We start from the raw sequence: 72,089 nt of genomic DNA, 5'->3' as shown, positions 1-72,089 counted from the left end.
GGATTCTGTGTAACTGATTCATTTATTCAACTAGTCAGAGGCTTGATTTAAGATACTGAAATCCATTACTTCTCACCAAGCTTTTCTATGCAATAATTAAAATATGCAATTCTTTTTTTATTAGCTTTACCATTTACAAAACATTATCATGAATCGGTTTGAACTTGTGTGACATCAAGGCTTTTAATCTCAGACATCACAAATCACAGTGCTCATATTTCCAATGGTGGACATACATACATACATACATACATACATACATACATACATACATACATACATACATACATACACAAGGCCTTAATATCTACATCCCCAAGCATAATGTAAACTATTCACCCTCCTCCTAGGCCCATCATTCTAAACACATTCACATTCAACAACAAGCAGGCCAAGCTACAGTGGCTTTTCATATTGCATATTTAAGACATATTGCATATTTAACACTGCTCTCTGTAGCCCCACCTCTGGTACATTGTTTAGCTAGCCTAAAGTGCTGTCACCAAGCCCCAGAAATAAAGACTACACTACTGCTACCACAGGAAGTATGGCCTGCGACAGGAAGTATGGCCTGCGACAGGAAGTATGGCCTGCGACAGGAAGTATGGCCTGCGACACATTGTCATGGATGGGAGACTCGGACACAGTGGAAATAAACACCTGTCGAGTGAGTTTTTTTTACATTTAACTTCATTGCCAAATGTTATTTTCCTCTACTTGGTTTTTATTCCAAACCAAATAAGTATTTTGTTAACCTATGATCATTGCCTTCCTGGTTCGGTTTTGAATATGATGACATAAGGGGACAGATGCCAGAACACCTTTGCTAGCAATATTATGCACTGGTTCAGGATATTGTTTAGGTTTAGTTGTCGTAACTTAAATTGATTCAGTTCTTTCCATTGACTTTCCCGTGTGTGGATAAAGTGCTTCCATTTATTTTTGTGGTAATATGATGCTATTCAATTAACAATATTATATATTTTGATATGAAACTTTTTCTGCTTCTTCATCCCTGTTTTTTTTTTTCTTCTTGAAAAGTGTAATCCATTACTTTTTGAACAGGTCATAGATTTTCGAATGTGTTAATGATAGTTTGAGGTGGTTTGATGTATTTAAGGCTTGATGGACTTGCACAAGAGATTAGAACAATATTTAAAATTTTGGTCAACTATTTCTTAAAAATGTATATTATCTTCATGGTAATTCATATTACCTTCGAGTTGAGGCAGTATTTGTCAAAAACATATTGGTGTGTGTTTTCACAGACACGGTCGATGGGTAAATTGATTTTGAAGGGCTATGTTTTTCTATTAGTATTATTTTTATCCCAGCAAATTAACTTTAAACATGTATAATGTTATGCTTTACCCAAAACTATGCATTTATAAAAGTTCTTGCTAAAAGGGAGTTAAAACGTATTGGCCATGTAAAATATCAGCACAGTAATCAATATGTTTTGAAAGTGACAAAACATTTGATAGTTATTTGTAGGCCACAATATTTCAGCACAGATTTTGACCATGAATCTTTCCTCAGTTATGACTTCCTCAGACAAAAATATCCATTAAATAAACTGCTATCCAGTGTTGAAAATGCACAAACTAGCAACTAATCATATCATGTACCTCCAATCAACCACCATGATATCCATTCAATAGTTATGGATTGAACTCTATGCCCTGACCATGTGAAGGATCACTGCACTTGGGAAAATGCTATATGGATTTATTATAACCAATTGCTTATTAAGGTGCATTATTACTAGCGACCTGTCCAGGGCGTGTACTTATACATCAAGCTGCCTCATGCTACAGAAACAGGAGATAGGCTCCAGGGTTGGGGTCAATTCCAATTTAAATGGAATTTTAATTCAATTGAGGATTGTCCTGGAATTTGAAATTGAATACATGGGACATGAATAGGAAGAAGGAATTGAATTGGAATTGAATTTCTGGAATTGACCCTGACCCTGATAGGCTCCTGCCCTACGGGACAAGGGGCAGGGGCTCGGACAAGGCTTACTTTGTTTATTATGTTATTCAAGATGGAAATGACACTTACTGCTCTGAATAGACGACTTCAACAAGGTCTAACGTATTCTAGAACACTGACACATTCTAGAACAAGAATTGTATGTTTAACTTAATTGCTCAGCAGATCAATGTTCAAAGTATGGAAGTGGTTAGAATGTCCACTGATGGGGAAAAACTCCATTGGACAGACAGGATTTCCTACCCTTCATATCAACCTGACCTATCATAATGTCAAATATTATTGACAATGAAGGAAGTTCATATAATATTTGGCATATAGGACAGTGCAATATGAACATTTTAAAAGTATGAAATTCAACTAGCATGTTATGATTTGTTAGTAATTGCTGATAACAACAGCTGTTTGATTCTGTTTATTGTATTTTTAATATATCAGATGCCCTGGTTGTGGTGATGCACTCACCACCCAGTGATAGAGATAAACAGAAATAACCAGTCATGAACTGAACTGTACACAAAAATTGAAACTTTTTTATTTTGGTATTTTTATTATTTTTTAGCACAAGTTGGAATGGCCTTAATTTTGTTTTACTTGCTTAAATATTGTGCATTGGCACAAAGTGCACATCTTAATTTGCTAATTACAGTTATCATAATAATCCAAGAGTGCACTTCAGAAGAAGGAAAAAAGTTCAGCAAATCCTTTTTATTTTTCATTTAAATGTGAAAACACTGAATATTTTGCATGAATATAATTACAATGGCAGATATTTTTGGCTTGTACAAAAATGTGAGCAATTTGAAGAAAAAAAGGAATGTACAATTTCTGCTGTAAATGTATATAACTAAATATTTATTGAAATATGTCATTATAAGTAATTCTAATTACAATTAAAGGTTTTCTGAACAAAAATATGTCCCTTTTTTTATTGTCAAGAGTTGGAGTTAAACTATTACTTCCTGTTACCCTGCTCAAAGATCTGTTACCCAGGTCAAGGATCTGTTACCCAGGTCAAAGATCTGTTACTCAGCTCAAAGATCTGTTACCCAGGTCAAGGATCTGTTACCCAGGTCAAGGATCTATTACCCAGGTCAAAGATCTGTTACCCAGCTCAAAGATCTGTTACCCAGGTCAAAGATCTGTTACCCAGCTCAAAGATCTGTTACCCAGGTCAAGGATCTGTTACCCAGGTCAAAGATCTGTTATCCAGGTCAAGGATCTGTTACTCAGCTCAAAGATCTGTTACCCAGGTCAAGGATCTGTTACCCAGGTCAAAGAACTGTTATCCAGGTCAAGGATCTGTTACCCAGGTCAAAGAACTGTTATCCAGGTCAAGGATCTGTTACCCAGGTCAAAGATCTGTTATCCAGGTCAAGGATCTGTTACCCAGGTCAAAGAACTGTTATCCAGGTCAAGGATCTGTTACTCAGGTCAAAGATCTGTTATCCAGGTCAAGGATCTGTTATCCAGGTCAAGGATCTGTTACCCAGGTCAAAGATCTGTTATCCAGGTCAAGGATCTGTTACCCAGGTCAAAGAACTGTTATCCAGGTCAAGGATCTGTTACTCAGGTCAAAGATCTGTTATCCAGGTCAAGGATCTGTTACCCAGGTCAAAGATTTGTTTCCAAATCAAATCTTATTGGACTAATACACACAAATCTAAGTAAAGGAATGGAATAAGAATATATACATGCTGCAACAACCCCTGATATATCATAATTAAAAAAATGCTATATGAACACAGACAGTATGCTACGTGAACACAGACAGTATGCTACGTGAACACAGACAGTATGCTACGTGAACACAGTCAGTATGCTAGGTGAACACAGACAGTATGCTACGTGAACACAGACAGTATGCTACGTGAACACAGACAGTATGCTACGTGAACACAGACAGTATGCTACGTGAATACAGACAGTATGCTATGTGAACACAGACAGTGTGCTACATGAACACAGACAGTAAGCTACGTGAACACAGACAGTATGCTACGTGAACACAGACAGTATGCAAAATGCATTGATCACACACTAATCTGTTCATTTTTTTCTTTCTTCAGTTTAGAGAGTAGATATTTCTGTGGAATTAAATCATTTACATCCTAATTGAAAATAATTTAGACACAAAGCTCATTAGTGCAAAGCCTCTCTATAAGTTTCAAGTAAACAGCATCTATCTATATTATACACTGTGCATGCTGCATGAGTTGTTCTCCATTTCCCTACGATAGTCCAATAAATGCAAAGGGTCTGATGGTGATGTGTCTAGCAATCCAATCAAAAGCACTTTGGCTGGGCCTCCGGTCTAAGGGCGCAGCGGTCTGGCGCGGCGGTCTAAGGCACTGCATCGCAGTGCTTGAGGTGTCACTCCAGACCTGGGTTCACTCCCAGGATGTGTCTCAGCTGGCCATGACGGGTAGACCCATGAGGTGGCGCACATTTGGTCCAAATGGTTAGGTGGAATTTGGATGTGCATGCTGCATGAATTGTTCTCAGTTTGGATGGCTGGGATGTTCCTGTCCCATTGCATTCTAGTGACTCCTTGTGGCAGGATGGGTGCCTGCAAGCTGACTCTGGTTGCCAGTTGTATGGTGTTTCCTCTGACACATTGGTGTAGTCTGTCTTGGCAGGTTTGTGTTTTGGTGGACCTTTGCTTCTCCCGAGTCCGTACTGGAGTTGCAGCGATGGGACAAGACTGTATCAATTGGATATCGTGAAAAAGTAAAAGTAAAAAATAAATACATTTTAAAGCACTTTGGCTGCATTTAGACAAGTTGCCCAATTCTGATATTTTTTTGTTGACTAATTGGTCTTTTGATCAATCAGATTAGCTCTGAAAAGATCAGGTGTTAAAAGATCTGATGTGATTGGTCAAAAGACCAATTAGTGGAAAAAATATCAGAATTAGGCTGCCTGTCTTAAAGCAGCCTATAAACAGGTTCCCATAAAACCATTTCATGCAGATGAATTAACTGATGCATTAAAAAAAAGTAATAACCGGGCTGATGGAAACCGGATCTGCCAGTAAAATTGTATTATTATTTATTTGTATAATTTTTTATACCTTTATTTAATCAGGAAAAGCCCATTGAGACCCAGTCTCTTTTTTTTCAAGGGAGACCTGGCCAAGAAGGCAGCAACAATCAATACGTTACAGAATTAAAAACAAACAACAATACAATAATTTACACTCCTCTGTAGGAAACTATCAAAAATAAATAAATAAAAACAAACCGACCAAAACAAAACTGGACAGGCACTGACCTAAAAACAAAAGTACTGTAATTTGATAGTTTCCTAACAGCAAGTGTTTTACTGAGTCCTCCCATCAATATTTTAAATTCATTCAGTGGCACTAACATATCTAGATGAAGTATGGATTGGAGATTATTCCATGCGTCTGGTGCACAAGAAGAGAAGGCAGTCTTTCCAAATTGTTAAGCTGATGAATGAGGACCCAAAAGCGACGTAATAGTAACAGAGTCTTTATTCCAGTATTAAACAAATAATGATTCTCCTGGATATAATCAATGGAAATCCAAAACAGGAAACTGAAATCCTCTCGTCAATAGAGAGGAACGCCTGGAGACGCGACCACAGACTGCAGGTCGCTTCGGGAAGGCACTGGCCGTAGCTGACATTGACACCTGCTCACACGCAGCATCTGAAGAAGGCAAAGAACACGACAGGGCGAAACAAGGACACAGGAACAGCAAACATCAAACAAGAATCCGACAACGACAGGAGCGGAAAACAGAGGGAGAAATAGGGACTCTAATCAGAGGGCAAAATAGGGGACAGGTGTGAAAGAGCAAATGAGGTCGTAGGGAGAATGAGAAACAGCTGGGAGCAGGAACGGAACGATAGAGAGAGAGAGAGCGGGAGAGGGAGAGAGGGAGGAGGAGAGAGAGAGAGAAAGAGAAAGAACCTAATAAGACCAGCAGAGGGAAGCACAGGGACAAGACATGATAATCAATGACAAAACATGACAGTACCCCCCCACTCACCAAGCGCCTCCTGGCGCACTCGAGGAGGAACCCTGGCGGCGACGAAGGAAATCATCAATCAACGAACGGTCCAGCACGTCCCGAGAAGGAACCCAACTCCTCTCCTCAGGACCGTAACCCTCCCAATCCACTAAGTACTGGTGACCACGTCCCTGAGAACGCATGTCCATGATCCTCCGTTCCTTGTAAATAGGAGCGCCCTCGACAAGGACGGGAGGGGGGGAGGGAAGACGAACGGGGGCGCGAAGAAAAGGCTTGACACAAGAGACATGGAAGACAGGGTGGACGCGACGAAGATGTCGCGGAAGAAGCAGTCGCACAGCGACAGGATTAACGACCTGAGAGACACGAAACGGACCAATGAACCGCGGAGTCAACTTGCGAGAAGCTGTCGTAAGGGAAAGGTTACGAGTGGAAAGCCACACTCTCTGACCGCGACAATACCTAAGACTCTTAATCCTACGTTTATTGGCGGCTCTCACAGTCCTCCCCGCAGACGAAGACAGACCGGTACTAAAGTCTAAGGCGATCTGAGACCATGGTCGAGAAGGAATGGGAAGCGGTCTAAGACGACCGGCAGGAGGAGAGTTACCTGACTTAGTCTGCGCGCAGTCCGAACAAGCAGCCACGAAACGGCGCGTGTCCCGCTCCTGAGTAGGCCACCAAAACCGCTGGCGAATAGAAGCAAGCGTACCCCGAACACCGGGGTGACCAGCTAACTTGGCAGAATGAGCCCACTGAAGAACAGCCAGACGAATAGAGACAGGAACGAACAGAAGGTTACTAGGACAAGCGCGCGGCGACGCAGTGTGAGTGAGTGCTTGCTTTACCTGTCTCTCAATTTCACAGACAGTCAACCCGACAACACGCCCTTCAGGGAGAATCCCCTCGGGTTCCGATGACGACAATCGATGAGAAAAGTAAGCGCAAGGATGGACCTTATCGTCAGACTGGAAGCGCTGGGACAGAATGGCTCCCACGCCCACCTCTGAAGCGTCAACCTCGACAATGAATTGTTTAGTGACGTCAGGAGTAACAAGGATAGGGGCGGATGTAAAACGCTTCTTGAGGAGATCAAAAGCTCCCTGGGCGGTACCAGACCACTTAAAACAAGACTTGACAGAAGTCAGAGCTGTGAGAGGGGCAGCCACTTGACCGAAATTACGAATGAAACGCCGATAGAAATTAGCGAAACCGAGAAAACGCTGTAACTCGACACGTGACTTAGGAACAGGCCAATCGCTGACATCCTGGACCTTAGCGGAATCCATCTGAATGCCTTCAGCAGACAGATAATCATCGAGAGCCTTACGTTCGGGAGCCGACAGAGAGAATAATCTACCCCGAGGAGAAGTGGTCCCCGGATGGAGATCAATACAACAATCATACGACCGGTGAGGAGGAAGAGAGTTGGCTCTGGACCGACTGAAGACCGTGCGTAGATCATGATGTTCCTCCGGCACTCCTGTCACATCACCAGGCTCCTCCTGAGTAGAGGGGACAGAAGAAACAGGAGGAATAGCAGACATTAAACACTTCACATGACAAGAAACGTTCCAGGATAGGATAGAATTACTAGACCAATTAATAGAAGGATTATGACATACTAGCCAGGGATGACCCAAAACAACAGGTGTAACAGGTGAACAAAAAATCAAAAAAGAAATGGTCTCACTGTGGTTACCAGATACTGTGAGGGTTAAAGGTAGTGTCTCATATCTGATACTGGGGAGAGAACTACCATCTAAGGCGAACATGGGTGTGATCCTCCCTAACTCTCTGAGAGGAATGTCATGTTTCCGAGCCCATGCTTCGTCCATAAAACAACCCTCAGCCCCAGAGTCTATCAAGGCACTGCAGGAAGCAGCCGACCCGGTCCAGCGTAGATGGACCGACAAGGTAGTACAGGATCTTGATGGAGAGACCTGAGTAGTAGCGCTCACCAGTAGCCCTCCACTTACTGATGATCTCTGACCTTTAACTGGACATGACATGACAAAATGTCCAGCAGAACCGCAATAGAAGCAAAGGCGGTTGGTGATTCTCCGTTCCCTCTCCTTAGTCGAGATGTGAACACCTCCCAGCTGCATGGGCTCAGTCTCTGAGCCGATGGAAGGAGATGGTCGAGATGCGGAGAAGGGAAGCCCCGCTAACGCGAGCTCTCTTCCCCGAGCTCGGTGACGAAGATCTACCCGTCGTTCTATGCGGATGGCGAGTGCAATCAACGAGTCCACGCTGGAAGGAACCTCCCGGGAGAGAATCTCATCCTTAACCTCAGCGTGGAGTCCCTCCAGAAAACGAGCGAGCAACGCCGGCTCGTTCCAGTCACTGGATGCAGCAAGAGTACGAAACTCTATAGAGTAATCCGTTATGGATCGATCACCTTGACATAGGGAAGCCAGACCCCTGGAAGCCTCCTTCCCAAAAACTGAACGATCAAAGACCCGTATCATCTCCTCCTTAAAGTTCTGATAAACGTTAGAACACTCAGCCCTTGCCTCCCAGATAGCTGTGCCCCACTCCCGAGCCCGACCAGTAAGGAGTGATATGACGTAAGCGATCCGAGCTCTCTCACTAGAGTACGTGTTGGGCTGGAGAGAGAACACAATATCACACTGGGTGAGAAAAGAGCGACACTCAGTGGGCTGCCCAGAGTAACATGGTGGGTTATTAACCCTAGGTTCCGGAGACTCGGAAGACCAGGAAGTAGCTGGTGGCACAAGACGAAGACTCTGAAACTGTCCAGAGAGATCAGAGACCTGAGCGGCCAGGGTCTCAACGGCATGACGAGCAGCAAACAATTCCTGCTCGTGTCTGCCGAGCATTGCTCCCTGGAACCCGACGGCAGTGTTGAGAGAATCCATAGTCGCTGGGTCCATCTTGGTCGGATTCTTCTGTTAAGCTGATGAATGAGGACCCAAAAGCGACGTAATAGTAACAGAGTCTTTATTCCAGTATTAAACAAATAATGATTCTCCTGGATATAATCAATGGAAATCCAAAACAGGAAACTGAAATCCTCTCGTCAATAGAGAGGAACGCCTGGAGACGCGACCACAGACTGCAGGTCGCTTCGGGAAGGCACTGGCCGTAGCTGACATTGACACCTGCTCACACGCAGCATCTGAAGAAGGCAAAGAACACGACAGGGCGAAACAAGGACACAGGAACAGCAAACATCAAACAAGAATCCGACAACGACAGGAGCGGAAAACAGAGGGAGAAATAGGGACTCTAATCAGAGGGCAAAATAGGGGACAGGTGTGAAAGAGCAAATGAGGTCGTAGGGAGAATGAGAAACAGCTGGGAGCAGGAACGGAACGATAGAGAGAGAGAGAGCGGGAGAGGGAGAGAGGGAGGAGGAGAGAGAGAGAGAAAGAGAAAGAACCTAATAAGACCAGCAGAGGGAAGCACAGGGACAAGACATGATAATCAATGACAAAACATGACACAAATACTGTAAATGTCCTGGGGACTTTAAGTAGCAACCACCTAGCAGACCGGGTGATGTAACTGCTAGTGGTGAAGGAGACCAGACTACAGAGGTAAAGAGGGAGTTTACCTGCTGGTGGTGAAGGAGACCAGACTACAGAGGTAAAGAGGGAGTTTACCTGCTGGTGGTGAAGGAGACCAGACTACAGAGGTAAAGAGGGAGTTTACCTGCTGGTGGTGAAGGAGACCAGACTACAGAGGTAAAGAGGGAGTTTACCTGCTGGTGGTGAAGGAGACCAGACTACAGAGGTAAAGAGGGAGTTTACCTGCTGGTGGTGAAGGAGACCAGACTACAGAGGTAAAGAGGGAGTTTACCTGCTGGTGGTGAAGGAGACCAGACTACAGAGGTAAAGAGGGAGTTTACCTGCTGGTGGTGAAGGAGACCAGACTACAGAGGTAAAGAGGGAGTTTACCTGCTGGTGGTGAAGGAGACCAGACTACAGAGGTAAAGAGGGAGTTTACCTGCTGGTGGTGAAGGAGACCAGACTACAGAGGTAAAGAGGGAGTTTACCTGCTGGTGGTGAAGGAGACCAGACTACAGAGGTAAAGAGGGAGTTTACCTGCTGGTGGTGAAGGAGACCAGACTACAGAGGTAAAGAGGGAGTTTACCTGCTGGTGGTGAAGGAGACCAGACTACAGAGGTAAAGAGGGAGTTTACCTGCTGGTGGTGAAGGAGACCAGACTACAGAGGTAAAGAGGGAGTTTACCCAGAAGGGCTTTGTAGATGAACACATACAAATGTATCTTTCTGCGCATATAAAGTGAGGTCCATCCTACCACATTGGTTCAATGTGTAATGATGGGTGAGTGACTTGGCATTTGTAATAAAGCGCAAGGATGCATGATAAACAGAGTCCAGTCTCTAAGACGGAAGAGGCTGCATGATAAACAGAGTCCAGTCTCTAAGACGGAGGAGGATGCATGATAAACAGAGTCCAGTCTCTAAGACGGAGGAGGATGCATGGTAAACAGAGTCCAGTCTCTAAGACGGAGGAGGATGCATGATAAACAGAGTCCAGTCTCTAAGACGGAAGAGGATGCATGATAAACAGAGTCCAGTCTCTAAGACGGAGGAGGATGCATGATAAACAGAGTCCGGTCTCTAACACGGAGGAGGCTGCATGATAAACAGAGTCCAGTCTCTAAGACAGAGGAGGCTGCATGATAAACAGAGTCCAGTCTCTAAGACAGAGGAGGCTGCATGATAAACAGAGTCCAGTCTCTAACACGGAAAAGGCTGCATGATAAACAGAGTCCAGTCTCTAAGACGGAAGAGGCTGCATGTATATACAACAAGTCACCATAATCAATTACAGAGAGAATAGTGGCCTGAACAAGCTTCTTTCTAGCCATAAGCAGGAAGCAAGCCTTATTACGAAAATAAAAACCCAATTTCAATTTAAGCTTCCTCACAAGATTATTCACATGAACTTTAAAGGACAACTTGTCATCCAACCATATACCTAGTTATTTGTAGGACGACACTTTTTCAATGGATAAGCCACCAGAAGTGACAATGCTAACCTTCTCTGGCTGATTGCGAGCTCTGGTAAAGGTCATGAATTTCATTTTTTGTACATTCAAGACCAGTTTGAGACCATAAAGGGAGGCCTGCAGTGACTGAAAAGCAGTCTGGAGCTCTTCAACAGCCTGAACCAGAGAAGGAGCACATGACTAAATAACTGTATCATCTGCATATAGATGTAACTTTGCTGGTTGCATCCCATTTCCCAAATCATTAATAACAATTGAGAACAACACAGGAGCTAAAATAGAACCCTGGGGCACACCTCTATTAATCTCAAGAATGCTAGACTTGTGATTGTCAGTATATACACATTGTGTTCTGTCAGAAAGATAGTTCCTAAACCAATTTACTGCCCCTTCACTGAGACCAATGTTTCCGAGTCTGGCTAGCAACAATTCATGGTCAACTGAATCAAAGGCCTTTGATAAATCCACAAACAGAGCAGCACAATGTTGCTTTTTATCAAGTGCATAATGATGTCGTTTGCCACTGCCATAGCTGCAGGTGTGGTGCCCAGATCTAAAGCCAGACTGAACCCTGCTCAGTATGTTCTGTTCAATTAACACGTTTTTTAACTGAGTTCACAAGGGATTCGCAGACTTTGGCCAGGACAGGGAGTTTAGAGATAGGACCATAGTTATTAGCATCTGAGGGACTCCACCCTTTAGCAGTGGGAGGACGTAAACTGATTTACAAATGCTGGGTATGGAATTGGTCAAGAGACTCAAGTTGAAAATGTGTGCCACAGGTTCAGTAATAATACCAGCTGCTATCTTTAAGAGGTAGGGGGTCCAGGTTGTCTGGACCTGCAGACTTTTTACTGTCTATAGCCTTTAGTGCTTTATAGACCTCAGCATAAGAAACAGGCTCAAAGTTAAAATCCTTCATGAGGGCCTATATCATAGTTGACTGTAACAGAGCTAACATTAGAGGCCTGGGCCCCACCGTTAGCAACAACTGAACCAGCAGGTATGAAGTGCTTGTTAAAAATCCCTACAATATGGGCTTTATCCTTCACTTCATTAGAATCCATCATTAAATGGTCAGGAATGCCAGAGGATACATTAGAACCTGACACTGATTTGATTAGCTTCTAGAACTTGGTAGGGTTGTTGAGGTTCTCTGTGACTGTATTTAAATAGTAATCTGATTTGGACTTCCTGATCAATCCTGTGCATTTGTTTCTTAGCGCTCTGAAGGAGGCCCAGTCAACAGGAGCATTTGTGTGTCTAGCTTAATTGCTGACAGACAATTTGTTCGTTGGACATGGTGGGATCTTTTTGTGTCTGTAAAATTAATTATGCGAGACATAGCGGTGGAAACGCCTTTATGCGCAAGTATTGATTTAATAACCATCATATTGAAGTAAACTTGTAGTCACGCGATGATATGTGTTTGGTCCGTGCAGTTTATTAGGCTACAGATTAAATCAATTATGATGAACTTCACAGGTTGGTGAAAGTGCACATGATGAGCTTGATGCTCCTTTCCAATAAATATCTTATTCTGGTGACATGATGATGCTTGGCTGCCGTTTGACAAATAAAACAAATATCGCTCTTATCCAGAATAATATCAAAATGCAGCACTGTATCTGCCAGCTGTTGGCTAGAGCGCACGTGCGAATACCAGAGTGGGCACGTTTGCTGTTTAACACAACAGTTTGTGACAAAACCATCAGTAGAGTTGAAAATGCGATGGAAACCCATTTAACTTTGTATTTTTTCCTTCAGTACAATGTAATTTAACCACAAAAGTTATTTTTATGTGCACGACGTCATCACCCACAGCCTTTTTTATCCGCAATGAGTTCGTTTGATGGAAACACGTCTCTGGTGCGGGTATTGTTTTATGCAGATTTTTTAATATTTGCATGTAAATCTGTCGTAAATTGTATGGAAACCTAGTTTATGACACTTCATTAAAACAACTAAAGGATTTGTCCCAAATGACACCCTATGCCCTACATAGCGCAGTATTTTTGACCAGTTATGTTCGAAAGTAGCGCACTACATCTCCCTCATCTCTTGAGTTATGATGTAAAAATCTCCTAGCACACAGTGACTGACTGAACTTCCTCCTCTTAAACACACAGTAGGCAGGTTTCCATTGACCCAGGATTAATCGACAAAAGCAATGTGGCAAAAATAATCATTGCGATATGTGTAATACAACGCCAGATATAGGATACATTTTCTAAAGATCAAGACACATTTAGTCTCTGTTTCGACAGTGGTTGATTTTTCTTTTGTTGAACTTTCTTTATTGCGACACGTGACGGAAACTATGATCGCTAAATCAATTTGATGGTACACGTGGCACGTGATGTCATCAGATAACTATAAAGCGCTACTTCACATTTGATTCTAAATGCCTGAACTTCCTCCTCTGTTATGTGATATTTTTAGCTGTTGGATGACGATGACCCAATAAAGGACTGGGTTCCATCATGACGAGTGCGCCCTAAATGGTACCCTATTTCCTATAAAGTGCACTACTTACACCACAGGGCTATGGTCAAAAGTAGTGCACTATATAGGGAATAAGACGTATTTTGTGACATAGTCATAGCTCTGGCTCCTCTGCCCTTGTTCTGGGGGTGGTGTGCGTAACAACTCACTGCACCTCCCCCTCTCGCAGACCACCCGGTCCCTTGGATGGCCCTGCAGTAAGTAGCAGGATACTACAGTGGGACTTACTGAAATGACATTACAGCTGACACTGAAAACCACCCCGGGGCCTGAAGCCAGTGAAACATGAAGGCTTTGACAGAAATGTGTTTCTCAGTGTATGAAATAAGAGCATTTGGCCTCCCACTCTGGTTAAGGCAAAATATAGCACTTTTTGGCATGTGATTATGGTGATAATGAGGTTGTTTTACACAGACATTAGTTTCTCAGTGTTTAATATCAGAGAATTTGCTTTTTTTTTTGTGACCCTGCAAATGCTTCCTATTTCACACTGAGAAACAAGCTCGGTTTTTGTTGTGTTGATGGTGATGACTAAACCTTGGTGGTTTCACCACATGATAACGAAGACCTTGACATTTCTTCACACGCCAGGATGTGAATGTTAATAGATTCAAACAGTCTTAATGAGAGACCTGATCGCCTCCAACATGTTTGTATCTGTGTGCTTAAGTGCCTGTGTGTGTGTGTGTGTGTGTGTGTGTGTGTGTGTGTGTGTGTGTGTGTGTGTGTGTGTGTGTGTGTGTGTGTGTGTGTGTGTGTGTGTGTGTGTGTGTGTGTGTGTGTGTGTGTGTGTGTGTGTGTGTGTGTGTGTGTGTGTGTGTGTGTGTGTGTGTGTGTGTGTGTGTGTTCATTCCAGGGCTCCTCAGGCTATAGGCCTCTCTCTCTGGGTGAGACTGTGGTTGTATCCCTAATGGCACTCTGTTCTAAAAGTAGTGCACTATGTAGGAAATAGGGTTTCACTATGTAGGGGACAGGGTTTCACTATGTAGGGAATAGGGTTTCACTATGTAGGGAATAGGGTTTCACTATGTAGGGGATAGGGTTTCACTATGTAGGGGATAGGGTTTCACTATATAGGGGATAGGGTTTCACTATGTAGGGGATAGGGTTTCACTATGTAGGGAATAGGGTTTCACTATGTAGGGAATAGGGTTTCACTATGTAGGGAATAGGGTTTCACTATGTAGGGAATAGGGTTTCACTATATAGGGGATAGGGTTTCACTATGTAGGGGATAGGGTTTCACTATGTAGGGAATAGGGTTTCACTATGTAGGGGATAGGGTTTCACTATGTAGGGGATAGGGTTTCACTATGTAGGGAATAGGGTTTCACTATGTAGGGGATAGGGTTTCACTATGTAGGGGATAGGGTTTCACTATGTAGGGGATAGGGTTTCACTATATAGGGGATAGGGTTTCACTATGTAGGGGATAGGGTTTCACTATGTAGGGAATAGGGTTTCACTATGTAGGGAATAGGGTTTCACTATGTAGGGGATAGGGTTTCACTATGTAGGGGATAGGGTTTCACTATGTAGGGGATAGGGTTTCACTATGTAGGGAATAGGGTTTCAGTATGTAGGGGATAGGGTTTCACTATGTAGGGGATAGGGTTTCACTATGTAGGGGATAGGGTTTCACTATGTAGGGAATAGGGTTTCACTATGTAGGGGATAGGGTTTCACTATGTAGGGGATAGGGTTTCACTATGTAGGGGATAGGGTTTCACTATGTAGAGGATAGGGTTTCACTATGTAGGGGATAGGGTTTCACTATGTAGGGAATAGGGTTTCACTATGTAGGGTTTCACTATGTAGGGTTTCACTATATAGGGAATAGGGTTTCACTATGTAGGGAATAGGGTTTCACTATGTAGGGAATTGGGTTTCACTATGTAGGGAATAGGGTTTCACTATGTAGGGAATAGGGTTTCACTATGTAGGGAATAGGGTTTCACTATGTAGGGAATTGGGTTTCACTATGTAGGGAATAGGGTTTCACTATGTAGGGAATAGGGTTTCACTATGTAGGGAATAGGGTTTCACTATGTAGGGAATTGGGTTTCACTATGTAGGGAATAGGGTTTCACTATGTAGGGAATAGGGTTTCACTATGTAGGGAATAGGGTTTCACTATGTAGGGAATAGGGTTTCACTATGTAGAGGAAAGGGTTTCACTATGTAGGGAATAGGGTTTCACTATGTAGAGGAAAGGGTTTCACTATGTAGGGAATAGGGTTTCACTATGTAGGGAATAGGGTTTCACTATGTAGGGAATAGGGTTTCACTATATAGGGAATAGGGTTTCACTATGTAGGGAATAGGGTTTCACTATGTAGGGAATAGGGTTTCACTATGTAGGGAATTGGGTTTCACTATGTAGAGGAAAGGGTTTCACTATGTAGGGAATAGGGTTTCACTATGTAGGGAATAGGGTTTCACTATGTAGGGAATAGGGTTTCACTATGTAGGGGATAGGGTTTCACTATGTAGGGAATAGGGTTTCACTATATAGGGAATAGGGTTTCACTATGTAGGGAATAGGGTTTCACTATGTAGGGAATAGGGTTTCACTATGTAGAGGAAAGGGTTTCACTATGTAGGGAATAGGGTTTCACTATGTAGGGAATAGGGTTTCACTATGTAGGGAATAGGGTTTCACTATATAGGGAATAGGGTTTCACTATGTAGGGAATAGGGTTTCACTATGTAGGGAATTGGGTTTCACTATGTAGGGAATAGGGTTTCCCTATGTAGGGAATAGGGTTTCACTATGTAGGGAATAGGGTTTCACTATGTAGGGGATAGGGTTTCACTATGTAGGGGATAGGGTTTCACTATGTAGGGGATAGGGTTTCACTATGTAGGGAATAGGGTTTCACTATGTAGGGAATATGGTTTCACTATGTAGGGAATAGGGTTTCACTATGTAGGGGATAGGGTTTCACTATGTAGGGGATAGGGTTTCACTATGTAGGGGATAGGGTTTCACTATGTAGAGGAAAGGGTTTCACTATGTAGGGAATAGGGTTTCACTATGTAGGGTTTCGCTATGTAGGGAATAGGGTTTCACTATGTAGGGTTTCACTATGTGGGGTTTCACTATGTAGGGAATAGGGTTTCATTATGTAGGGAATAGGGTTTCATTATGTAGGGGACAGGGTTTCACTATGTAGGGTTTCACTGTGTAGGGAATTGGGTGGGCTCTGGTAAAAAGTAGTGCACTATGTAGGGAATAGGGTGCCATTTGGAGGGGTTTGTCCAGCTGGAGGGTCGTATGCTCAGAGGGTCGTTGCCAGCTGTACCAGCACCTTCTCAGCCCATGTGGGTCACAGGGTGGGGATACCAAATATGATACGACCGATACACCCAGAGAGGCTATGTTGCATCCTCCTCCACATCATGAATACTAATGAACACAGTCTCTGGCCAACTGCTGGAAGACCTTGTCCTTGTTCATGAGGAAATCTACAGCACCATTTGCTGGGGTGTGTTCATTAGACCACACTATAGCAACCCTAATTCTAAATTCAGGTTAGTAACTTTTATTTTATTTAATTTATTTAACCTTTATTTAACTAGTCAAGTCAGTTAAGAACAAATTCTTATTTACAATGACGGCCTACCAAAAGGCGAAAGACCTCCTGCGGGGACGGGGGCCTGGGATTAAAAATACAAAAATAAAAAATAAATAACATATAGATATAGAACAAAACATACATCACGACAAGGGAGACCACACAACATTACATAAAGAGAGACCACACAACATTACATAGAGAGAGACCACACAACATTACATAAAGAGAGACCACACAACATTACATAAAGAGAGACCACACAACATTACATAAAGAGAGACCACACAACATTACATAAAGAGAGACCTAAGACAACGACATAGCAAGGCAGCAGCACATGACAACACAGCATGGTAGCAACACAACATGACAACAACATGGTAGCAACACAACATGGTAGCAGCACAAAACATGGTACAAACATTATTGGGCACAGACAACAGCACAAAGGGCAAGAAGGTAGAGACAACCATACATCACGCAAAGCAGCCACAACTGTCAGTAAGAGTGTTCATGATTGAGTCTTTGACTAGGGGCTGTTGTAGTGACCATATTACAGCCAGAGTCATGACCGCAGTAAAATTCCACAGTCGTGATCATGACCGCAGTAAAATTCCACAGTCGTGATCATGACCGCAGTAAAATTCCACAGTCGTGAGTCATGACAGCAGTAAAATTCCACAGTCGTGATCATGACCCCAGTAAAATTCCACATGACCATTGAGTCATGGTAATCTCCTTTTATGCATGCTGAACATACGTTGGTAGTACTCAACTTGGCCATCAGGTCCTAATGGTCTGGTACTCAGGGCTCTATTGTCCCTCCATCCGGTTCTACTGGCCTGGTACTCAGGGCTCTACTGTCCCTCGATCAGGACCTAATGGTCTGGTACTCAGGGCTCTATTGTCCCTCCATCAGGTCCTAATGGTCTGGTACTCAGGGCTCTATTGTCCCTCCATCAGGTCCTAATGGTCTGGTACTCAGGGCTCTATTGTCCCTCTGACCACTCTGACATTAATGCAAATGATATCATTTTGTTTTGTTGTTGTTTGTTTCTTCAAATGCAGTCGCAAAAACCATCAAGGGGTATGATGAAACTGGCTTTCATGAGGACCGCCACATGAAAGGAAGACCCAGAGTTACCTCTGCTGCAGAGGATAAGTTCATTAGAATTACCAGCCTCAGAAATTGCAGCCCAAATAAATGCTTCACAAAGTTCAAGTAACAGACACATCTTAACATCAACTGTTCAGAGGAGACTGAGTGAATCAGGCCTTCGTAGTCAAATTTCTGCCCAAAAAACCCTGCTAAAGGACACCAATAATAAGAAGAGACTTGCTTGGGCCAAGAAACACGGGAGATGGACATAAGACCGCCGTGTCTTAGTGAGACACAGAGTAGGTGAACGGATGATCTCTGCGTGTGTGGGTCCCATCGTGAAGCATGGAGGAGGAGGTGTGATGGTGTTTCTGCAGCGATACACCATCCCATCTGGGGTACACTTAGTGGGACAATCATTTGTTTTTACATTGGGACAATCACCCAACAAACCTCCAGGTTGTGTAAGGGCTCTTTGACCAAGTAGGAGAGTGATGGAGTGCTGCATCAGATGACCTGGCCTCCACAATCACCCGACCTCAACCCAATTGAGATGGTTTGGGATGAGTTGGACTGCAGAGTGAAGGAAAAGCAGCCAACAAATACTCAGCATATGTGGGAACTCCTTCAAGACTGTTGGAAAAGCATTCCAGGTGAAGCTGGTTGAGAGAATGCCAAGAGTGTGCAAAGCTGTCATCAAGGCAAAGGGTGGCTACTTTGAAGAATTAAAAAAATAAAATATATTTTGATTCGTTTAACACTTTTTGGGTCACTACATTATTCCATATGTGTTATTTCATAGTTTTGATGTCTTCACTATTATTCTACAATGTAGAAAATAGTACTAATAAAGAAAAACCCTTGAATGAGTAGGTTTGTCCAAACTTTTGACTGGTACTGTATATTTTTTTAGTAATTCAGTTGGGGTCTCAACTTACTGTTAAGAGTTAGAATAATAGAGTACACAAAGTGCAATTTCGAAATTTGGTTGTGCGTTTGCAGTCACTAAATTAGCCCATGTCAAGGTAAATGTTGTTAGATTGGTAAATTAGTCAACGGCCAGCTATCTAAACTTCTAGTAAACATTGTCGAATGACCAATCGGTGGAGCCCATATATCACAAGTTTTCATATTAAAAAATGCAAACATCTCCCTCCATCCTATGCCAAATGTGTAGAATTGCAGGAAATTAGCTTTAAAACGGAAACATCGGGCCAGAACCCGATGGTCACTTTGACAGAGTTCCTCTGTGGAGATGGTTGTCATTCTGAAAGGTTCTCTCATCTCTGCAGTACTCCAACAGGGGGGGGGGGGGGGGGGTACGCAGACCCACTGCGGGCCCTCATGATGACTTCTGATTTGTTGTGGCCCCCATCCCCATCACAGTTGCCCATCCCTGGTCTAGCCTATACTCCAAAATTAAACAAATGATAGTAATCACTTTTTGAGTGTGGACTGTATTACTATGCATACTGGGTGGACTGGTTACCTAATGCTTTGCCACAAACTTACTATCCATGAGTCTGGGAGAGAACGTATAGGCCTAGGCGATGCTGTTGGTTCATTGATTGTGCAGGGCGGCTTACAGAGTTAGCCTACAATTATAGTGAATGTCTTTTTGATGTTCCAAAGGTGTGCATCAACAGATCGTATGCGGCTTGAATGCATGGGGGAGATGCTTATTAACATGTTTATGTTCATTAATGTAAATTACTGTGAGACTTAGCATGACAATAAAGGCTGACAAAATATCATGACCACCACAGCCCTAGTAATAACACCCTGTTTCAACCATAATCTCAGGTAGTACCAACCCGTTTCAACCCTAACCCTAACTTCAGGTAGTACCTACTAGTGAATACACCCAAGGTGTTCATTAGGCACCAAAGTGAAGAAAACGGACTGTAACAGGGAGGCTGGACATGTCCAATAACAAACTGTTATTTGTGTTTTCCATTGGAAACTGGTTTGCATTGTGTGCCCTAATGAAGACCCTTGATTTTTAAATTGAAGAACCACCAAGACTGTTCCTAGAGCTGGCCGCCCGGCCTAATTGAGAAGGGCCTTGGCCAGAACCCGATGGTCACTTTGACAGAGTTCCTCTGTGGAGATGGTTGTCATTCTGAAAGGTTCTCTCATCTCTGCAGTACTCCAACAGGCCTTTATGCTAGAGTGGCCAGACGGAAGCCACTCAGAAAGAGGCACGACAGCTCGCTTGGAGTTTGCCAAAAGGCACCTAAAGGACTCTCAGACCATGAGAAACAAGATTCTCTGGTCTGATGAAACCAAGATTGAACTCTTTGGCCTGAATGCCAAGCGTCACGTCTGGAGGAAACCTGGCACAATCCCTACGGTGATGCATGGTGGCGGCAGCATCATGCTGTGGGGAGGTTTTTCAGCGGAAGGGACTGGGAGACTAGTCAGGATCGAGGGAAAGATGAACAGAGAAAAGTACAGAGAGATCCTTGAATTACCGATATGTAGATACTTGAATCAAAACCTGTCTTATCCTCAATGTCAGCGTGAGTGTCTTGCAAAACATTCCCAAATCCTACTGATATGGAGGCCACTGTGTTCTTGGGGACCTCCAATGCTGAAAAAATGTTTTGTACCCTTCCTCAGATCTGTGCCTCGACACAATCTTGTCTCAGAGGTCGACGGACAATTCCTTCGACCTCATGGCTTGGTTTTTGCTCTGACATGCACTGTCAGATGTGCCTTTCCAAATCATGTCCAATCAATTGAATTTACCACAGGCGGACTCCAAGTTGTAGAAACATCTCAAAGATGATCAATGGAACAGGATGCACCTGAACTCAATTTCGAGTCTCATAGCAAAGGGTCTGAATACTTAGGTAAATAAGGTATTTCTGTTTTTCATTTTTAATACATTTGCAAACATTTCTAAAAAACTGTGTGTAGATTGATAGTGGAAAAAAATAGTTTAATCAATTTTAGAGTAAGGCTGTAACGTAATAAAATGTGGAAAAGGGAAGGGGTCTGAATACTTTGCGAATGCACTGTAAGGCCTCGACTAGAGGAGTGCCACTGCTTCCGGTCTTCTGCCTTTTGGGGGATGGTATCTCCTTTTCCACGGCTCTTTGCCAGGTTTTCTTTGGGCGGCCACACTTCATTTTCAAATAATTTTCCAAAAATATGAAATATACTGAAAATATCAAATTTAAACATGAGCTGAAATAACACATCCCAGAAATGTCCCATACGCACAAAAAGCTTATTTCTTAAAAACGGTTGTGGAAAATGTGTTTACATCGCTGTTTGTGAGCGTTTCTCCTTTGCCAAGATAATCCATCCACCTGACAGGTGTGGCATATCAAGAAGCTGATTAAACAGCATGATCATTACACAGGTTCACCTTGTGCTGGGGACACAAAAAGGCCACTAAAATGTGAAGTTTTATCATAAAACACAATGCCACAGAGCGTGCAATTGGCATGCTGACTGCAGGAATGTCCACCAGAACCATTGCCAGATAATATAATTTTAATTTCTCTACCATAAGCCACCTCCGTTTTAGAGAATTTGGCAGTACATCCAACTGGCCTCACAACCGCAGACTACGTGTAACCACACCAGCCCAGGACCTCCACATGCGGCTTCTTCACCTGCGGGATCATCTGAGACCAGCCACCCGGACAGCTGATGAAGTTGTGGGTTTGCACATAACAAATAATTCCTTCAAACGGTCAGAAACCATCTTAGGGAAGCTCATCCACACCAGGCTCTTGACCTGTTCGATGGCCACTGGCAGTGGAGAATTGTGCTCTTCACAGATGAATCCTGGTTTCAACTGTACCGGGCAGATCGTGTATGGCATCACGTGGGAGGGCGGTTTACTGATGTCAGTTCTCCATGGTGGGGTTATGGTATGGGCAGGCATAAACTACCAACACAATTGCATTTTAAAAAACGCAGATACCCATTGTCGTGCCATTTATCTGCCACCATCACCTCATGTTTCAGGAAAACACACAACCCTCATGTCACAAGGACCTGTACACAATTTCTGGAAGCTGAAAATGTCCCAGTTCTTTCATGGCCTGCACACTCAGATATGTCACCCGTCTAGCATGTTTTGGATGCCCTGTATCGACGTGTACAACCGCATGTTCCAGTTCCTGACATTATCCATCAACTTTGAACAGCCATTGGAGTGGAACATTCCACAACCAGCCTGAGTAACTATGCAAAGGAGATGTTGCGCTGCATGAGGCAAAACGTGGTCACACCAGACACCGAATGGTTTTCTGATTCACACACCTACTTTTTAAAAGGAACCTGTGACCAGATGCACACGTCTTCTCAGTCATGTCAAATCCATAGATAAGGGCCTAATTTATTTATTTCAATTGATTGATTTCCTTACATGTAACTAACAATTTTGAAATCGTGGCATTTATATTTTTGCAGTGTATATAGGGGCAGTTTCCCCACACACAGATTAAGGCTATACCTGCACTTAAGTTAAAAACAAACTCAAATGGACAATCTCCACCAAAAACCTCCTTGATCCGTGTCCAGAAAAAGCAACTCAATGTATAAAATACAGAAGTCATGTTTAAAACAGTAAATAATGTTTATTCAGTTCTCTCATCAGCTGATTGGTATTGTCATGATGAAGTGCGTCAGTGAAAGGCAGACAGGATTTGTTACATGCTCGATAATAACCATTCACAACCATGATTCAATTTTGCAATTTAAAATAAAACCATACTTGACCTGAAAAGACAGTGGTAGCAATACACAGGACTGCCCAAGCAGAACATACACGTTCCTTTAAGAAACAGGGAGAGAACGCCAAAACCAAACTGGGTTGTTCCAATTCAAGTAGGTAGTTTAGACTCTTTACTTTCTTTACACAAATTCAAGTTCAGGACGTAAAAGACGAGGAGAAAAGTCCAGATCATGTCAACGTCGGGAGAAAGGAGAGATGGATCACATTCCAGAATCCCAGGGTAGAAAACAAATTGCAAACGGGAGGGAGGGATGGAGAAGCCATCTTTGTACAATACTCGAGGCGACTGACATCAGCAGCTGTAGCTGGCATGGTACATTAGACCAAATTCAGAGTGACATTCACTGACGAGGTCCCATGTAACGACCTCCCTCGCTGGGTCCAGTACCTCGTCCAGAGCCAAAGCTAGGTTTCTGTGCCATGCCACCCCTGGTGGGGGGGCCTCTGGGCCCTCCTATCCTCTCTCGGGGCCCTCCGGGGCCACCTGGACCTCTGGGGCGGATGTCTCGCCGGTCCCCTTCCCGGGCGGAGCGCGTCTTTTTTTCCTCCACGTTCAGTCGGATGTCTCCTCTGAACTTAATGGGCTACAGAGGAAAGAGGACTGTCAGTACACACTCATTCATATGATCACAAACTGTAAAGATCCAAGTGAATCCTAGGCTTGACAAAGTGGAGTTGGGTTCATCAAATCAGCACGGGACTTTGTAATGAAAACATGTTGAAAATAATTTCTACCCGGCTGCTTAGGATTTTCTGTACAGGCTCTGAATCGTCGAACACCACGAATCCAAAGTTGGGAAGCTTCCCGCCGCTATTGATCCGCAGCTCAACCACAGTACCATACTCTGAGGGAGGAACCAGATCATATTAACATTACCAACCATTACAATCAATTACCTCAGCTGCTGTAAAGCATGCATCATATTCTGTGGCAGGGACACAGATCATAAAATATAAAATAACAATGATTCTAAAACACAGATCATAAAACATAAAATAACAATGATTCTAATCAATTATTTCAAACCCATTTTACAGGTCATGGGGGGGGGGGACTGACTATGATTAATGAAGACTAGCCATCTAAATCTGGCACTACTACACCCTAGCAGTCATACAAATCTATTCATTAAAAACACTTTCTTTGCAGACCATTTTGAAATAAAATGTGACATACGTTGGAAAAACTCCTTGAGCTCTGCCTTGTCCACATCATGGGGGACGTTTCCTACAAAGAGCTGGTGAGCGTCTGGATACCTCACCACACGGCGAACCTCCGACGACTCTCCCTGCTCTCCTTCCCGCACTGCAAACCAAGAGCAGACAGAGGCATGAGAGATCACTTTAGTAACGGACATGCAACTGTATCCACGTCTGCTGTTTCCTCAAACAAACCAGACCAACAAAGATCGGATTACATTCAATGTAGACAGCACACTGTAGCAAAACATTTAAAACAGATAAAAAAAAAAAAAAATCTGTTCTTATTGGATGATGTCAGGTAGTTCCGCCCAGTTTCACTTCATTTCAAATTGTTTTCTACATCCTAAACATAACCCAGCTGTCTGGTGGACGGTACCTCCTGGTCGGGGTCCTCTGTTGACTGGGGGGGGGCCTGGCCTTGCTTCCCGTGGTCTCTGGTCTCCTCTCGGTTGTGTTCTCTGTGCTGTGGCTTCTGTTTTCACCTCCACCCTGGGCTAAAGCACCAAGACAAAACAATGAGAAACCAGGCTAGAAGACCAAGATGAGACAGACTCCAAGCTACATAACCAGTTGATTGAATGTGTTCATTGCCCTTTAAGAGGAACGTTCATAAAAAAAAAAGTCAAAATGTATTTCTTATACCTAATCGTTTTTCTTCAACTGGTAGGATACATGCTAGAGACGTATTAGGAGATTTCAGCCCTCTTAGTAATCAATATAGTGCATGTGGTTGTTTCTTCTACGGGTATTTAATAGATCATTTTACATTGAGAAAAGTAACAAAGTTAACATACCGGTGCCGAGGGGCCTTTGACGACGTGGGGGGGGATGCCTGAGACAGGGACAGCTCCACTAGGGGGAAGGTTCTTACTGGTGACAGACGCCCAGGAGAAAGGCTGGAGGAGAGGCGAAACAGACGGTATTAAATCAAGCTGAATGAGGTCTGGTAGCTGTACAGGGAAACCACTAGATGCAAGGTAAAACTAATGAAGGACATCAAGAGGCAAAAAATAAATAATGAATTTCTCAACAAATCACTAATTTTGTAAATAAACAACTATCAAAGCCGATTGTCATGCAACCAAAACAGAATATGTGTAGACAGGTCACACATGGGATTGCCTCGTGACCTCAGCGTTGACAGTGGATAACCAGCTATAAACACAGCATCCAGAAACGATTAGACAGCCAGGTCACACATGGAAACCTGACCACCACGTTGACATGACCGTAGCCAAAATGAGGGTTGAGCCCTACCCGGTTATCTTCAGCAGCAGGTGCGGGGGCAGGGTCAGCAGTGGCAGGGGGCAGGGGTGAGGAGACAGGACACTTCTCTCCCTGCTCCTCTGTAGTGCGTTGCTGCTGCTGGGTCTCTGGCTCCAGGACCGGTTTTCCATCCACCACGTCTGGATCTGGCTCCGCCTCAGGTTCAGGTTCAGGCTCTGGGGTTACAGCCACCTCCTCCTCCACTAGCCCCTCTGGCTCGGTGCTGAAATAGCCCAGACACAGATCTAATAATAACCTCAAGCATATTCTGGTCAGACTCCTCATAAAGAAACTAACGTTCTAATTTGAGATTAGGAAAAAGGAGAATATGCATTGCAGCATGCTACCATCCATGTTACTGTAACAAATATTCTGGTGAAAGGCATGAGCTGGTGCAAAACAGTTAGAGGTGCCGACTAACACTAAACTGTAGGCTAGAAAAATCATGTCGCATTTATTTGGTAAACCACCAACATTTCGGCATTAGTGCCTTCAGCGTTATGATGCATATTACCACATTATGCCAAAAATTGTGGTTCTCTATCTACACACCTGCTCAAACATCTCATTCCAAAATCATGTGCATTAATATGGAGTTGGTCCCTCTTTATACACTACATGACCAAAAGTATGTGGACACCTGCTCATCGAACATCTCATTCCAAAATCATGTGCATTAATATGGAGTTGGTCCCCCTTTGCTGCTATCTATTAACAGCCGTCACTCTTCAGGGAAGGCTTTCCACTAGATGTTAGAACATTCCTGCGGGGACTTGCTTCCATTTAGCCACAAGACCATTAGTGAGGTCAGGTACAGAGGTTGGGTGATTAGGCCTGGCTCGCAGCAAGCGTTCCAATTCATCCAAGATGTTCGATGGAGTTGAGGTCAGGGCTCTGTGCAGGCCAGTCAAGTTCTTCCACACCGATCTTGACTAAACAGAGGAAAGGGCCTTCCCAAAACTGTTGCCACAAGTCGGAAGCATAGAATTGTTTCGAATGTCGTACGCTGTAGGGGTAAGATTTCCCTTCACTGGAACTAAGGGGCCTCTCCAAAACCATGAAAAACATCCCCAGACCATTATTCCTCCACCAAACTTTAGTTGGCACTATGCAGTCAGGCAGGTAGCATTCTCCTGGAATCCGCCAAACCCAGATTCGTCCATTGGACTGCCGACGCTTGGCATTTCCCATCGTGATCTTAGGTTTGTGTGCGGCCGCTCGGCCAGGGAAACCCACTTCATTAAGCTCCCGACAAACAGTTATTGTGTTGACGTGGCTTCCAGAGGCCGTTTGGAACTCGGTAGTGAGTGTAGCAACCCGAGGACAGAATTTTTACAGCGGTCCCATTGTGAGAGCTTGTGTGGACTACCAATTTATAACTGAGTGGTTGTTGCTCCTAGACGTTTCCACTTCACAATAACAGCACTTACAGCTGACCGGGGCAGCTCTAGCAGGGCATAAATTTTACAAACTGACTTGTTGGGTATGTGGCATCCTATGACGGTCCCACGTTGAAACTCACTGAGCTCCTCAGTAAGGCCATTCTACTGCCAATGTTTGTCTATGGAGATTGCATGGCTGTGTGCTCAATTTTATACACCGGTCAACAACTGGTGTGACTGAAATGGCCGAATCCACTAATTTGAAGGTGTCCACATACTTGAGCGCTAGCTCTCAGTATTCACTCACACAGAACTAATATAATTGCAACAAGTATTATTATTATTATAGTTTTTTATTTTATTTTATTTTTTACTATTTTCTACATTGTAAACATCAGAACTATGAAATAGTACATATGGAATCATTGAGTAACCAAAAGGATTAAATAAAAAAATATATATATATTTGAGATTCTTCAAAGTAGGCACCCTTTGCCTTGATAACAGCTTTGCACACTCTTGGCATTGTCTCAACCAGCTTCATGAGGTAGTCACCTGGAGTGCATTTCAATTAACAGGTGTGCCTTCAGTCAATTTGTGGAATTGCTTACCTTAATGCATTTGAGACCATTGTTTTGTGACAAGGTAGGGGTGGTATACAGTAGATTACCATATTTGGTAAAAAACAAGTCCATATTATGGCAAGAACAGCTCAAATAAGCAAAGAGAAACGACAGTCCATTACTTTAAGACACAAAGGTCACTCAATCCGCAACATTTCAAGAATTTTGAAAGTTGGACTGCAGAGTGAAGGAAAAGCAGCCAACAAGTACTCAGCATTTGTGGCAACTCATTCAAGACAAAGCATTCCAAGTGCAACTGGTTGAGAGAATGCGAAAAGCTGTCATCAAGCCAAAGGGTAGCTACTTGGAAGAATCTCAAAATATATTTTGTTTTGTTTAACACTTTTTTGGTTGCTACATGATTCCATAGGTGTTTTTTCATAGTTTTTTCATAGTTCTACAATATAGAAAATAGTACAAATAAAGAAAAACCCTGGAATGAGTAGGCGTCCAAACTTTTGACTGGTACTGTACGCAAGTGATTTCAGTAGTTTTTTTCTTCCCCAACACATTTGCAAAAATTTGAAAACGGCCGTTTCATTTATTTAAATGTTCATGCAAATGGTCCATAGGACAGGTAATTAGCAACAATACACATATTATAGTGGGAATTGTGTTTTATTACCGTGTTGGAGAGCTGTTCTTCTAAGCATTTTTTAAAAAATATTCATTTATAGCAGGGATGAAGACGTAACGGGCAATGTTCTGCTTTCAACTCCCGTCAGTGTTGGTATGAGAACATTGTTCTACGTGATTACAATTTAACAGGGTAACTTCTATTTTGTTAGGATTAATTACAATAATCCAAACGTGACTGAGCACCGGTGGAGATCCTAATGCGTTACACACCCATATCCGACACTCTCACTAACATACCGTCACTATTATGAAGGGCATGTTTGCCACAACTCACGCGACAGTAATACAGACTTAACATTGAGGACAAATTTTTTTTTGAGTAGGATTGCTGATCTAGTCAAGACTAAGATGATATATTAACTTGTTATGTATAGGGAGACGCATTTTCACGTTTGGATGAAAAGCGTGCCCAGAGTAAACTGCCTGCTACTCAGTCCCAGTTGCTAATATATGCATATTATTAGTAGATTTGGATAGAACTGACATTTCTAAAACTGTTTGAATGACGTCTTGAGTATAACAGAACTCATATGGCAGGCAAAAACCTGAGGAAAAATACAACCAGGAAGTGGGAAATCTGAGGTTGGTCGTTTTTCAACTCATTCCCTATTGAAGATAGTGGGATATGGGTCATGTTGCAATTCCTAAGGCTTCCACTAGATGTCAGTCTTTAGAACCTTGTCTGATGCTTCTACTGTGAAGTGGGGCCGAATGAGGGGATTGAGTAAGGTCTACCATGAGCTGAACATGCGCTGACCATGCACGTTCATGTGAGAGCGAGCTCTATTCCATCGCACTTCTGAAGACAAAGGAATTCTCCGATTGGAACATTATTGAAGAATTATGTTAAAAACATCCTAAATATTGATTCAATACTTCGTTTGTTATGTTTTTCGGACTGTAATAACTTTAACTTTGTCCGTTCTTTCCACTGGACTTGCCCGCGCGGCGTGAGTTTGGAAAGTGTACTGAACGCTAGAACAACAAGGAGGAATTTGGACATAAATGGACATTATCGAACAAAAGAAACATGTGGAACTGGGATTCCTGGGAGGGCATTCTGATGAAGATCAAAGGTAAGTGAACGTTTATAATGTTATTTCTGACTTCTGTTGACTGCACAATATGGCGGATATATTTTTGTCTTGATTGGGCTCTGAGCGCCGACCTCATATTATTGCATGGTTTGCTTTTTCCGTAAAGCTTTTTTGAAATCTGACACAGCGGTTGCATTAAGGAGAAGTGAATCTAAAATTCCATGCATAACACTTGTATTCATCAACATTTATAATGAGTATTCCTGTAAATTGATGTGGCTCTCTGCAAAATCACCGGATGTTTTGGAACTACTGAACGTAACGCGCCAATGTAAACTCAGATTTTTGGATATAAATATGAACTTCACCGAACAAAACATACATGTATTGTGTAACATGAAGTCCTATGAGTGTCATCTGATGAAGATCAAAGGTTAGTGATTAATTTTATCTATATTTCTGCCTTTCGTGAATCCTCTCGTTGGCTGGGAAAATGGCTGTGTTATTCTGTGAATAGGCACTCGCCTAACAATCGTTTGGTTTGCTTTCGTCGTAAAGCCTATTTGAAATCGGACACTGTGGCTGGATTTACAACAAGTGTATCTTTAAAATGGTGTAAAATACATGTATGTTTGAGGAATTATAATTATGGGACTTCTGTTGTTTTGAATTTGGCGCCCTGCAGTGTCACTGGCTGTTGAAGAGGTGGGACGCTACCATCCCACGTACCCTAGAGAGGTAAAAATGGTGTCTAATACCTGTACGTTTGAGAAAATTGAATGATGAGATTTCTGTTGATTGAATTTGGCGCCCTGCAATTTCATTGGCTGTTGGCGAGGGGTTCCTCCTAGACAGGTAAGAGAAGATGGATAAGTTCCCTTACCATGGTGTCTGTTCGTAGAAGGCCGCAGCCTCTTCCTGGGTCACCTCTGGTGATGGTACCCTCTCCTCCATCTCCTCCACATCCTCATCAGACTCTGAAACGGCAACAACATTGAGTCCCACTTAGAGCAGTTTTGGGGTTGAATCAAATACCAATTCCATTTTAGGCATATTATTCATAATACTAGTGTTGACCCATATGCGAGGTAATGTATGAATAAAAAGCACTGCGACGGAGTTCAATAAGAGCAACACTTCTAACCATTATGTATTAGTCATGAGAAGTAAATGACATATGAAACACCCAGCCAACCGTAAAGCAGCTTCCTAATCTTTAACAGGCTCACCTTCAGGGGGTTCTGAGTCAGAATCCCCAAACACTTCGTCTTGGTAACGGAATACATCGTTGTGAACGTAGAACTTGTTTGCTACAGTGCCCTGAAACACCAACGTCATTGAGTTTCAACACAAAATTAACCCTATAGCTTAACTGGACACTAACGCAATAATGAAAACGTTTCAAGGACAAATGTCCATTTATACAGTTTAAGGACCTACCTCAGGGGCCAGCACAAATGTCTGCATGAATTTTCGCATGGGCTGCATGTCGTTGGACAGCTCTCCCATCACTTGCACCACCACGCCCTCGTTCAAGGTCGCATGGGCGTCCACATGTCTGATCTTGGTGTGGCAGTCACGGAAGTTCAGCGCCAACACTTTCTTATGGATCTCCTTTTCACATAAATAAAGACCTTGATGAGAATCTCAAACGTAAGTGTTAGCCTTGTATCAGAATGCCTAACTGACAATACATTAGCCATCTTTAATAACAATGATAGAGCAAAGCCATAAAATCATAAGTGGATGTGTCACATTGGATGTTTTACAAATTAAACCTATATTACTGCTTCACTAAGGTTTCATTAAGTATTGCAAACATAATTTAGGGAAATAGTTTTGCAGTACACACCGACTGTCCGTAGACCGCTTCAACTGGTTTGCCATTGTTGTCTAGACCTCCATGTACATAGGAAGAGTTCTTCCCATAAAACCTAAAACAAGTTGAAAAATCAGTTATTTCTTGTCTAATTAGAGGAATAGATAGCCCACTAATATATGAAAGCAGATCATGGAATAGATACTGGTTCGGGAAGAATTCTCTAGTACTGTATTGGCTTTACCTGTGCAGGTAGTCAGGTGCCTGGTTGAGTAGTGTGTAGTATTGTATTGGCTTTACCTGTGCAGGTAGTCGGGTGCCTGGTTGAGTAGTGTGTAGTATTGTATTGGCTTTACCTGTGCAGGTAGTCGGGTGCCTGGTTGAGTAGTGTGTAGTATTGTATTGGCTTTACCTGTGCAGGTAGTCAGGTGCCTGGTTGAGTAGTGTGTAGTATTGTATTGGCTTTACCTGTGCAGGTAGTCGGGTGCCTGGTTGAGTAGTGTGTAGTATTGTATTGGCTTTACCTGTGCAGGTAGTCGGGTGCCTGGTTGAGTAGTGTGTAGTATTGTATTGGCTTTACCTGTGCAGGTAGTCGGGTGCCTGGTTGAGTAGTGTGTAGTATTGTATTGGCTTTACCTGTGCAGGTAGTCAGGTGCCTGGTTGAGTAGTGTGTAGTATTGTATTGGCTTTACCTGTGCAGGTAGTCGGGTGCCTGGTTGAGTAGTGTGTAGTATTGTATTGGCTTTACCTGTGCAGGTAGTCAGGTGCCTGGTTGAGTAGTGTGTAGTATTGTATTGGCTTTACCTGTGCAGGTAGTCAGGTGCCTGGTTGAGTAGTGTGTAGTATTGTATTGGCTTTACCTGTGCAGGTAGTCAGGTGCCTGGTTGAGTAGTGTGTAGTATTGTATTGGCTTTACCTGTGCAGGTAGTCGAGTGCCTGGTTGAGTAGTGTGTAGTATTGTATTGGCTTCACCTGTGCAGGTAGTCAGGTGCCTGGTTGAGTAGTGTGTAGTATTGTATTGGCTTTACCTGTGCAGGTAGTCGAGTGCCTGGTTGAGTAGTGTGTAGTATTGTATTGGCTTTACCTGTGCAGGTAGTCGGGTGCCTGGTTGAGTAGTGTGTAGTACTGTCGGACAAACTCCCGCCCGACGAGCTGGGCACTTGGCTTCTCCATCACCATTTCTTTGGTCAGCTGGAGAGAACTGAAACAGGGACAAGGTGTGGTTGTCATGGTGTTGATAGTTGACTGGATGTGAATAAGTCTGATCTCAAATTAAATTGGGTAGATTGCATACACATTATCTGCACCTGTTCTGTTCAGTCTGAAATCCCACTAGCCTAGCCATATAGTCAAGATACACTAGATGACCAAATGTATGTGGACACCTCATTGAACTTCTCCCCCTTTGCTGCTTTAACAGCCTCCACTCTCCAGGGAAAGCTTTCCACTTGATGTTGGAACATTGCTGCAGGGACTTTCTTCCATTCAGCCACAAGAGCATTAGTGAGGTCGGGCACTGATGTTGGGCAATTAGGCCTGGCGCGCGTTCCAAATCATCCCAAAGGTGTTCGATGGGGTTGAGGTCAGGGATTTGTGCAGTCAAGTTCTTCCACACCGATCAACATTTCTGTATGGACCTTGCTTTGTGCACAGGGGCATTGGCATGATGAAACAGGAAAGGGCCTTCCCCAAACTGTTGCCACAAAGATGGACGCACAGAATCGTATGCTGTAGCATTAAGATCTCCCTTCAATGGAACTAAGGGACCTAGCCCGAACCATTATTCCTCTACAAATCGTTAGTTGGCACTATGCATTGGGGCAGGTAGTGTTCTCCAGGCACCTGCCAAACCCTAATTCGTCCGTTAGGCTGCCAGATGGTGAGGCATGATTCATCAATCCATAGAAAGCATTTCCACTGCTCCAGAGTCCAATGGCGGCGAGCTTTACACCACTCCAGCCGACGCTTGGCATTGCGCATGGTGATTTTAGGCTTGTGAGCAGCTGCTCGGCCACGGAAACCCATTTCATGAAGTTCCTGACGAACAGTTATTGTGCTGACGTTGCGTCCAGAGGCAGTTTGGAACTCGGTAGTGAGTGTTACAACAGAAGATGCACGATTTAATGCGCTACGCGCTTCAGCAGTCCCATTCTGTGAGCTTGTGTGGTCTACCACTTCTGACCCGTTGTTACTCCTAGATGTTTCCACTTACAATACCAGCACCTACAGTTGACCAGGGCAGATATTTGACAAACGGACTTGTTGGCATCCTATGACAGTGACATGTTTTAAGTCAATGTGCTCTTCGGTAAGGCCATTCTACTGCAATTGTTTGTCTATGGAGATTGCATGGCTGTGTGCGCAATTTTATACACCTATCAGCAAAGGGTGTGGCTGAAATATATATATACACAGCCAAGCATGAGACAAATGCAATCCGAGGACGTTACAGGAGGCTGTGCAAGAGCATAAATAATTTGCATTCCAACTGGTCTACGGTTAACTAGCTAGCTATCTAGTCAATTCAACCAAGAATTCGTTTCAGTTCATAGTAGTATGAAATTCATTGTGGGAAACAAATGGTCACCCAGACCCACCCAGCTAAGCTAGTTACCTAACGTTAGTTAGCTAATAGTGTCTGCCTAAAAAAAGGCCAAGATGCAACACCGGTCACGCCACGGACAGAAATAATAAAACACAAATATAGAAATGACGTTTTGGCCTGCAAAAAAAAGTGTTTATGTAGTTGTCCAGACAACTATCCCATTAGCCAATCAACTGACAGCTGGAACTAGCTACGCTATATCTTTCATAACCAGCACGTGCGGCGAATAGAATGCTGCTGGCTAACTAGCTAATTTCCTAGCCTAGCTACGGCTACCTTTCTCCGTTCAGAGTTTATTCGGCTAGCTAGTTAACAGTCTAAACAGCAGTCGACTTAATCTTCGACATCAAACTGATATTATTGTAAACATTTCAACAAAGAGGCGTTGGATGGTTAAAAAAACTAAAAACACCCACCGCTAACTGGGCAACCATGTCTCGCTAGCCGTTCCATTAGCTAAAATCAGGAAAGGCCATTCTTTCAACCATCGGATTAGCTGACTATTTAGACAGTCAATTTGTGCATTGGCCGACTGATTTAACCCACGTCATCCGATGCAATGTCATTAGTCGCACATTGAATATATGAAGACACGAATTTTCTAGATAGGTAGCGTTAGTTAACACAACTCCAAGATGGACTTTAGCTTAATCATACGAACTAGCGTTCACGTTAGATTACGGGTATTACAGCAGCGGATATTTATTCAATAATGCTACACGGGGTGTTGTACTTACCAGGAGGCAATTGTTCAAATAGTTAATAAAGTGATTTCACTGAATCACCTCCGCTATGCCAGGCGGTAGCTAGAATGATTGTTCTAGCAGGGCACCGCACAACGTGTTCGGCTGCTCTTTTACCGGTCTCAACTGTGGGACATGGACAACCTATCGTGATTTTCCACCCGAGATGCATGAACCAATTAATTTACGGCGAGAGGAAATTTGTCACCAATCAAATTTTTGTATTCTAAGCAGTTGAGTCTACAACCAATTGTTGTGGAGTATGCGTTTACCTGTCGTTCTAAATGTAGCCAATACGAGACGTGTGGTGGATTCCGATTATGGGCATGCTTGGTAAGAAATTTGACGTAGCAGCAACACGCCGGATCATGCCCCGAACGAAATTGACGGGGGTATTTTTCGTTGCACTTGGTTTAGCTCTCCCAGCACACTTTAATATATATTTTTTAATATAAGCTTTATTTTTAAGAGGAAGTCGTGCTGAGACCAAGGTCTCTTTCAAAGAGCCCACATCAATACCAGTGGCGGTTGGTGCCGTTTAAGATGAGGGAGGACAACTTTTTTTTTTTGTGAGGGGGCATGGCTTTATTTCTGTTACAGCTTATTGGATGACTGGAATATAATTAACATTCATCCAGTTCAATGTAGGTTTAGGCTACAATAGGTTTAGGCTACCACATGATACTCAAATGTTCCATATACCCATCATAGGTTGCTACAACCTAGCCTACGAATGAAAGTTTACAACTTAGGTGCACACAGGTCGAGAGATTTGAGGTGACAGACAAAGACACATGTAATACCGCCTTGCACACTCTAGCCTGTATCTAGCTGATCTAGTGCAGGGTTTCCCAAACTCAGTCTCCGTGCACAATTGTTGTTTTGCTTAAACACTACACAGCTGATTCAAATAACCAATTCAGCATGAAGCTTTGATGATTTTAATCAATTGTGTAGTATTAGGGAAAAAAACTGGGGCAGGACCAAGTTTTGATTACACCCTAGATCAGGGTTTAATCATTAGTCCGACAGTTGCAAACAGTTTCTAAAGGACAAAATCAGGTATGTTAATCCCCATTACATTGCGTTTAATTATGTTTTTCAACACAATCGGCAGAATGAATACACCCCTGATCACACACAAACAGTTCTCTTTCATAGCCACAAATAAACAGCTCGTTGTATTCCTTCTCGCATCTCTACACTCTCCTCATCTCACCTTTTTTCTTTGCTTGTGGACTTCAGTGCGCAACACATCAGCTGTCTGACCAGGTGAAAAAAACTTTCCAAGCCAAACCTTCATATCATAACCGCTACATACAGCTTACATCATTATCACCATATTAGCTAAAGCAACGTCATAGTCAACATAGTTAATAGATCTAACGTGTTAGTAAACCCGCTCTAATCATGCAGTACAGTCAGTAAGCAGTTTAGCAGTTACACCGGCGGGCTCCGGTGGCAATACATTTGTAAAACCAAAAGCTTACCTTGACTTGGAAGAGTTCCAGTGTTGGATAGTCACAGCCAGCTGGCTAACATAGCATCCCTCTGTTTGAGGGTGTTTGAGTAGGCTAAACTAGCTAGCTAGCTGCATTTGCTAGCGAAGTGAATGAAAACTCTCCCCTCCATTTTTGAAAATTATTTGATCAAAACTGTTTAACTATCATCTTTCTCACTTTTAGTCAACTACTCACATGTTCTGCACTACTAGGCTAGCTGTAGCTTATGATTTCAGTACTATATTCATTCTCTGATCCTTTGATTAGGTGGACATGTCAGTTCATCAAATTACTCTTTGCTTACTTACAAGCCCTTAACCAACAATGCAGTTCAAGAAATTGTAATGATGTGTGCTGAGAGTCAGGAAGTGAGGTCAGGAAGTGAGTGTTTTAGTAAATAAACGCACGTAAACCAAGAAACACAGACATGAAACAGAAACAATAACACCTGGGGAAGGAACCAAAGGGCGTGACATTATATATATATAGGGAAGGTAATCAGGGAAGTGATGGAGTCCAGGTGAGTCTGATGACGCGCAGGTGCGAGTAATGATGGGTGACAGGTGTGCGACATAAAGAGCAGCCTGGTGACCTAGAGGCCGGAGAGGGAGCACACATGACAGAAATAGAGTTAAGAAAATATTTACTAAATAAACAAAAGTAAAAAAATAAAAAGTAACACATGCTGCAAGAGCTCTGATAGGTTGGAGGATGTCCTCCGGAGGCTGTCATAATTAGTTTGCTACTATGGAAGGGGATGAGAACCATGAGCCTCCTAGGTTTTGTATGGAAGTCAATGCACCCAGAGGAGGACAGAAACTAGTTGTCCTCCGGCTACACCATGGTGCTACCCTACAGAGTGCTGTTGAGGCTACTGTAGACCTTCATTGCAAAACAGTGTGTTTGAATAAATTATTTGGTGACGTAAATATATTTTGTATGGTTTTACCTAAATGTTTCACTATTGAAACAGTGTCCAATGGCTTCAATACAGTGACAGCTTCACCTGGTGGGCACTGTTCTTTTTCAGCACCAATGGAATGAACCCAAAACTGAAACTTCTGCCCAAATGGTGCGACAAGGCGAGTTAAATCAAGCGTGCCTATAAATTCTAGAGAAGTTATGCATTCATCCACTAGGTGGCGACACAAATCCACCCAGACCTCTTCATGTGACATGGCGTCTGGACTGAACTGTAACCGGTAGGGGTTATTCTCAATCTCTAGTTCTATGACTATGAATTTGTGTTCCTCTGATGGTTGACCACTCATATGGAACCTTATCATATATCAGAACTTTTGCCCAACGTCTATCAAATAATTTGCTATGGTCATCTTCCCTCCATTCTTTTGCTAAATCTTTATGGGTTGGGTTATTAATGCATCCTGTGCAGTGGCGACCCGGCCCCACCTGTTTTATATATATATTTAAAAAAATGTTTTCCTTGTTTTGCATGTTATTTTGGCATTAATACGTGTCACATATCAGTTTGCAAACAATGTAAAAAAAAAATGATAATAATAGAGTTGATAAAGCTGCATACAAACTCTATTTTTTGCTTTCTTGAGTAAGGCAGCTCCAAAATGCAGGTGTTTCAGCCTAGCTCAGTGCTTTCTGTGGTGGTGGGGCAGCCAGCGGAAAATACGGAGCGTAGGGGTTGGTAATGTTCTCTAGTTGCGCCGTGATTGGCTCAGTGTTCTGTCACTCATAGAGACACTACGTCACCGCACAATCTACTGGGAGAGCAGGAAAATTCAAGCCCATCCAAGAAGGCTAAAGGTCATTGGCCACAGATAAAATGACGTCAAATCACATAAAATCTACCGTAGCTTTGATTGGATGATCATGTCAAGATCATACTTTCAAAATATTAGCTATCAATCTAGACAAGCAGTCATCATGAATCATCATGAATGAAGTCGACAATCTACTGACAAATCCTTTTCAATCTTTGTCATATGAAGATAAATTATAGGTAAAACGTATCGATGCTCATCGTCCATTGGACATAAACATTACACAACAAGTTGGAAATATCTAATTCAACAATGAGTGGTTTGTAAGGAATCAGTGGCTAACTGCAAGCATTGCAAAGCAATCAGTAGCCTGCTATTCAGTGCAGTGGGTGTGGTCCAAGTCTGGGTTTAAGGGTCTCTTTTCCAAGCTTCCTTCACATGTCATGGGCCAGAAAAGGTTGAATATATTGGCCATGCAGTCAAATCCAGCATGAATTCTACCGCATTCAAAACAACTGGAAACTCGGAACTGGGAAATCTCAGACTTCATTGAGTTCAAGACAACTGGGAACCCTGAAAAAAATTTGCTCCGGAAAATATGTTTTGAACGTTCATCCAACTCGGAATTCCAAGTCGGGAACTCAGGCCTCCTTCTAGAGCTCCGACCTAAAGAACACTGATGTCATGATTCGACCCTGTTTCTTTCCGAGTTCCAAGTTGTCTTGAAAGCACCATACATCCGAAGAATGCCAGACTTTGATGACAAAGTTTGATGACAAAATTTGCCCACAAAGAAGGACCGCAGGGCCACCTTCCTGTTCAAGTGAACACAGCACAACAAGGTGAGTCCAAAAATGGCTTGTATGCTGCTGCATAAATTATGTATTAATGCCAGGGAGATATGTATACTGTAGCTAAGAAAGTAACACTAAGTGTATGTTGTGTAGTAAGCTGTTAGTAGCCCAGGTGCCTCTAACCCTAATCGTTTGGTCCCTTTCCCCCTCTTAACTTAACCTACTGTTCTGACTTGGTGGTGCACATGTAGTCTATAGCCCGTACATTTCCTAGCTCGCTCATTAATGGTCTTCATCGAAATTACGGATTGCCTCTTATCCACTTGTCGTTCCCTTATGCCATAGTTTGTACATCTCTATTGTCAGTAGAAACCACATTTGTTTAAGCAAGTCAGCCATATCAGCTATGTTTTTTTAAAGGCAGTAAATGAGGCTGAATTAACAGTTTCGCTGCCAGACAAGGCTCCACTGATAGCCTGGTGTAGCAGTGGTAAGGTGTTGGGACTGATTTATGTAGGCCCTAACAGTTTATGGGCACCATTTGTCACCCTAATAGTGCAATTCATGTATTATTTAGTGTTGTGTTGTGTAGTGGTTTTGCTGGCATGCCCCTAAAAACAAATGTAGGTGTTTCCCCCACCAAGATTTACATGCTAAAATCGCCACTGAGCTTTATGTTGGCCTTTAGCAGTTTGTGGGCACCGTTTGTCACCATTAAAGTGAAATGAATGTATTGTTTAGTGTTGTGTTGTGTCGTGGCTTTGCTGGCATGCATCAATTTATTTGAGGTTATGTTTGCCCCATTAAGATTCACATGCTAAAATCGCCACTGATCCCGTGAATGATCAATATCTCACAGGAACGATGCAATTTATCTGTGGTCGATTCAACGTTGAACATCATGATAAGGAGAAACATTTTGTTCTAGTCAGATAAATGAAGAATATGCCAAATCATTTATTTTATTCTCAATGTTAATTTTGTTCGTTTTTTGGGGGCCCATCCACACATTCCCCCCCCCTCTTCAGAGGACAAAAATAAACTTTGTTCTTACATTCTACACACATTTTGCATTCATTTATTACAGTAGTTACATAGCAAGAATAAAGTAATTTGATATTTGTATATGTAATGAACAAAAATATAAATGCAACATGCAACAATTTCAAAGATTTTACTGAGTTACAGTTCATAGAAGGAAATCAGTCAATTGAAATAAATTCCTTAGGCCCTAATTTGTGGATTTCACATGACTGGGCAGGGGAGCAGCCATGGGTGGACCTGGGAGGGCTTAGGCCCACCCACTTGGGAGCCAGGCCCACCCACTGGGGAGCCAGGCCTGGCCCATCAGAATGAGTTTTCCCCTGCAAAATGGCTTTATTACAGACAGAAATACTCTACCCCCTCACCCCTCCTCAAACGATCCCACAGGTGAAGAAGCCGGATGTGGAGGTCCTGGGCTAGCATGGTTACACGTGGTCTTTGGTTGTGAGGCCGGTTGCTGTTTAATCAGCTTGTTGATATGCCACACCTGTCAGGTGGATGGATTATCTTCTCAAAGAAGAAATTCTCACTGTGCACAGCTTTGGAGAGAAAGAAGCTTTTTGTGAGTAGGGAAAATGTCTTGGATCTTTTATTTCAACTCATGAAACATGGGACCAAGACTTTACAAGTTGAATTTATATTTTAGTTCAGTGTACATTACATCTAGATTTATTTTTATTTTATCTTTATTTTATCTTTATTTAACTAGGCAAGTCAATTAAATAATTACAACAAGTCAGTCAGTTAATTCTTATTTACAATGTCGGCCTACGCCGGCCAAACGACTCTGGGCCAATTGTACGCCGCCATATGGGACTCCCAAACATGGCCGGTTGTGATACAGCCTGGAATCAAACCAGATAGATAGATAGTACTTACACATTATAAATCGTGTTTTTAGTCATAACTATTATACAACATGAACTTTTAAACCCACCCCTCGGCGGCTACTCTCAGTCCATCCCACCTATCTCCTTAACCCCACCCCTCAGCTACTCTCAGTCCATCCCACCTATCTCCTTAACACCACCCCTCGGCGGCTACTCTCAGTCCATCCCACCTATCTGCATAAACCACCCTCAGTCTAATCAGTCTAATGATTTCCATTGATTCCATGATTTCCACCTTCCACCGAAGGTGGCTCCTCTTCCTGTTCGGGTGGCGCTCGGCGGTCGTCGTCACCGGCCTACTAGCTGCCACCGATCCCTTTTCCCTTTTCTGTTGGTTATGTCTGATTTGTTTCACCTGTTTCTTGTTTAGATTTTGAGTTGGGCTATTTAAGCCGGTAGGCCCGCCTGCTCTTTGTGCGGGCTTGATTATTTTTCCCACTGTGTTTACGTGTGGTAGTGCTGTTGTTTAGTTACCTGTTTTGGGCATTTGTTTGATTACGCCCAGTTTCGTGGAGAGTATTACTTTTCCCTGTGGCTATTCTGAACTTACTGCCTCCTGCACCTGACTCAGCACCCACTACGCCTAGTGTGTTACAATGTGCCATATATTTTTCAGCCATTCCTGTTCATGTGACCTGAAACAGTAAATTACACAGGGGCAATACCAAAATATGTAATCTCATGATTCTGTCTCTATGGTAGCAAAATCTGCAGAGCTGAGATTATGTTCCATATACATAACATTCTGTTTGTGGCAATCATTTTTTTAAAATAATAATTTAAATGGAAAAACTCGTAGTTTTGAATCAAGCGTGGTTTTGCTTATCAGTTCATAAACCATGTGACACGGAGTCGGCACGTCTAACATCTCTTCGCAACTATTTTGCAACGTGTATAGCGCGCAATCAACATTTTGGTCCTTTTAAAGCTGATATATATTTTTTTGTATAACTTTTTTTTGTTGTTGCCAGTTTTGGTCTTTAATAATGGGTAGATAAACAAGTTCCTCACCTTTTCCCCCTTCCTTTCTTGCTGTAAATCTGCGATCAATTTGTTGTAATTTTGGATAACTCCACCTTTCCTATTAATAATATCATTAACAAAGATAATATTTTAATTTTCCACAAAGAATGATTTATTTATTCTGTTTTTTTTTCTGGAGGATGCAAGTGATCTGTGGTCAATTCAACATCATGATAAAGGCGAAAATATTTAGTTCTAGTCTGATAAATTAAGAATATGCCAAAGTATTTATTTAATTCACATTCTTTATTCATCCCCCCAAAACCATTGAGAATTGTTAACAATAATCTCATTGTATTCAACTGTTATTTCCTCCGTTTGTCTTGGAGAGAAGGGAGGACATTTCCCACTTGTGGAAGAAGGGGTGGTGCCTGTGGCTCAGCCTATGTGGAGGAGGCTCTACAGTTGCCTCGCTGTACTGTCTGGCTGAAAGGGTAGAGATGGTAACAGGGTGCTGTAGTAACGCACTATAGGCTTCTCCTTTCCTCTGACTCTCATGGGACCTCTCTTCGATTCTACAGAGAGGAAACTTTGAGCTTGTTCTGGTTTTTGACCAAATATGGAAATATGGCCATTTGATCTTTCTTTTCTGTTTTTAAGAGGATACATAAGATTCATTTCTCTGAAAAGTAAACTAAACTAAACCAGCCAGTTCCTGGCAAACCTATTATTATGGGTTCATTGGGACAGGGTGTCCAGCTGGTTTTACAAACACAATGCAATTCTATGGTTCAGTATTTGTCTCTTAAGTCATTGCATGCATGCCACAGAACCACACAGGATATTTCAACTGCATGAGGTTATTGGTCTCGTAGGAAAGTTATTAGATATGTTAGTTTCAAGCCTATGCAAAGTGCTGGTTTGAACTTTCAATATAGACTCTTAAATAGAGGGTTAGAAAACTTTTGCTTTGTGGTATACCAATGTTTGACAAAAAATACTGGATTCAAGTGCCAGGACTACACTCATCACAGGATGTTGAGACGTGTACTGAGCCTGTAAGGCGTAGACTAAGGCGTAGCCTACCATGCAGTACAGAATACCTTGCACTGCAACTGTACATGTGGCATTTCTTTCAATGAATTGATACTTCACGATGATGTACTTCATATCTGTGATATGGATGCTTCGGAGGTCTTTTGTGTAACTAATGTGTAAAGACAACTAATTAAATGTCCCACGAAATGTTCTACGTCAGTGTTTTTCCTTTTGTTCCAGTTGAAATGTATCAACATTGTGAGGATACTGAAGAAATGCAGATATGAAAGCATGCAACAGTGTTGGACATTTCAGTAACTTTTATTTTGAGGAAAGAGTTCTATTGCGGTCACACGATGTCACAAAGTATAAGAACGTCAGTAAACGTGCTAAAGCGTGAGAAGAACGCTCAACCTGCGAGACGCTTCCCTCGTAGAGTTGAAACAAGCATTTTTCAGTACACCTATCCCCTTGTTGTGTGGCAGAATCTATGTCAGAAAACAAACCTGCGGATAGTCAGGCCTTCATTTAAAAGCAGTAGTCAAGAGTCAAACAAAACAACGAAGATGACAAAAGGAGTGAGTACACCAAAACAACTAAAATATTTAGAAAAAAAGCAAATGAAAGAAGCATTTATTTAGAAACTTTATTTTTTAGATTTTTACAAAACTTGTCTCCTCCAAAGAATGTTCTAATTGATGTTATTAAATCCAAGCCCTGATCACGTGAACACAATATAAATGTTGTGAACATCAACCATTATCACAACCCATTCAACATACATTTACATCTTTCTCCCATCAAAAAGCATCTTTCTGTTACTTCCTCTAATCTATCTGGTTAAAAAGGCTTATTTATTTGCACAAACAAGAAAAAAAGTTGCATCATGATCACGTTTTGTGATTTGTTAGTTCAGACTGTGCATATGTCTTTTTCAGCAATTTTAGTGGTGTAGGTCGGTCGTTAATTAGTTGTAGTTAGCACCGTTACTGTGTTTCATTAATTTAGGGATGAGCTTAGCACCTCGTCCCAATAGAGACTAGTTTTCATACTGTAGGTCAGCTGATGAGCTTAGATGACAAGGTCCTTGTCGACATCCTCTGAAAAAAAAAAACAAGCCCACCATTAACAAGCAATAATGAAATGGCCGTTTCAATTCAAAACCAGACAGTAAAATAGAGGGACGGGAAAATATGTCTGAAATGGTACCCTATGCCCTATACAGCCCATAGGACTCTGGTCAAAAGTAGTGCACTATATAGGGAATAGCGTGTCATTGGACATAGGACTCTGGTCAAAAGTAGTGCACTATATAGGGAATAGGGTGCCATAGGACTCTGGTCAAAAGTAGTGCACTATACAGGGAATATGGTGCCATTAACCATAGGACTCTGGTCAAAAGTAGTGCACTATATAGGGAATAGGGTGCCATTGGACATAGGACTCTGGTCAAAAGTAGTGCACTATATACGGAATAGGGTACCATTTCAGATACAGACAATGAAGGCATTTTAATAGTCCAAAGAGGGCCTTGGTCCTCCTGGTTTCTTTGAGGCAGTAAAATAACGAGTGTAAACTATGAACGAGGTGTTTTTAAAACTACTCACGCTCCTTGATGCTGAAGCAGTTGGCCCACTCCTCCAGGGCGATGTACTTGTCATTGTCAGCGTCACACTGCTCGAAGAAACGAGTGGTGCAGTGCTCCATGGGGATGAGAGGGGCGCGCAGGGGGGCCAGCTCTGTGTGGGACAGGAACCTACAACACCACAGAACACCTGTTACGAAGCATCTATGTAGGCCTCATGAAGGATTTATTATAAAGGCTTTATGAAGGCTTTATAAGCTATAGTGTTAGAGCGTAGAAAAGTAAGAACAACACCAACAACAACAGCAATGACAGTTGTTTTTTTTCGCTCATAAAACAATACATTCAGGCTGCCAATATCCTTTCTGAGACATTGTAGAAATGTCTCAGTATTGATGTCCTGACTGGTACAGAGTTGAATCAAAGGTATGGAGGCCCAAGCAAGCCTGTATTTGTGTGATGTTGAAACAATCCAGCTGAAGCAGAAGACAGGAAACTCTTCTTCTCAACCTACCCGTCGACGGGGTGCTGGTCCAGCTGACCGAACTGCCAGTGGACGGGGAAAATGTACATGTTGTAGTTCTTGTCAAAGTCGTGGGCCAGCAGGTCCAGGGAGTGCTCTCCAGCCTGCAGTCTCTTCTCATTCTCATAGATCTTCCTCACCTGCAAGCCAAGTAAAACATTTATTTTTATTTTTTGCAAACATTAGTTGTCTAATAATCTTTGAATAGAACAAACTGATAAATAAATCCCCAGTAGGATTGGATGCACAAAAGGAGTCGACTTCATAGTGAGAGCAGAATGTCAAATCCTATAATCATATTATTTTGGTATTTTGGTTTATTCATTATTTTCGACCCATCCGCAGAGTTCGGTAAATGAACGTAAGCAAAATTAATTGGTTCTGTGCTGTGTTTAATAATGATTTTGACCCAACCTCAGTAGGCAAACATGCAGTAAATGGGTTGCGTGCAGTAAATGGGTTGTGTGCAGTAAATAGGTTGTGTGCAGTAAATAGGTTGTGTGCAGTAAATGGGTTGTGTGCAGTAAATGGGTTGTGTGCAGTAAATGGGTTGTGTGCAGTAAATGGGTTGTGTGCAGTAAATAGGTTGTGTGCAGTAAATAGATTGTGTGCAGTAAATAGGTTGTGTGCAGTAAATGGGTTGTGTGCAGTAAATGGGTTCTGTGCAGTAAATGGGTTCTGTGCAGTAAATGGGTTGTGTGCAGTAAATGGGTTCTGTGCAGTGCATATATAGTGGCTAAGTGGACTTACTCTGAGCTTCTGCTTCTCAGTCAGCAGGTTGTTCTCCTCATCACGCTCGTACAGGGTGACCAGAACGTTCTTCAGCCAGTCCCTCATACGCAGGGGGAACTCATTCAGCTCAGCATCCATGCAGGCCTCGATGACTGGAGAATAAACAGGAAGGAGTTATATGAGTTATACGTCAGAGCTATTCTGTCCACACAGGGCTCAGTGACTGGAGAGAGACACACAGGAAGAAACATTAGGTATGGTCAGAGAGAAAAAAACAAACAGAGAATACCCAGGAACAATTGGAGAAGGTTTGTTTAATGACCTATGGTCCCCAAGGAGCCAAAGAGTTTCACTTAATTAAGTCAAGTAAATCATAGTCAGGAAGTTGTTGTGCAATTAGGACATTCAAGTCAAAACCTCCAATCCTATTTTTCAAACAATTATGATCAAGCCCTTTGTCATAGAACATAAAACCCACAACTCACACAAAATGTGACCTTTGTGTCCATTGAAATGTACGGTTGATGAGCACAGCCCCATAGGCAATGATGTTGTACCTTTTTGTCTAATCCCTTGGTTGAATACTGTACCTGACATTTAGAGGCCATTAGTTTTTAAAACGTTTTCTTTAAAAATGTTTGCGTCCACAACGTGCAACAACATCCTCTCCACCTGTGCCCTTCAGTCCTAAGGTACTCATCACCAACAGTGAGAGACACATGGGTTTGATTCTGTTTAATGACAGACATTTAGCTGCAGATTCAGCGGTAGTTTGAGAAGGGCAGCGATGCAGTGAGCATGTCACAGCTTGCCCTCCACTCTAAGTGTTAGGTTCCTTAAGGCAAAATCCCTCTAGTTCAGCCCATCAATCATTCCCCTGGAGAAGCTTTCAGCAGGGCTTCAGCTCTAAGACAGCATAACCAATCACACTGGGAACGGAGTCTCAGAGGAAAAATATGTCTCTGGGGGATTCTCAAAAAGGTGAACTTTTTTTTGCACTGAATTGAATGGTTGTATTAAAACGTTCTCAAATGGTCCCTGTGAGGATAAAATACGTTGAATTGAAATTAATTTAATACAATTCAATCCATGAATGTTTGTAACTATAAAGCATAGCTCACATTTGCATGGCCCGATGTAGTCTAGGTGCAGCTTGTGGCCCTTCTTGGTTCCCTCCAGACTGCACTTGTAGGCAAAGAAGTGGCAGGAAGAGTCGTAGGTTGTGTTGTCGGTGGCGCAAACCTGGGATACACAGATTATATTCATGAATCAGATATAGTCAGAAATTACAGTATATCAAGAATGAGCCAATGATGCAAATAAGTAGTAGCATTCTTGTACAGGTCAAGGTTCTATTAGGAACAGTGTTAAATATGAAACATCTAGGCCTACTTGATGTTGGTCTGAACAGATTAGAATATGATATATATGATGATAGCTCACATGCTCAAACTCTCCAACGGCAGAAGAGCAGGTAGTTGGGTCCTGGCAGACACACATGGGGGTATTCTCCTCATCCACCTCACACACCTTTCCCTTCTTGCAGTGGTGGTTCAAGCAGGGGTCTACGAAGGAATCGGAAACAAATCGTTCAAACATTCTGGAACATTAAAAATGGAACATATCGCAAGTGTTCTTTTGCCCTTGAATTTACCGCTAAGTTATTCAACAGACAGATATTCCTGGCGGTAGTTAGCGGAGAAGGAGTGTGGCGGCGCCCCTGCCAATTAGGAGAAGGGTTTATTTTACGTTTCCAAGAAGCTTACTGGAACCATTGGGTGGAACACATGATGATAGGTCTCTTTTTTGAGACAGAAGCAATCTGTCATTACCAACGTGTCCCCTCTCCCCTCCTCTCTCTCTCTCTACCATCTAGCCAACATCTCACAACACAGCTGCTGCAAAGGAGCACTGACATACAGCTTCATTTGATTGCTGTTGTCATACCTCTACTAAACCTAAGCAGCCTAAAAGATATACCAGCCCAAGGATCATCAACTAGATTCAGAGTTTTTCTTGAGTGGATGATCAGGGGGCCGGATATATAATTACAAAAAAATGGGTAGACCGTAAATTGACCAAAAGAAGCCCAAACAGATATAATATTTGACTAAAACATAATCATTTCAAACCTTGCTTACATTTGTATAAGATCACGTCTCTCTATTATGCGTGGGAATTGTTTGGAACAGATTTCCAAAGTTAAAATCAATTGGAACTGATTTGCTGCCGTTTTTACAGTCTTTCATGTCCAACAATAAAAATGAAAAAGAATCTTATTTTTTCTTCACTCAGATAACTTCGGGGGCCAAATAAAACCCCCCTTGGGCCAAATTTGGCCTCTGGGCCACCAGTTGGGGAACCCTGTAGTAGCTATTGTGTGTTTAACGTTACAATAATAGCTATATATTACTGTAGCCATGCAGACTGTTAGCTTGGTGAATGTTCCCAATTATCATTGTAATATGTGGTAAACTAGGACTTTATATAAGCTTCCCTTCACAGAAGGCATTGGGGATTAGGTATTGTTTTCTCACAACGTCTGTCGAGCGACAGTAGTGATTAGCGATTACAATGACTTTTGCTCACTCTCAGCGGTGACCTCCTCCTCCTCCTCGACATCGATGGCCTCGTCAAAGTCTCCAGTCTCTACCTGCACTGGGTTGACCCCCACCTCTGGCTGTGCCTGAGACAAACCAATCACACCATGGAGCCGTCAATAGAGACATAGTACAGTTGGAATCAACACATTTAAAGTGAATATATACCATATCAAAGATAACAATATTCTATATAAGCTATGGGCAATGCTCATAAATTGGTCGCACAATTTTAGTACCAGAAAAGGAAGCTGTAGCTAAGTCTCTTTAGTTATCAAGCGGCACGGCAGAATAAAGTGTACTTCAGACAGGTCTAGAGAGAGGTCTAGCAGCCTGCAGCTGGATGGGATGGACAGAGCCTGACCCACATGTGGTGAAGCCATTAAAACGTCATGGTTTCCTGTCCGCTGTATTTATAACCTGTGGGATTCTGCTCACTCTGTCTCAAGCTACATTACAGAAAACGGTCAACATTTAAGGGAAAAATCCTCTGTCACAAACAATGTTTGAGATTAAATTATTTCAGTCAAAGTTGTACTGTTGTTTTAGTTTGTTAACTTGTCAAAAGCGACACAGAGAGAGTAAAGAATAAATCTATTGTCAATGTTTTACATCTGGCTGTGTTTGGATTCCTATATTGCAAATGTTTTACATCTGGCTGTGTTTGGATTCCTATATTGCAAATGTTTTTCATCTGGCTGTTTTTTGATCCCTGGATCGCTAAATGTTTTACATCTGGCTGTGTTTTGATTCGTATATTGCAAAATGTCTTTCATCTGGCTGTGTTTTGATTCCTATATTGCAAAATGTTTTTCATCTGGCTGTGTTTTGATTCCTACACGACACTATTGCTAATTTGCTCCCACCTGTGAAAGTGTCTACTCACTGGGCACAGATGTAAATTCCACGTCCATTCCATGTTGGTTCAACGTAATTTCATTGAAATGATGTGGAAACAACGTTGATTAAACCAGTGTGTGCCCAGTGGGTATGTTCAAGTTGTGTGATGTTGTCCCCCTAAGCACACCTGTCCATAGAAATCTGTCAACAAGTCAATGACCTTACCTCCTCACCGACGTCATCAATGATGGGCTCCTCCTCGGTCTGAAATGGTTAAGACAATGGTGTTATTATGATTGTTTGCCACACACTCACCCACTCACTCGCACACTCACTCATTCACTCACTCACTCGCACATGCACACACACACACACACACACTCGTGCACACACACACTCACTCACTCACTCACTCACTCACTCACTCACTCACTCACTCACTCACTCACTCACTCACACACACACATACACACACACACACGCACATCAAAGGGACACTTACAATGGAAGCGGTGAATGCCTGGCCAGCTAGGCACAGGAGGAAAACAATCCACACCCTCATCGTTCAGTCTAAAGAGAGACACAAAGAGGAACATTTTAATACACATTACACACATTCAATTCAACAGACGTTTGGTTGATAACGAGGTGCAGTTGAGGTCATACACCTTTCCAGTTTACCGCCTGTCTAGAGCAGCACTATGTGCTGTATTTCTGTACACGGTGAACAAAGTGTACGGGCCAGACACAGTCCAGACATTTACTCAGGCGTGGTCAAACAAGTCATGCAGGGACAAAAACAGGATGCTACTCCAAGAATCACAAAGGCTCATGGGTAGCGTTTTGGTTCCAGACAAACCGTTCACTGTCCTGTCTGATTATAGGCAGATAGCTATGTTCACATTCTTTGTGGTTAGCTCAAATGACTGTCTTCAATTCAATCACCGGAGCTGAATTCAGTCTAGTTAACCTCTCTAGGGTACGTGAGACTTAGAAAAGTCATGTTGAATGTAGTCTAGTGCTAGTAGTCTACAGTATTACATATGAGGTCTCCTTGAGATTTGTTTTAGTGTAGACTAAAAGAAAAGCTGCCTGTTGAAAGAGCACTTGGAATCCGATGGAACATTGAAAGTGATGCGTTTACCTTCCGAGTCACTGTCAAGAACAGACCCCTTACAAGAAGAGGTATTCTCTCAACTGTCAGCTCTGTTTATGACCCATTAGGTTTCCTCGCCCCATTCGTATTAAGGACAGGCATTTCCCATTTTTGGAAATGTGGGTAATATTTGGTTCAGACTTTAACTTTTACTCTACCCACTCAAAAATATTGATATTGATCAATGAGATTCCAAACTATTTTCACATTCTCAAAAAGACAGTCAGAAGTTTGTTGAATTCCCAATGTGTTATCCCTATGCTTTCAACCATTCCAATGGAAAAACAATGTAGGATTTTTGGTTTAGTTGGCATCTACAGTTGAAGTCAGAAGTTTACATACACTCAATTAGTATTTGGTATCATTGCCTTTAAATTGTTTAACTTGGGTCGAATGTTTCGGGTAGCCTTCCACAAGCTTCCCACAATTAATTGGGAGAATTTTGGCCCATCCCTCCTGACAGAGCTGGTGTAACTGAGTCAGGTTTGTAGTCCTCCTTGCTCGCACATGATGGATCGCACTTGATCCAAGATGGCGTAGCAGTCGGACGTGTCTTTGTTTGTCCTGTCCCGTGTAAATAGCCTTCGTATTTTTCGTATACATTTCGTATATATTTTAATTTCACTTTCCATCTAGGAACTGAATATACATTCCTACATTCCGCCTCACCCAATGTGGTACGGACCTGCTATTTTTTTATACTTTAGAACCGTAACCCCAATCAGAAGCTAGCCAGATAACTAGCTACTAGCTAGTAGTCAGTTAGCCACTGCTGCGGTCTTCACCCTCAACTCGGACACAGCCAGCTTCAATACCGGGCCAATACCTGCCAGTCTGCAAGCGCGATATCAACCCAGAGCATATAGGACTGCTTTTTCTCTACCACATCACCGGATTCCTGACGCAAGCTCTGGACAATTACACCGTATCATCACAGCTAGCTAGCTGCAACCGAGTGGCTACTACTGGCTAACACCTCTGTCCCGAAGCAAGCACCAGTTAGCCTTGAGCTAGCCTCGAGCTAGGCCCATCTGCCGGCTAGCTGAAGAGGTCTACCAGCGAATTCTTGGGCTACAATACCAGCTACAAGCTAATTTAGCCATTTTTTTTGCCGCTGCTAGTAGCTTTTACCTTCTGCACAGACACCAGCCCTGTTATTAGCCTGGATATTACTCACCAATTTACCAGCATCGGACTGTCTCTCGACAACAACGCCGGATTCCTGCCGTAATCCCTGAGCCACTGCTTCTGATCCTCACAGCTAGCTTGCGGCTAGCGCAGCTAGCGCCACTGCCACGAAGCTAGCACCAGTTAGCAAACACAATTCTACAATTCACAACCTCTCTTTCGCCATCGCCATCTGGCTTGGATTCTCTGTCGACACGACCACGTCTGAGCAGACCCCCTCCGTCTGAGCAGACCACCCCCCGGGCTACTAACTTTAAACGCCGCGTGCTAGCTTAGTGGAGGCCTCCCTGCTCCATCTACGGCTGCCCCCTGGACACTATGATCACTTGGCTACATAGCTGATGCATGCTTGACTGTCCATTAATTCACGGTACTCCATTCTGTTTATTTGTGTTTTATCTGTCGGCTCTGTGCTTTAACTCAGGATCTGTGTGTAGTTAATCCGACCCTCTCTGCCTAGTCGTCGCCATTTTTACCTGTTGTTGCTGTGTTAGACTAGCACCCTGTTATTGCTGCTGTTATCTTACCTGTTGTTTTAGCTAGCTCTCCCAATCAAGACCTGCAATCACTTTATGCCTTATTGTATGTCTCTCTCAAATATCAATATGCCTTGCATACTGTTGTTCAGGCTAGCTATCATTGTTTTGGTTTGCAATGGACCCTGTAGTTCCACTCTCCGTACCTCTGATACCTCCTTGGTCCCACCCCCCACACATGCGGTGACCTCACCCATTGAGACCAGCATGTCCAGAGATACAACCTCTCTTATCATCACCCAGTGCCTGGGCTTGCCTCCGCTGTACCCACGCCCCACCATACCCCTGTCTGCACATTATGCCCAGAATCTATTCTACCACGCCCATAAATCTGCTCCTTTTATTCTTTGTCCCCAACGCTCTAGGCGACCAGTTTTGATAGCCTTTAGCCGCACCCTCATCCTACTACTCCTCTGTTCCTCGGGTGATGTGGAGGTAAACCCAGGCCCTGCATGTCCCCAGTCACCCTCATTTGTTGACTTCTGTGATCGAAAAAGCCTTGGCCTCATGCATGTCAACATCAGAAGCCTCCTCCCTAAGTTTGCCTTACTCACCGCTTTAGCACACTCTGCCAACCCTGATGTCCTTGCCGTGTCCGAATCCTGGCTTAGGAAGGCCACCAAAAATTCTGAGATTTCCATACCCAACTATAACACTTTCCGTCAAGATAGAACTGCCAAAGGGGGAGGAGTTGCAATCTACTGCAGAGATAGCCTGCAAAGTTCTGTCATACTTTCCAGGTCTATGCCCAAACAGTTCGAACTTCTAATTTTAAAAATTAATCTCTCCAGAAATAAGTCTCTCACTGTTGCCGCCTGCTACCGACCCCCCTCAGCTCCCAGCTGTGCCCTGGACACCATCTGTGAATTGATCGCTCCCCATCTATCTTCAGAGTTTGTTCTGTTAGGTGACCTAAACTGGGATATGCTTAACACCCCGGCAGTCCTACAATCCAAGCTTGATGCCCTCAATCTCACACAAATCATCAAGGAACCCACCAGGTACAACCCTAAATCCGTAAACATGGGCACCCTAATAGACATTATCCTGACCAACCTGCCCTCCAAATACACCTCTGCTGTCTTCAATCAAGATCTCAGCGATCACTGCCTCATTGCCTGTATCCGCCACGGGTCCGCGGTCAAACGACCACCCCTCATCACTGTCAAACGCTCCCTAAAACACTTCTGCGAGCAGGCCTTTCTAATCGACCTGGCCCGGGTACCCTGGAAGGATATTGACCTCATCCCGTCAGTTGAGGATGCCTGGTCATTCTTTAAATGTTACTTCCTCACCATATTAGACAAGCACGCTCCGTTCAAAAAATGCAGAACCAAGAACAGATATAGCCCTTGGTTCACTCCAGACCTGACTGCCCTCGACCAGCACAAAAACATCCTGTGGCGAACTGCAATAGCATCGAAGAGCCCCCGCGATATGCAACTGTTCAGGGAAGTCAGGAACCAATACACGCAGTCAGTCAGGAAAGCAAAGGCCAGCTTTTTCAAGCAGAAATTTGCATCCTGTAGCTCTAACTCCAAAAAGTTCTGGGATACTGTAAAGTCCATGGAGAACAAGAGCACCTCCTCCCAGCTGCCCACTGCACTGAGGCTAGGTAACACGGTCACCACCGATAAATCCGTGATAATCGAAGACTTCAACAAGCATTTCTCAATGGCTGGCCATGCCTTTCTCCTGGCGACTCCAACCTTGGCCAACAGCCCCGCCCCCCCCGCTGCTACTCGCCCAAGCCTCCCCAGCTTCTCCTTTACCCAAATCCAGATAGCAGATGTTCTGAAAGAGCTGGAAAACCTGGACCCATACAAATCAGCTGGGCTTGACAATCTGGACCCCCTATTTCTGAAACTGTCCGCCGCCATTGTCGCACCCCCTATCACCAGCCTGTTCAACCTCTCCTTCGTATCATCTGAGATCCCCAAGGATTGGAAAGCTGCCGCGGTCATCCCCCTCTTCAAAGGGGGAGACACCCTGGACCCAAACTGTTACAGACCTATATCCATCCTGCCCTGCCTATCTAAGGTCTTCGAAAGCCAAGTCAACAAACAGATCACTGACCATCTCGAATCCCACCGTACCTTCTCCGCTGTGCAATCCGGTTTCCGAGCCGGTCATGGGTGCACCTCAGCCACGCTCAAGGTACTAAACGATATCATAACCGCCATCGATAAAAGACATTACTGTGCAGCCGTCTTCATCGACCTGGCCAAGGCTTTCGACTCTGTCAATCACCATATTCTTATCGGCAGACTCAGTAGCCTCGGTTTTTCTAATGACTGCCTTGCCTGGTTCACCAACTACTTTGCAGACAGAGTTCAGTGTGTCAAATCGGAGGGCATGTTGTCCGGTCCTCTGGCAGTCTCTATGGGGGTACCACAGGGTTCAATTCTCGGGCCGACTCTTTTCTCTGTATACATCAATGATGTTGCTCTTGCTGCGGGCGATTCCCTGATCCACCTCTACGCAGACGACACCATTCTATATACTTCCGGCCCTTCCTTGGACACTGTGCTATCTAACCTCCAAACGAGCTTCAATGCCATACAACACTCCTTCCGTGGCCTCCAACTGCTCTTAAACGCTAGTAAAACCAAATGCATGCTTTTCAACCGTTCGCTGCCTGCACCCGCACGCCCGACTAGCATCACCACCCTGGACGGTTCCGACCTAGAATATGTGGACATCTATAAGTACCTAGGTGTCTGGCTAGACTGCAAACTCTCCTTCCAGACTCATATCAAACATCTCCAATCCAAAATCAAAGCAAGAATCGGCTTTCTATTCCGCAACAAAGCCTCCTTCACTCACGCCGCCAAACTTACCCTAGTAGAACTGACTATCCTACCGATCCTCGACTTCGGCGATGTCATCTACAAAATAGCTTCCAATACTCTACTCAGCAAACTGGATGCAGTTTATCACAGTGCCATTCGTTTTGTTACTAAAGCACCTTATACGACCCACCACTGCGACCTGTATGCCCTAGTCGGCTGGCCCTCGCTACATGTTCGTCGTCAGACCCACTGGCTCCAGGTCATCTACAAGGCTATGCTAGGTAAAGTGCCGCCTTATCTCAGTTCACTGGTCACGATGGCTACACCCACCCGCAACACGCGCTCCAGCAGGTGTATCTCACTGATCATCCCTAAAGCCAAAACCTCATTTGGACGCCTTTCCTTCCAGTTCTCTGCTGCCTGCGACTGGAACGAATTGCAAAAATCTCTGAAGTTGGAGACTTTTATCTCCCTCAACAACTTTAAAAATCTGCTATCCGAGCAGCTAACCGATCGCTGCAGCTGTACATAGTCCATCTGTAAACTACCCACCCAATTTACCTACCTCACCCCCCATACTGCTTTTATTTATTTACTTTTCTGCTCTTTTGCACACCAGTATCTCTTCTTGCACATGATCATCTGATGATTTATCACTCCAGTGTTAATCTGCTAAATTGTAATTATTCGATGTATTGCCTACCTCATGCCTTTTGCACACATTGTATATAGATTCTCTTTTTTTTCTACCATGTTATTGACTTGTTTATTGTTTACTCCATGTGTAACTCTGTGTTGTCTGTTCACACTGCTATGCTTTATCTTGGCCAGGTCGCAGTTGCAAATGAGAACTTGTTCTCAACTAGCCTACCTGGTTAAATAAAGGTGAAAAAAAACAAAAACATGCTTTTTCAGTTCTGCCCACAAATTGTCTATAGAATTGAGGTCAGGGCTTTGTGTTGGCCACTCCAATACCTTGACTTTGTTGTCCTTAAGCCATTTAGCCACAACTTTGGAAGTATGCTTGGGGTCATTGTCCATTTGGAAGACCCATTTGCGACCAAGCTTCAACTTCCTGACTGATATCTTGAGATGTTGCTTCAATATATCCACATTATTTTCCTACCTCATGATGATCTATTTTGTGAAGTGCACCAGTCCCTCCTGCAGCAAAGCACCCCCACAACATGATGCTGCCACCCCTGTTCTTCACGGTTGGGATGGTGTTCTTCAGCTTGCAAGCATCCCCCTTTTTCCTCCAAACATAACGATGGTCTTTATGGCCATTTTTGTTTCATCAGACCAGAGGACATTTCTCCAAAAAGTACGATCTTTGTTCCCATGTGCAGTTGCAAACTGTAGTCTGGCTTTTTTTAATGGCGGTTTTGGAGCGGTGGCTTCTTCCTTGCTGAACGGCCTTTCAGGTTATGTCGATATAGGACTCGTTTTACTGTGGATATAGATACCTTTGTACCTGTTTCCTCCAGCATCTTCACAAGGTCCTTTGCTGTTGTTCTGGGATTGATTTGCACTTCAAAATGTGGCCATGGATGTGTTACTCATTTTCAGGTTGAACAAATACATTAGTTTGTAAGATAGCCTTAACTAAAGTAATATTGAATTGTGTTTGGTTGACAACCCAACCAAATATTAACTAGGTATATAATGCCTCGATAATTTAATCTGAACTACTGGCTAAATCATTTTCTTTAATTTAGATTTTTGGTTTAGTTGGAGACGTGAATCCAACATTTCACTTGTTAACCCTATCAGTCCCGCGATCCCAACTAAAATCAGCTTTTCATTTATCTGACTTTCATTTATCTCCATGTCCAGCCCTCATATTTAGCCTCACAAAGAAGTGTTTTAACATTTTAATTTCAGGACAACAAGGACTACAAGTAGAACACAAAATAATTAGTAATAAACAGTTGCTTTCATGAGTTTTATTCACAAATTGACAAAGGTCTGCCGACACAAAAAAAATTATTTAAAAAATAAATTCATATGAATGCCGTAGGTAAATAAATGGTTTGCTCAGTGGGAAATTAATATTGAACCTGTCAGTGACAACTGTGTGGAGTTTGTGACAGCAACTAAATCAACGTATTATAGTATCATAGACACTACAGTATGTTCTGGGGTTTCCTCTGATCTTCTATGTAGAAGAACCCCTTACAGTATTATAGACACTATGTCCTGAGATTTCCTCTGATCTTCTATGTAGAAAAACCCCTTACAGTATTATAGACACTATGTTCTGAGATTTCCTCTGATCTTCTATGTAGAAGAACCCCTCAAGTTCTAACGACTCTTGTATAGCTTGTGACAGTCATAGATCAAAACATGTTGTATGTATGTGTCCGTGAGAGTCTCAGCTTTTCATGGATAGCTTTTAATAGTTTGTAGCTCAAACTATTCGGACTCTACATATGTTTTTGTAAAATGTCCCGGCCTCAGGTCCCTTGATCCACCCTTGTCTTACAAACACCGCTCTAGCTCAGTCCCTGTTAGTCACACAGACGAATGGTTTTGGTTGAGATGGAAACGTGATTCCAACATATCATTTATTAATTTGTAGACCAACGAATTAAAACCAGACTAAGTCGGTGGTACAGATGGAATTATACAAGCAGAAGATGCATCTCCTTCAAATGCTCATATTTGGTTGCATTGAAAACTAAACACAATTCAATATCCAGTTTACAAATTAATCCTTTACATGTTGGATTCATGTTTCCATAAAAAAAAATTGAAGTTAAATAACACAGACTAAATCAAATCAAATCAAATCCTTAATGCTATATAGGCCTAAATAGTCTCATTGGTGATATAAGACTTATAACGCATGGTTACAGTTCATTTGCTCTGTTAAAACCCCCTAGAGTTGATTGATGCACCGGTGCATCAATCTAAATTACATAACAAAAACCTCCCCATCAAAATCCATCAGTTTAAGATAGAGATATCTTGGCATTGGATGCGTCTCAATCCACCACATCTGTGGTGAAAGGTGTCAGAGCTAGAGCGATGTTTGTCAGACCGTGAGACGTTGTCTGCCACAAGTGTCAGGAGGCTCGTCTGTAGTCGGTACCGTCGATGTGCCAAGTTCTGCTTGGTAGAGTCTGAACGGTTTGGGCTACAAAATAATGGGAAGCCACTGTGGAAAGGGGAGATTCTCACAATGACGTTCTACGACTCCCACAAGTGTCACGGGACTCGCCTGAAGGTAACCACTACCGATTTTTAAAAAACAAATGGAAGTATGAAGGTAGTTTTGTGCCTTGTTTTATATACAGTGGGGAGAACAAGTATTTGATACACTGCCGATTTTGCAGGTTTTCCTACTTACAAAGCATGTAGAGGTCTGTAATTTTTATCATAGGTACACTTCAACTATGAGAGACGGAATCTAAAACAAAAATCCAGAAAATCACATTGTATGATTTTTAAGTAATTAATTTGCATTTTATTGCATGACATAAGTATTTGATACATCAGAAAAGCAGAACTTAATATTTGGTACAGAAACCTTTGTTTGCAATTACAGAGATCATACGTTTCCTGTAGTTCTTGACTAGGTTTGCACACACTGCAGCAGGGATTTTGGCCCACTCCTCCCTACAGATCTTCTCCAGATCCTTCAGGTTTCGGGGCTGTCGCTGGGCAATATGGACTTTCAGCTCCCTCCAAAGATTTTCTATTGGGTTCAGGTCTGGAGACTGGCTAGGCCACTCCAGGACCTTGAGATGCTTCTTACGGAGCCACTCCTTAGTTGCCATGGCTGTGTGCTTCGTGTCGTTGTCATGCTGGAAGACCCAGCCACGACCCATCTTCAATGCTCTTACTGAGGGAAGGAGGTTGTTGGCCAAGATCTCGCGATACATGGCCCCATCCATCCTCCCCTCAATACGGTGCAGTCGTCCTGTCCCCTTTGCAGAAAAGCATCCCCAAAGAATGATGTTTCCACCTCCATGCTTCACGGTTGGGATGGTGTTCTTGGGGTTGTACTCATACTTCTTCTTCCTCCAAACACGGCGAGTGGAGTTAGACCAAAAAGCTCTATTTTTGTCTCATCAGACCACATGACCTTCTCCCATTCCTCCTTTGGATCATCCAGATGGTCATTGGCAAACTTCAGACAGGCCTGGACATGCACTGGCTTAAGCAGGGGGACCTTGCGTGCGCTGCAGGATTTTAATCCATGACGGCGTAGTGTGTTACTAATGGTTTTCTTTGAGACTGTGGTCCCAGCTCTCTTCAGGTCATTGACCAGGTCCTGCCGTGTAGTTCTGGGCTGATCCCTCACCTTCCTCATGATCATTGATGCCCCACGAGGTGAAATCTTGCATGGAGCCCCAGACCGAGGGTGATTGACCGTCATCTTGAACTTCTTCCATTTTCTAATAATTGCGCCAACAGTTGTTTCCTTCTCACCAAGCTGCTTGCCTATTGTCCTGTAGCCCATCCCAGCCTTGTGCAGGTCTACAATTTTATCCCTGATGTCCTTACACAGCTCTCTGGTCTTGGCCATTGTGGAGAGGTTGGAATCTGTTTGATTGTGTGTGGACAGGTGTCTTTTATACAGGTAACGAGTTCAAACAGGTGCAGTTAATACAGGTAATGAGTGGAGAACAGGAGGGCTTCTTAAAGAAAAACTAACAGGTCTGTGAGAGCCGGAATTCTTACTGGTTGGTAGGTGATCAAATACTTATGTCATGCAATAAAATGCAAATTAATTATTTAAAAATCATACAATGTGATTTTCTGGATTTTTGTTTTAGATTCCGTCTCTCACAGTTGAAGTGTACCTATGATAAAAATTACAGACCTCTACATGCTTTGTAAGTAGGAAAACCTGCAAAATCGGCAGTGTATCAAATACTTGTTCTCCCCACTGTATATATCTCCGAGATTTAGGACGGACACTTCAAAACCTTGTTTCTTATGATTTATGTTTTGACTGTCTGTTTTGCCATTTCATGAATCTGTTATTCAATGCAGTTCTCTGGGCTTTACTAGTAAAGGCCAAATTCAATATTGTCTCAAATAAAATAAAATAAATATATTTTTTATACCAAAAATTCCAAATCAAATAGCTAAATGATCCATAGTAAAACCATCTTAAAACAATTCTCCAACCACTTAGACTTACAGGGGTTAAACCTACCCTTTGGAATGACTTTGATAGCAACGGTGAATCTATTTAGTTACTTAGAGCTCTCTGATCATAGCACATTGGTAGTAGTCATTGACAACTATCCTAGCTAAGCTGGGCTTGGTAAAAACCCTGGATGGAAGACCAAAGGGTAGCTTTAGATACATCAACTCTCCAGTAGGAGGTGCTGTAAATAGATCAACTCTCCTCTAGGAGGTGCTGTAAATAGATCAACTCTCCAGTAGGAGGTGCTGTAAATAGATCAACTCTCCAGTAGGAGGTGCTGTAAATAGATCAACTCTCCAGTAGGAGGTGCTGTAAATAGATCAACTCTCCAGTAGGAGGTGCTGTAAATAGATCAACTCTCCAGTAGGAGGTGCTGTAAATAGATCAACTCTCCAGTAGGAGGTGCTGTAAATAGATCAACTCTCCTCTAGGAGGTGCTGTAGATAGATCAACTCTCCAGTAGGAGGTGCTGTAGATAGATCAACTCTCCAGTAGGAGGTGCTGTAAATAGATCAACTCTCCAGTAGGAGGTGCTGTAGATAGATCAACTCTCCAGTAGGAGGTGCTGTAAATAGATCAACTCTCCAGTAGGAGGTGCTGTAAATAGATCAACTCTCCAGTAGGAGGCGCTGTAGACGGATCAACTCTCCTCTAGGAGGTAATGTAGATAGATCAACTCTCCAGTAGGAGGTGCTGTAAATAGATCAACTCTCCAGTAGGAGGCGCTGTAGACGGATCAACTCTCCTCTAGGAGGTGCTGTAGATAGATCAACTCTCCAGTAGGAGGTGCTGTAAATAGATCAACTCTCCTCTAGGAGGTGCTGTAGATAGATCAACTCTCCAGTAGGAGGTGCTGTAGATAGATCAACTCTCCTCTAGGAGGTGCTGTAGATAGATCAACTCTCCAGTAGGAGGTGCTGTAAATAGATCAACTCTCCAGTAGGAGGTGCTGTAAATAGATCAACTCTCCAGTAGGAGGTGCTGTAGATAGATCAACTCTCCAGTAGGAGGTGCTGTAGATAGATCAACTCTCCTCTAGGAGGTGCTGTAAATAGATCAACTCTCCTCTAGGAGGTGCTGTAAATAGATCAACTCTCCTCTAGGAGGTGCTGTAGATAGATCAACTCTCCAGTAGGAGGTGCTGTAAATAGATCAACTCTCCTCTAGGAGGTGCTGTAGATAGATCAACTCTCCTCTAGGAGGTGCTGTAGATAGATCAACTCTCCAGTAGGAGGTGCTGTAAATAGATCAACTCTCCTCTAGGAGGTGCTGTAGATAGATCAACTCTCCAGTAGGAGGTGCTGTAGATAGATCAACTCTCCAGTAGGAGGTACTGTAGGTAGATCAACTCTCCTCTAGGAGGTGCTGTAGATAGATCAACTCTCCAGTAGGAGGTGCTGTAAATAGATCAACTCTCCTCTAGGAGGTGCTGTAGATAGATCAACTCTCCAGTAGGAGGTGCTGTAAATAGATCAACTCTCTTCTAGGAGGTGCTGTAGATAGATCAACTCTCCAGTAGGAGGTGCTGTAAATAGATCAACTCTCCTCTAGGAGGTGCTGTAAATAGATCAACTCTCCAGTAGGAGGTGCTGCCCAGTCTATTGTTTAGTTTTTTTGGATAGTGGATATAACGTTGAAGTTCTGACATTGTTTCAAAAGGTAAAAACATATTTTATACAAGGTTTGTATATGTTGAAAATTGGTTACCATGATGACACAATCCTGTGGTTGACATTTCACCTCAAAACAAAAACTTCACCCTCAAAACAACATTGGATTTGACTTTTTTCAAATCCAATGTATTCTCCACGTAGATTCCACGTCACATTAAGCTGACAAATTACGTTGGAGCAACGTTGATTCAACCAGTTTGTGCCCAGTGGGATGTTCCCTCTCCACGCTGGCTTATTTGTCTATGGTATTAAAGAGCAGCAGGACATTTTTCCCAGGTCTGGGGCTTCGTACGTGGTTAATCTCTTAAAAGATTAATCTCACAGTATAAAAAAAAAGTAATAAAAAAAAAAAGAAAAGGGGTCACCTCATATATTACATCTGTTCTATATGCTTCCCTTCCTGTCTAGTCCCATTACATCTGTTCTATATGCTTCCCTTCCTGTCTAGTCCCATTACATCTGTTCTATATGCTTCCCTTCCTGTCTAGTCCCATTACATCTGTTCTATATGCTTCCCTTCCTGTCTAGTCCCATTACATCTGTTCTATATGCTTCCCTTCCTGTCTAGTCCCATTACATCTGTTCTATATGCTTCCCTTCCTGTCTAGTCCCATTACATCTGTTCTATATGCTTCCCTTCCTGTCTAGTCCCATTACATCTGTTCTATATGCTTCCCTTCCTGTCTAGTCCCATTACATCTGTTCTATATGCTTCCCTTCCTGTCTAGTCCCATTACACCTGTTCTATATGCTTCCCTTCCTGTCTAGTCCCATTACACCTGTTCTATATGCTTCCCTTCCTGTCTAGTCCCATTACATCTGTTCTATATGCTTCCCTTCCTGTCTAGTCCCATTACATCTGTTCTATATGCTTCCCTTCCTGTCTAGTCCCATTACATCTGTTCTATATGCTTCCCTTCCTGTCTAGTCCCATTACATCTGTTCTATATGCTTCCCTTCCTGTCTAGTCCCATTACATCTGTTCTATATGCTTCCCTTCCTGTCTAGTCCCATTACACCTGTTCTATATGCTTCCCTTCCTGTCTAGTCCCATTACATCTGTTCTATATGCTTCCCTTCCTGTCTAGTCCCATTACACCTGTTCTATATGCTTCCCTTCCTGTCTAGTCCCATTACATCTGTTCTATATGCTTCCCTTCCTGTCTAGTCCCATTACATCTGTTCTATATGCTTCCCTTCCTGTCTAGTCCCATTACACCTGTTCTATATGCTTCCCTTCCTGTCTAGTCCCATTACATCTGTTCTATATGCTTCCCTTCCTGTCTAGTCCCATTACATCTGTTCTATATGCTTCCCTTCCTGTCTAGTCCCATTACATCTGTTCTATATGCTTCCCTTCCTGTCTAGTCCCATTACACCTGTTCTATATGCTTCCCTTCCTGTCTAGTCCCATTACATCTGTTCTATATGCTTCCCTTCCTGTCTAGTCCCATTACACCTGTTCTATATGCTTCCCTTCCTGTCTAGTCCCATTACATCTGTTCTATATGCTTCCCTTCCTGTCTAGTCCCATTACATCTGTTCTATATGCTTCCCTTCCTGTCTAGTCCCATTACATCTGTTCTATATGCTTCCCTTCCTGTCTAGTCCCATTACATCTGTTCTATATGCTTCCCTTCCTGTCTAGTCCCATTACATCTGTTCTATATGCTTCCCTTCCTGTCTAGTCCCATTACATCTGTTCTATATGCTTCCCTTCCTGTCTAGTCCCATTACACCTGTTCTATATGCTTCCCTTCCTGTCTAGTCCCATTACACCTGTTCTATATGCTTCCCTTCCTGTCTAGTCCCATTACATCTGTTCTATATGCTTCCCTTCCTGTCTAGTCCCATTACATCTGTTCTATATGCTTCCCTTCCTGTCTAGTCCCATCACACCTGTTCTATATGCTTCCCTTCCTGTCTAGTCCCATTACACCTGTTCTATATGCTTCCCTTCCTGTCTAGTCCCATCACACCTGTTCTATATGCTTCCCTTTCTGTCTAGTCTGACACGAGTGCTGAAGCGAGTAGCGAGTAAAAATCGTCTGTCCTTGGTTACAAAACTCACTACCGAGTTCCATACTGCCTCTGGAAGCAACGTCAGCACAAGAACTGTTCGCCGGGAGCTTCATGAAATGGGTTTCCATGGCCGAGCAGCCGCACACAAGCCAAGCATCGGCTGGAGTGATGTAAAGCTCGCCGCAATTGGACTCTGGAGCAGTGGAAACGTGGTCTCTGGAGTGATGAATCACGCTTCACCATTTGGCAGTCTGACGGACGAATCTGGGTTTGGTGGATGCCAGGAGAATGCTACCTGCCCCAATGCATAGTGCCAACTGTAAAGTTTGGTGGAGGAGGAATAATGGGCTGGGGCTGTTTTTCATTGTTCGGGCTAGGCCCCTTAGTTCCAGTGAAGGGAAATCTTAACGCTACAGCATACAATGACATTCAGCATCACAATGTCACCGTGCACAAAGCAAAGTCCATACAGAAATGTGGAAGAACTTGACTGGCCTGTACAGAGCCCCGACCTCAACCTCATCAAACACCTTTGAGATGAATTGGAACATCGACTGCAAGCCAGCCCTAATCGCCCAACATCAGCGCCCGACCTCACTAATGCTCTTGTGGCTGAATGGAAGCAAGTCCCCGCAGCAATGTTCCAACATCTAGTGGAAAGCCTACCAGAAGAGTGGAGGCTGTTATAGCAGCAAAAGGGGGGACCAAGTCCATATTAATGCCCATGATATTGGAATTAGATGTTCGACAAGCAGGTGTCCGCATACTTCTGGCAATGTACGAGTGACCTTTGCTTGGTCGGGAACTCTGGATGTGGAAAAATACAGTGACTCTGGCAGAAGTTGCAGAGGATGACTTCTTCAAATACTGTGAACAAGGAAGGTTCTCTGCTTTGAAAAATGAAAAAAATTCAGTGTTTTTTTCACTTAGAACTTGGACATCCATCTCTAACAAACATATAGCTAGGTAGTATCTGAGAGGAAGCTAGAGATGTGACAACCTTCAGTGAAAACAAAAACACTGCTACCAGCTTCAAGAAATGTCTATATTTAGCTTGGAGGTTGTACTGTGTTGCCAAACTTCCCATCTAATGATATTTCAACATATTTATACTTAGTTTTGTTTTCAGTTCAGTGGGAGGATGACTGACGTAACAGCAAAACAAATTATTTTATTTGGAAAGCGGTGTTCATAATCAAACAGGGTAGAGGTATAGGAAACAGAGGTATGAAGAGGCCTTTTCAGCAGCTATTTCATTTAGAGGTTTGTTGGGTTGGGGCGTAAACTAAACTGGGAGGGAAACAGCAGATCTCAACGGTTTTCAAAGAAGCTTTAAAGGCTGCAGGATTAGGGAATTCTTTCTTCTTCTCCAGGGTGATATAACCGGTGGTTAAATGGTTTGAAAAAGAAGCCAGGTGGCTATAGGGGGACTAGGGGCTCAGCCTCTGTGCATGTCAGTCAGAGGAGAACCTCAGCATGGTAAATAGACAAACATTTACCGGCAGTAAATGTACATTTTGAAAAACACTGGAAAAGTCCCTCTCAAAGACTCAACGCACTTTTGAACTCATGCACTTACTTAGAAATAAAATATAAAACTATTCTAAGAAATAGATTAAATTAAATAAATCTAGTGTTAGTCTTGAGAATTATGCTAACAAAATATTTTCTGAATGAGTGGTATTTCTCTGGACAACTAGGCCTAACTAGACACATGATGCGTACAGGTAACAGGTGGTATGGAACTTTTCACAAGACACACCTGTCCATTCCATTCACTAACCTTTACTGCAATCCTCACAATATGTCAAATGTTGAGAACCAATTCCAGAACCTTCAGGTATTTTCATAATGTATATCCCTATCTTTATGTTGTTGTTCTTTGAATAGCAAGCTATGTACATGTAATCCATCTTCTACCATGCTTGAAATGACACCTTCGACAACAAATCAAAGTACTCCATCCGAGGAAAAAAATCTCAGGAGGAGCAAATCTCAGGAGGAGCAAATCTCAGGAGGGGGGAAATCTCAGGAGGGGGGAAATCTCAAGAGGGGCAAACAAAAGACGTTGTCACACCCTGGCCTTAGTATTCTTTGTTTTCTTTATTATTTTAGTTAGGTCAGGGTGTGACATGGGGAATGTATGTGTTTTTGTAGTGTCTAGGGTGGTTGTATGGTTTAGGGGGTTAAATAGAGTAGATGGGTTTGTGTTTAATATAGGTGTCTAGCTGTGTCTATGGTTGCCTGAATGGTTCTCAATCAGAGACAGATGTAATTAATTGTCTCTGATTGGGAGCCATATTTAAGGCAGCCATAGGCACTAGGTTAATGTGGGTAATTGTCTATGTTGTACGTTTGTAGCCTGTGTGTGCACTTACGTTATTAGCTTCACGATTCGTTTGTTGTTTTGTTTCAGTTTGTTGCGTGTTTTTTCCCTTTCTCTACAATAAAAGAGAATGTATTTTGCACACGCTGCGCCTTGGTCCACTTTCTCTCAGCAAGACGATCGTGACAGACTGTAACGGTGTTCCTCCTCCTCTTCATACGAAGAGGAGGAGTAGTGATTCGACCAAGGCGCAGCGGGTTGTGAATACATAATGATTTATTTACAAGACGAACTAAACACACGAAGAACACTTGATATATTACAAAACGATGTAGACAGACCTGGACGACGAACTTACATGAAACACGAAGAAAACACGAACAGGAAAATGACTACACAAAATGACGAACGCACGAAACAGTCCCGTATGGTGTAACATAGACACAGACACAGGAGACAGCCACCCACAAACAAACAGTGTGAAAACACCTACCTTAATATGACTCTCAATCAGAGGAAATGAAAAACACCTGCCTCTAATTGAGAGCCATATTAGGTCACCCTTTAAACCAACATAGAAACAGAAAACATAGACTGCCCACCCAAACTCACGTCCTGACCAACTAACACATACAAAACTAACAGAAAACAGGTCAGGAACGTGACACAGACGTTTTGAAAAGGTTTTCTATTGACACCCATGGCCTATTCCTAACGCATGGGACCTCTAAGCTACACAAAGGAGAGAGGGAGAAAAGTCAAGGACTGATATATGGAGTCCATGTAACCCAAGTTAAGACTTAGTTACCTGACCCGTTTAAATCATCCCTATCCCACCATCACATCTCTCTTTCTCAGGGGGTTAACCTTAAAGCAGTGGGTTAAAACATGTGACTAAGATACATATCTGAATGGAATTCCTAAGTCCTATAATTTAAATGTGTGTTAAACCCTTTCTCTGTCATTCTCTCTAGACTTAAATCCTCTCAGTTGGTCTACTGGCCCTAAACACACACCTGTCTCATAAAAAACCACCAACAGTTTCATAATCCTCCAGTTAAATAATTTAACAATTTACCACAAGCTGTAACTAATACAAAATCTGTGCCAATCAGGTGTTTGAGTTCGTATTGAGTATAAAGTTTGCTCTAAAGGTTTTTATTTATTTTTTAATATGTGCATCCAATATATTTCACTCTAAAGTCTGACCTGGTGTGGTATACAGTATGTTAGTCATTTACTATGTAACACAAAAAGCTCTTTTGTCATCTACAGTGGGCTAGTCAGTCTGCACCACTGGATACAGGCCTTCAAGACCCTCGTCTCGCAAGCTGGCACGGAGCCAGAGGAGTGTCGCTAGGCAATACGCTCCGGCTTCCTTCCACCTTTGGAACCGTACATCTCCTCCTCTGAGTCTCTCTCACACACCCAGCCCCTTGTTTCCATCCCCTTGTGATTTTATACATTTGCTTAGTGGTTGAAGGAGTGAGATCTGGCATTCCTAGTCTAGCTAACACTCTATGGTTAATTCCGCTGTTTTTTTGTTTATGCTGACTCAGAGTTAAAATGTTTTCCATTTCCACGTCAGACTGTTGGTGAAGAGATGGCATGAGCACAATAGCTTCCTTCCTGTCCAGGATTAGAGCTTTCTTAGGGTTGCTATGCAGCCAATCCAAAATATCCACAGTCCTTTCTCTCTTTCTTGACCTAGTTTAAACTTTAAACTGCACAACAATAGCTACCCTTCAGCACATCGAACCAAACAACTATTTTTATTTAGGGAAATGCGACTTCCACTCATACTAAGTGAAAGACAGTTAAATAAAGTATTTGTTTTCATCAAAAGGCAAGAGGATATGTGAAGAAAAAAACCATTCCATTGCATAAACAGTTTGTTTAGTCGTTAACTCAAACCTGAATACTTCACTCAGTTCACTGCTAAACTGAAAAAAGACAAATAGATCCTATAAGCCAGCTTTGATTTCTCAACGGGTGAAATGTGCTTTTCCTGAAAAGCTGACAACTTCAATACATGATGGGAAAAAAATGAAACATTGACTAATATCCTAATAGTTATATTCTTGCACAAAAAAAAAGGCAATTGAGAATAAATGGTTGTCACTTTTCTTTGTTTTAAAGGTATTTATTTGTGTTCAAAGTTGCAGTAATTCTCAGGCAGAACAATGGGCAGAGAGTGTATTATGTCAGCCTTTCTGTCTGAGTTTGTCAAACTCAGAGTCCATCAGAACAGACATCTGCAGGATCTCACAAAGAGCCTAAACAGCTGGTGGGTATTGTCATGGTAACGTGCATTCCTGTTGATGGAAGTAATTGGGAGTGGAGTGGAGGGAGGGATCTGTGTTGAGATTGCTCCTCTCTCTCTTTCTTTATCTCTCTCTCTCTCAATTCAATTCAAGGGCTTTATTGGCATGGGAAACATATGTTAACATTGCCAAAGCAAGTGAAGTAGATAATAAACAAAAGTGAAATAAACAGTAAACATTACACTCACAGAAGTTCCAAAAGAACAAAGACATTTCAAATGTCATATTATGTCTGTATACAGTGTTGTAGCGATGTGCAAAAAGTATAAAATGGAAAATAGATAAACATAAATAGGGGTTGTACAGTATTTACAATGATGTTTGTTCTTCACTGGTTGCCCTTTTCTTGTGGCAACAGGTCACACATCGTGCTGCTGTGATGGTACACTGTGGTATTTCACCCAGTAGATATGGGAGCTTATCAAAATTGGGTCTTCTCTTGAGAGCCAGGTCTGCCTACGGTGGCCTTTCTCAATAGCAAGCTTATGCTCACTGAGTCTGTACATAGTCAAAGCTTTCCTTAAGTTTGGGTAAATCACAGAGGTCAGGTATTCTGCCACTGTGTAGTCTCTGTTTGGGGTCAAGTAGCATTCTAGTTTGCTCTGTTTTTTTGTTAATTCTTTCCAATGTGTCAAGTAATTATCTTTTTGTTTTCTCATGATTTGGTTGGGTCTAATTGTGCTGCTGTCCTGGGGCTCTATGGGGTCTGTTTGTGTTTGTAAACAGAGCCCCAGGACCAGCTTGCTTAGGGGGCTCTTCTCCAGGTTCATCTCTCTGTAGGTGATGGCTTTGTTATGGAAGGTTTGGGAATCGCTTCCTTTTAGGTGGTTGTAGAATTGAACAGCTCTTTTCTTGATTTTGATAATTAGTGGGTATCTGCTCTGCATGCATTAATTCTGCTCCGCATGCATTATTTGGTGTTTTATGTTGTACACTGAGAATAGTTTTGCAGAATTCTGTATGCAGAGTCTCAAGTTGGTGTTTCTCCCCTTTAGTGAAATTTGTGTTGGTGAGCGGACCCCAGACCTCACAACCATAAAGGGCATTGGGTTCTATAACTGATTCAAATATTTGGTATTGCTATGCTGAATTTTATGTTCCTTTTGATGGCATAGAAGGCCCTTCTTGCCTTGTCTTTCAGATCATTCACAGCTTTGTGGAAGTTACCTATGGCGCTGATGTCTAGACCAAGGTATGTATAGTTTTTTGTATGCTCTAGGGCAATTAAATTCAAAGGGCTCTATTGCCATGGGAAACATATGTTTACATTGCCAAAGAAAGTTAAATAGATAATTAACAAAAGGGAAATAAACAATAAAAAATGAACAGTAAACTTTACACTCACAAAAGTTTAAAGGAATAGATACATTTCGAATGTCACATTATGCTATATACAATGTTATAACAATGGGCAAATAAAGTACAAAAGGAAGAATAAATGAACATAAATATGGGTTGTATTTACAGTGGTGTTTGTCCCCCCCCCCACTCTCTCTCAGGCTTTGTCGAGCCCCATCCCCTCCACCACCCCTCCAAGTAACTATGTGGCAACAATACTTGTGTAACATTGTGCTGTTCTAATAGAGAATTCCAGAACTAGTTCCTCTGCTGTCTGTATACTTTTGCACAGCTTTTCCATGAATGAAAAGGTACAGAAATTGTTTGATTATAACTTTTCTGTATGCTGTTGAACTAAATATTCTATTGACAATAGAGTTTCAGAAGAAATATTTAGTCATTTCAAAGTTTGCACAAAAAAAAAAATTGTTCACTTTTGCACCATGATATATTTTAACTTTCAAGGTGTGGTCAAGCAAAAAACTATTAATTTCCTGCACAACTTGAATATAACCACAGCAAAGCCTCCAATCACTGTCGTTCAGGTAAACACTCTGAAATACTATCACATAGTTCAAGTATCACAGCAACTCAAAACAGTGCACAACGTTTCCAATGCAACATTAGTTGAGAAGTCCTTACTGGTTAAGTCACAGCAAGAGGATACTCAGTCTTACCTTCAGAACACCAACAAGCAGAAAAGCCAAAGGAGAAGTCAGCTGTCAGAGAGGACTAGGACTATCTAACAGCTACACAAGTTCACACAGAAGACATTTGCTGTGGGCAGGCTCAGGCAGACCCCCTAACCCCGTCCCTTCCTCAGAGGGTGGGACGTCTGACAGACGCTCCTAAATTTAACTCTATGCTCCCTTCTAGACAGCAGGAACTCGCAAGGTTTATGGATTCTACAGGGGCCTATTTTGCTTTGTAGTTGGGTGTTTTTGGTACATTGTTTAGAGACTGGGCGGATCATCTACATGCATTTCAGAAGTGACTCCAACTTTGACATTTTAGCATAGCAATAGAAAATGTATAGCCTTAAAGACAGTCATATATGGCAGCTGTCGTTTTATAGTATTTGCACTGTTATATAATGTTTTAATGTATACAGGACAGGGCCTACATGTTTTATCATGAATTGTTGTAGGAACGTTAGCTTGCAGAACAGCTCTAGAGATTAAGCTATTTGTTACAGTGTATGGCAGATATTTTACTATGTGTACATTTTACTTGACAGTGAAAACATTTGAAAACATGAAATCACTCCTAGTTTCAGCTTCTATGATGCCTGGAACAGCTGAGAAACCAGAGAGTTCTAATGACTGTAATTACTATGATGTAGCTGACCAGGGTCATGTCATCTGGGTTCACCCCTAACTAATTAGACCCTAGGGTTTTCCATCCTCAGCATGATACACACAGCAACTAGATGACATTTGACAGTGACTCCACAGGCCAAACAATATAACTACTGAAAGAGGCTGCTGAAATTCACAACACAGCCATTGTCAAAGATATGTTTCACTCTCAATTTCAATGTCTGATTAGATAAGATATTGATTCATATTACTGTTTCTATAAGGTTAAAACGTAGTTTAAAGATATTAAAATTTCAACATGTGAAATTTTCTTTGACTATTTTAGCATGTTTTAGAAAATAACATAATTTCTCAAAAATCTCAAAGGAACAAATTGAGAGCCATAGAGATGAGTAATCCTATTGGCCCTGGCAACCATTTCTTTATCATTGGGGGAAGTCAGTGCTGGTGAAACGTGGAACCATCAGACAGAACTAATCAAACTCAAATCCACATTTCTGTGAGGTTTTACAGATACATATATATCGGATGGTGCCTCTCTGTGGTGGATTACTAATGTCTGTTTCCCAGTCAGACCAGCTAGAACAACATCTGGATCAGACAAGGGGAGAAAAAATAGCTGCAATGCAACGTGGCATTTTCCATTCTGGCTGGAACAGATTCTTAAACCCCAGGCCCAATGCATGCGATGGAGAGAGAGAAAGGAGGCGGAGTTAAACTGAGTCTCACGGTTCCCTGTAGACGTGGCAGCAGTAGTGTCTGTACAGGCTGCCGTGTCTGAAATGTCCCCCTATTCCCTAAGCGGGCCCTGGTCAAAAGTAGTGCACTATAGGAAATAGGATGCCATTTGGCACACAGCCTATATCTGAGGCAACATGTCCTCACAGAGTCAGTTATACAGAAGGGCTGCAATCTAGTGTATAAATGCCATTACAGTTTGAAAATTGAGATTCCCAGCTGCCTGCCTGCAGTGCAGATAACTAGCAGTGTGTGAGCCTCAGATTACTATATACACCTTCGTTCTCAAAATGATTATCTGAGAAAGAAAGAATAAGTTGGCAAAAGTTGGCACTAATCACTTATAGAGAGATATTTATAGCAAGGTTTCCATTCAATTGGCGACAGATTTTTGAATATTCAAGAATCCGTATAAAGAAAATATGTGCATTTTCCCACCAGCGATATGTTTCCACCAAGTGGACTTGTTGCAGATAAAAATCAGTGAGTGACAACATAGTGCACACATAATGTATTTTTTTGCTTAAGTTTTCATGTACTGAATAAAAATGGAATGTTCGATGTGTTTCCATGACATTTTCACCTCTCCCGATAGTTTTGTCCCAAAAACGGTTGCATTAAATAGCAAATGTGGCAACTCTGGTCTTGGTGCCTGCGCTCTAGCCAACAGCTGGCAGATACAGTGCGGTGCGGGTAGACTAGTTTAGTTTATTATGATCCCAGTAGCCACTGCACATGCAGCAGCTGCTCTTCCTGGGGTCCATATAAAACATACAAATACATGACAAAGTTATACAAAGTTACAGAATTATACACTGAACAAAAAATATAAACACAACATGTAAAGTGTTGGTCCCATTATTCATGAGCTGAAATAAAAATACATTTTACATACGCACAAAATGCTTTATTTCTCTTAAATTTCGTGCACAAATTTGTTTACATCCATGTTAGTGAGCATTTCTCCTGACAGGTGTGGCATAACAAGAAGCTGACTAAACAGCATGATCA

The 72,089-nt window shown here is 42.6% G+C and overlaps 3 protein-coding genes across 9 annotated transcripts in view; 1 reads left to right on the top strand and 2 right to left on the bottom strand.

Annotated features, from left to right (window-relative positions):
• LOC139581743 (glycine receptor subunit alphaZ1-like) overlaps window positions 1-2,910 on the top strand; it is a 92,857-nt gene extending 89,947 nt beyond the window's left edge. For all 5 annotated transcript variants that reach the window (XM_071411833.1, XM_071411837.1, XM_071411834.1 and 2 more), the window contains one exon: window positions 1-2,910. This exon is cut by the window's left edge and continues 1,647 nt beyond it. The gene's annotated coding sequence lies outside the window, so the exon portion shown is untranslated.
• A 19,850-nt stretch (window positions 2,911-22,760) lies between these two features.
• Window positions 22,761-36,198, bottom strand: LOC139581742 (ras GTPase-activating protein-binding protein 1-like). Of its 3 annotated transcripts, none has more exons than XM_071411831.1 (12): window positions 35,746-36,198; window positions 31,992-32,108; window positions 30,941-31,022; window positions 30,529-30,702; window positions 30,318-30,408; window positions 29,972-30,065; window positions 25,399-25,630; window positions 24,936-25,037; window positions 24,518-24,635; window positions 24,116-24,244; window positions 23,674-23,783; window positions 22,761-23,522 (listed from the first exon to the last, which is right to left on the bottom strand). In XM_071411831.1, the coding sequence occupies exons 2-12, from the start codon at window positions 32,084-32,086 to the stop codon at window positions 23,280-23,282; spliced, it is 1,470 nt and encodes a 489-aa protein (XP_071267932.1). In that variant the 5' UTR covers window positions 32,087-32,108; window positions 35,746-36,198; the 3' UTR covers window positions 22,761-23,279. The 3 variants fall into 3 exon arrangements, with proteins under 3 accessions (XP_071267932.1, XP_071267931.1, XP_071267933.1); XM_071411830.1 differs by lacking the exon at window positions 35,746-36,198 and adding an exon at window positions 34,250-34,401; XM_071411832.1 differs by lacking the exons at window positions 31,992-32,108; window positions 35,746-36,198 and adding an exon at window positions 31,208-31,255.
• A 6,656-nt stretch (window positions 36,199-42,854) lies between these two features.
• On the bottom strand, window positions 42,855-69,885 carry LOC139581754 (SPARC-like). Its single transcript, XM_071411854.1, has 10 exons — window positions 69,699-69,885; window positions 49,005-49,072; window positions 48,728-48,766; window positions 47,652-47,748; window positions 46,506-46,627; window positions 46,184-46,304; window positions 45,081-45,214; window positions 44,322-44,470; window positions 43,830-43,978; window positions 42,855-43,322 (listed from the first exon to the last, which is right to left on the bottom strand). The coding sequence occupies exons 2-10, from the start codon at window positions 49,062-49,064 to the stop codon at window positions 43,294-43,296; spliced, it is 900 nt and encodes a 299-aa protein (XP_071267955.1). The 5' UTR covers window positions 49,065-49,072; window positions 69,699-69,885; the 3' UTR covers window positions 42,855-43,293.
• Between the last annotated feature and the right edge of the window lie 2,204 nt (window positions 69,886-72,089).

This window comes from Salvelinus alpinus, chromosome 7, assembly GCF_045679555.1.
Source record: "Salvelinus alpinus chromosome 7, SLU_Salpinus.1, whole genome shotgun sequence".
NCBI lineage: Eukaryota > Metazoa > Chordata > Actinopteri > Salmoniformes > Salmonidae > Salvelinus > Salvelinus alpinus.
The sequence above is the reverse complement of the archived record's forward strand: the minus strand, read 5'-3'. Positions and strand labels throughout refer to the sequence as shown.

Coding starts and splice junctions, on each gene's coding strand:
- LOC139581742 (XM_071411831.1), bottom strand. CDS start 32,086: ATGGTGATGGAGAAGCCAAGTGCCCAGCTCGTCGGGCGGGAGTTTGTC. Junction 31,023..31,991: donor GCACCCGACTACCTGCACAG/GTAAAGCCAATA, acceptor AACTTGTTTTAG/GTTTTATGGGAAGAACTCTT. Junction 24,636..24,935: donor TCAAAGGCCCCTCGGCACCG/GTATGTTAACTT, acceptor TTGGTGCTTTAG/CCCAGGGTGGAGGTGAAAAC.
- LOC139581754 (XM_071411854.1), bottom strand. CDS start 49,064: ATGAGGGTGTGGATTGTTTTCCTCCTGTGCCTAGCTGGCCAGGCATTC. Junction 45,215..46,183: donor CTACATCGGGCCATGCAAAT/GTGAGCTATGCT, acceptor TTTATTCTCCAG/TCATCGAGGCCTGCATGGAT. Junction 44,471..45,080: donor CTGAGAAGCAGAAGCTCAGA/GTAAGTCCACTT, acceptor CTTGGCTTGCAG/GTGAGGAAGATCTATGAGAA.